Below are 72,089 nucleotides of genomic sequence, written 5' to 3'. Positions count from 1 at the left end.
CTGTTTACAGCTCAGTTTTGTAGCTCCTGTTCCTCTGCAGCTGTCTGTGCCCCTGCCGGACTGGCTGCTCCCTTTATAGGACCCCTAGTCAGTGAAGCCCCGCCCCCTACTCAGGGCTCAGCTTCGCTCCCAGCACAAAGCCCCTCCGAGCCTCTACACATACAGGTACTACCAATACAATACCAAACACACACACAAATACCTTCTCCTCCAACAGAAGTCCCACTCAAACTCCCCTGTTTACAGCTCTGTTTGCTAGCTCCTGTGCCGCTGCCTGACTGGCTGCTACCTTTATAGGACCCCTAGTCAGTGAACCCCCGCCCCCTAATCAGGGCTCAGCTTCGCTCCCAGCACAAAGCCCCTCCAAGCCTATACACATACAGATACCACCAATACAAAACCAAACACACACAGAAATACCTTCTCCTCAGACAGAACTCCCACTCAAACTCCCCTGTTTACAGCTCTGTTTGCTAGCTCCTGTGCCGCTGCCTGACTGGCTGCTACCTTTATAGGACGCCTAGTCAGTGAAGCCCCGCCCCCTTATCAGGGCTCAGCTTCTCTCCCAGCACAAAGCCTCTACACATACAGATACTACCAATACAAAGCCAAACACACACAAACACCTTCTCCTCCAACAGAACTCCCACTCATACTCCCCTGTTTAGAGCTCTGTTTGCTAGCTCCTGTGCCGCTGCCTGACTGGCTGCTATCTTTCTAGGACCCCTAGTCAGTGAAGCCCCGCCCCTTAATCAGGGCTCAGCTTTTCTACCAGCACAAAGACCCTACACATACAGATACTACCAATACAAAACGAAACACACACATATACCTTCTCTTCCAACAGAACTCCCACTCAAACTCCCCTGTTTACAGCTCTGTTTGCTAGCTCCTGTACCGCTGCAGCTGTCTGTGTCGCTGCCTGACTGTCTGCTCCCTTTATAGGACCCCTCGTCAGTGAAGCCCCGCCCCCTAATCAGGGCTCAGCTTCTCTCCCAGCACAAAGCCCCTCCAAGCCTCTACACATACAGATACCAACAATACAAAACCAAACACACACACAAATGCCTTCTCCTCCAACAGAACTCCCACTCAAACTCCCCTGTTTACATCTCTCTTTGCTAGCTCCTGTGCCCCTGGAGCTGTCTGTGACGCTGCCTGACTGGCTGCTACAATCATAGGACCCCTAGTCAGCGAAGCCCCGCCCCCTAATCAGGGCTCAGCTTCTCTCCCAGCACAAAGCCCCTCCAAGCCTCTACAAATACAGATACCACCAATACAAAACCAAACACACAAATACCTTCTCCTCCAACAGAACTCCCTCTCAAACTCACCTGTTTACAGCTCTGTTTGCTAGCTCCTGTGCCGCTGCAGCTGTCTGTTCCCCTGCCTGACTGGCTGCTCCTTTTATAGGACCCCTAGTCAGTGAAGCCCCGCCCCCTAATCAGGGCTCAGCTTTTCTCCCAGCACAAAGCCCCTACACATACAGATACTACCAATACAAAACCAAACACACACAAATACCTTCTCCTCCAACAGAACTCCCACTCAAACTCCCCTGTTTACAGCTCTGTTTGCTAGCTCCTGTGCTGCTGCCTGACTGGCTGCTACCTTTATAGGACCCCTAGTCAGTGAAGCCCCGCCCCCTAATCAGGGCTCAGCTTCGCTCCCAGCACAAAGCCCCTACACATACAGATACTACCAATACAAAACCAAACACACACACAAATGCCTTCTCCTCCAACAGAACTCCCTCTCAAACTCCCCTGTTTACAGCTCTGTTTGCTAGCTCCAGTGCCGCTGCAGCTGTCTGTGCCGCTGCCTGACTGGCTGCTACCTTTATAGGACCCCTCGTCAGTGAAGCCCCGCCCCCTAATCAGGGCTCAGCTTCTCTCCCAGCACAAAGCCCCTACACATACAGATACCACCAACACAAAACCAAACACACACAAATACCTTCTCCTCCAACAGAACTCCCACTCAAACTTCCCTGTTTACAGCTCTGTTTGCTAGCTCCTGTGCCCCTGCAGCTGTCTGTGACGCTGCCTGACTGGCTGCTACCTTTATATGACCCCTAGTCAGTGAAGCCCCGCCCCCTAATCAGGGCTCAGCTTCTCTCCCAGCACAAAGCCCCTCCAAGCCTCTACACATACAGATACTACCAATACAAAACCAAACACACACACAAATGCCTTCTCCTCCAACAGAACTCCCACTCAAACTCCCCTGTTTACAGCTCTGTTTGCTAGCTCCTGTGCCAATGCAGCTGTCTGTGCTGCTGCCTGACTGGCTGCTCCCTTTATAGGACCCCTAGTCAGTGAAGCCCCGCCCCCTAATCAGGTCTCAGATTCTCTCCCAGCACAAAGCCTCTACTCATACAGATACTACCAATACAAAACCAAACACACACAAATACCTTCTCCTCCAACAGAACTCCCTCTCAAACTCCCCTGTTTACAGCTCGGTTTTGTAGCTCCTGTTCCGCTGCAGCTGTCTGTGCCCCTGCCTGACTGGCTGCTCCCTTTATAGGACCCCTAGTCAATGAAGCCCCGCCCCCTAATCAGGGCTCAGCTTCGCTCCCAGCACAAAGCCCCTCCATGCCTCTACACATACAGATACTACCAATACAATACCAAACACACACACAAATACCATCTCCTCCAACAGAAGTCCCACTCAAACTCCCCTGTTTACAGCTCTGTTTGCTAGCTCCTGTGCCGCTGCCTGACTGGCTGCTACCTTTATAGGACCCCTAGTCAGTGAAGCCCCGCCCCCTAATCAGGGCTCAGCTTCGCTCCCAGCACAAAGCCCCTCCAAGCCTCTACTCATACAGATACTACCAATACAATACCAAACACGCACACAAATACCTTCTCCTCCAACAGAAGTCCCACTCAAACTCCCCTGTTTACAGCTCTGTTTGCTAGCTCCTGTGCCGCTGCCTGACTGGCTGCTACCTTTATAGGACGCCTCGTCAGTGAAGCCCCGCCCCCTTATCAGGGCTCAGCTTCTCTCCCAGCACAAAGCCTCTACACATACAGATACTACCAATACAAAACCAAACACACACAAACACCTTCTCCTCCAACAGAACTCCCAGTCATACTCCCCTGTTTAGAGCTCTGTTTGCTAGCTCCTGTGCCGCTGCCTGACTGGCTGCTATCTTTCTAGGACCCCTAGTCAGTGAAGCCCCGCCCCTTAATCAGGGCTCAGCTTTTCTACCAGCACAAAGACCCTACACATACAGATACTACCAATACAAAACGAAACACACACAAATACCTTCTCTTCCAACAGAACTCCCACTCAAACTCCCCTGTTTACAGCTCTGTTTGCTAGCTCCTGTACCGCTGCAGCTGTCTGTGTCGCTGCCTGACTGTCTGCTCCCTTTATAGGACCCCTCGTCAGTTAAGCCCCGCCCCCTAATCAGGGCTCAGCTTCTCTCCCAGCACAAAGCCCCTCCAAGCCTCTACACATACAGATACCAACAATACAAAACCAAACACACACACAAATGCCTTCTCCTCCAACAGAACTCCCACTCAAACTCCCCTGTTTACATCTCTCTTTGCTAGCTCCTGTGCCACTGCAGCTGTCTGTGCCGCTGCCTGACTGGCTGCTGCCTTTATAGGACCCCTAGTCAGTGAAGCCCGCCCCCTAATCAGGGCTCAGCTTCTCTCTCAGCACAAAGCCCCTACACATACAGATACCACCAACACAAAACCAAACACACACAAATACCTTCTCCTCCAACAGAACTCCCACTCAAACTCCCCTGTTTACAGCTCTGTTTGCTAGCTCCTGTGCCCCTGGAGCTGTCTGTGACGCTGCCTGACTGGCTGCTACAATCATAGGACCCCTAGTCAGCGAAGCCCCGCCCCCTAATCAGGGCTCAGCTTCTCTCCCAGCACAAAGCCCCTCCAAGCCTCTACAAATACAGATACCACCAATACAAAACCAAACACACAAATACCTTCTCCTCCAACAGAACTCCCTCTCAAACTCACCTGTTTACAGCTCTGTTTGCTAGCTCCTGTGCCGCTGCCTGACTGGCTGCTCCTTTTATAGGACCCCTAGTCAGTGAAGCCCCGCCCCCTAATCAGGGCTCAGCTTTTCTCCCAGCACAAAGTCCCTACACATACAGATACTACCAATACAAAACCAAACACACACAAATACCTTCCTCTCCAACAGAACTCCCACTCAAACTCCCCTGTTTACAGCTCTGTTTGCTAGCTCCTGTGCCGCTGCCTGACTGGCTGCTCCTTTTATAGGACCCCTAGTCAGTGAAGCCCCGCCCCCTAATCAGGGCTCAGCTTCGCTCCCAGCACAAAGCCCCTCCAAGCCTCTACACATACAGATACCACCAATACAAAACCAAACACACACACAAATGCCTTCTCCTCCAACAGAACTCCCTCTCAAACTCCCCTGTTTACAGCTCTGTTTGCTAGCTCCAGTGCCGCTGCAGCTGTCTGTGCCGCTGCCTGACTGGCTGCTACCTTTATAGGACCCCTGGTCAGTGAAGCCCTGCACGCTAATCAGGGCTCAGCTTCTCTCCCAGCAAAAAGCCCCTACACATACAGATACCACCAATACAAAACCAAACACACACAAATACCTTCTCCTCCAACACAACTCCCACTCAAACTCCCGTGTTTACAGCACTGTTTGCTAGCTCCTGTGCTGCTGCCTGACTGGCTGCTAGCTTTAAGGGACCCCTAGTCAGGGAAGTCCCGCCCCCTAATAAGGGCTCAGCTTCTCTCCCAGCACAAAGCCCCTCCAAGCCTCTACACATACAAATGCTACCAATACAAAACCAAACACACACAAATACCTTCTCCTCCAACACAACTCCCACTCAAACTCCCGTGTTTACAGCACTGTTTGCTTGCTGCTGTGCCGCTGCCTGACTGGCTGCTACCTTTATAGGACGCCTAGTCAGTGAAGCCCCGCCCCCTTATCAGGACTCAGCTTCTCTCCCAGCACAAAGCCTCTACACATACAGATACTACCAATACAAAACCAAACACACACAAATACCTTCTCCTCGAACAGAACTCCCACTCAAACTCCCCTGTTTACAGCTCTGTTTGCTAGCTCCTGTGCCCCTGGAGCTGTCTGTGACGCTGCCTGACTGGCTGCTACAATCATAGGACCCCTAGTCAGCGAAGCCCCGCCCCCTAATCAGGGCTCAGCTTCTCTCCCAGCACAAAGCCCCTACACATACAGATACCACCAATACAAAACCAAACACACACACAAATACCTTCTCCTCAAACAGAACTCCCACTCAAACTCCCCTGTTTACAGCTCTATTTGCTAGCTCCAGTGCCGCTGCAGCTGTATGTGCCGCTGCCTGACTGGTTGGTACCTTTATAGGACCCCTAGTCAGGGAAGCCCCGCCCCCTAATCAGGGCTCAGATTCTCTCCCAGCACAAAGCCTCTACTCATACAGATACTACCAATACAAAACCAAACACACAAATACCTTCTCCTCCAACAGAACTCCCTCTCAAACTCCCCTGTTTACAGCTCTGTTTGCTAGCTCCTGTGCTGCTGCCTGACTGGTTGGTACCTTTATAGGACCCCTAGTCAGTGAAGCCCCGCCCCCTAATCAGGGCTCAGCTTCTCTCCCAGCACAAAGCCCCTCCAAGCCTCTGCACATACAGATACTACCAATACAAAACCAAACAAACACAAATACCTTCTCCTCCAACAGAACTCCCACTCAAACTCCCCTGTTTACAGCTCTGTTTGCTAGCTCCAGTGCCGCTGCAGCTGTCTGTGCCGCTGCCTGACGGGCTGCTCCCTTTATAGGACCCCTAGTCAGTGAAGCCCCGCCCCCTAATCAGGGCTCAGCTTCTCTCCCAGCGCAAAGCCCCTACACATACAGATGCTACCAATACAAAACCAAACACACAAAAATACCTTCTCCTCCAACAGAACTCCCACTCAAACTCCCCTGTTTACAGCTCTGTTTGCTAGCTCCTGTGCCCCTGGAGCTGTCTGTGACGCTGCCTGACTGGCTGCTACAATCATAGGACCCCTAGTCAGCGAAGCCCCGCCCCCTAATCAGGGCTCAGCTTCTCTCCCAGCACAAAGCCCCTACACATACAGATACCACCAACACAAAAAAAAACACACACAAATACCTTCTCCTCGAACAGAACTCCCACTCAAACTCCCCTGTTTACAGCTCTGTTTGCTAGCTCCTGTACCGCTCCAGCTGTCTGTGCAGCTGCCTGACTGGCTGCTCCCTTTATAGGACCCCTAGTCAGTGAAGCCCCGCCCCCTAATCAGGGCTCAGCTTCTCTCCCAGCACAAAGCCCCTACACATACAGATGCTACCAATACAGAACCAAACACACACAAATACCTTCTCCTCCAACAGAACTCCCACTCAAACTCCCCTGTTTACAGCTCTGTTTGCTAGCTCCTGTGCCCCTGGAGCTGTCTGTGACGCTGCCTGACTGGCTGCTACAATCATAGGACCCCTAGTCAGCGAAGCCCTGCACGCTAATCAGGGCTCAGCTTCTCTCCCAGCAAAAAGCCCCTACACATACAGATACCACCAATACAAAACCAAACACACACAAATACTTTCTCCTCCAACAGAACTCCCACTCAAACTCCCGTGTTTACAGCACTGTTTGCTAGCTCCTGTGCTGCTGCCTGACTGGCTGCTAGCTTTATAGGACCCCTAGTCAGGGAAGTCCCGCCCCCTAATCAGGGCTCAGCTTTTCTCCCAGCACAAAGCCCCTCCAAGCCTCTACACATACAGATACTACCAATACGAAACCAAACACACACATATACCTTCTCCTCCAACAGAACTCCCACTCAAACTCCCGTGTTTACAGCACTGTTTGCTAGCTGCTGTGCCGCTGCCTGACTGGCTGCTACCTTTATAGGACCCCTCGTCAGTGAAGCCCCGCCCCCTAATCAGGGCTCAGCTTCTCTCCCAGCACAAAGCCCCTCCAAGCCTCTACACATACAGATACCAACAATACAAAACCAAACACACACACAAATACCTTCTCCTCCAACAGAACTCCCACTCAAACTCCCCTGTTTACAGCTCTCTTTGCTAGCTCCTGTGCCACTGCAGCTGTCTGTGCCGCTGCCTGACTGACTGCTGCCTTTATAGGACCCCTAGTCAGTGAAGCCCCGCCCCCTAATCAGGGCTCAGCTTCTCTCCCAGCACAAAGCCCCTACACATACAGATGCTACCAATACAAAACCAAACACACACACAAATGCCTTCTCCTCCAACAGAACTCCCACTCAGACTCCCCTGTTTACAGCTCTGTTTGCTAGCTCCTGTGCCGCTGCCTGACTGGCTGCTCCCTTTATAGGACCCCTAGTCGGTGAAGCCCCGCCCCCTAATCAGGGCTCAGCTTCGCTCCCAGCACAAAGCCCCTCCAAGCCTCTACACATACAGATACTACCAATACAAAACCAAACACACGCAAATACCTTCTCCTCCAACAGAACTCCCTCTCAAACACCCCTGTTTACAGTTCAGTTTGCTAGCTCCTGTACCGCTGCAGCTGTCTGTGTCGCTGCCTGAATGGCTGCTCCCTTTATAGCACCCCTCGTCAGTGAAGCCCCGCCCCCTAATCAGGGCTCAGCTTCTCTCCCAGCACAAAGCCCCTCCAAGCCTCTACACATACAGATACCAACAATACAAAACCAAACACACACACAAATACCTTCTCCTCCAACAAAACTCCCTCTCAAACTCCCCTGTTTACAGCTCAGTTTGCTAGCTCCTGTACCGCTGCAGCTGTCTGTGCAGCTGCCTGACTGGCTGCTCCCTTTATAGGACCCCTAGTCAGTGAAGCCCCGCCCCCTAATCAGGGCTCAGCTTCTCTCCCAGCACAAAGCCCCTACACATACAGATGCTACCAATACAGAACCAAACACACACAAATACCTTCTCCTCCAACAGAACTCCCACTCAAACTCCCCTGTTTACAGCTCTGTTTGCTAGCTCCTGTGCCCCTGGAGCTGTCTGTGACGCTGCCTGACTGGCTGCTACAATCATAGGACCCCTAGTCAGCGAAGCTCCGCCCCCTAATCAGGGCTCAGCTTTTCTCCCAGCACAAAGCCCCTACACATACAGATACTGCCAATACAATACCAAACACACACACAAATACCTTCTCCTCCAACAGAAGTCCCACTCAAACTCCCGTGTTTACAGCACTGTTTGCTAGCTCCTGTGCTGCTGCCTGACTGGCTGCTAGCTTTATAGGACCCCTAGTCAGGGAAGTCCCGCCCCCTAATCAGGGCTCAGCTTTTCTCCCAGCACAAAGCCCCTCCAAGCCTCTACACATACAGATACTACCAATACAAAACCAAACACACACACAAATACATTCTCCTCCAACAGAACTCCCACTCAAACTCCCCCGTTTGCTAGCTCCTGTGCCAATGCAGCTGTCTGTGCCGCTGCCTGACTGGCTGCTACCTTTATAGGACCCCTAGTCAGTGAAGCCCCGCCCCCTAATCAGGGCTCAGATTCTCTCCCAGCACAAAGCCCCTACACATACAGATACCACCAACACAAAACCAAACACACACAAATACCTTCTCCTCGAACAGAACTCCCACTCAAACTCCCCTGTTTACAGCTCTGTTTGCTAGCTCCTGTGCCCCTGGAGCTGTCTGTGACGCTGCCTGACTGGCTGCTACAATCATAGGACCCCTAGTCAGCGAAGCCCCGCCCCCTAATCAGGGCTCAGATTCTCTCCCAGCACAAAGCCCCTACACATACAGATACCACCAATACAAAACCAAACACACAAATACCTTCTCCTCAAACAGAACTCCCTCTCAAACTCCCCTGTTTACAGCTCAGTTTGCTAGCTCCTGTGCTGCTGCCTGACTGGTTGGTACCTTTATAGGACCCCTAGTCAGTGAAGCCCCGCCCCCTAATCAGGGCTCAGCTTCTCTCCCAGCACAAAGCCCCTCCAAGCCTCTGCACATACAGATACTACCAATACAAAACCAAACAAACACAAATACCTTCTCCTGCAACAGAACTCCCACTCAAACTCCCCTGTTTACAGCTCAGTTTGCAAGCTCCTGTGCCACTGCAGCTGTCTGTGCCGCTGCCTGACTGGCTGCTACCTTTATAGGACCCCTGGTCAGTGAAGCCCTGCACGCTAATCAGGGCTCAGCTTCTCTCCCAGCACAAAGCCCCTCCAAGCCTCTACACATACAGATACCACCAATACAAAACCAAACACACACACAAATGCCTTCTCCTCCAACAGAACTCCCACTCAAACTCCCCTGTTTACAGCTCTGTTTGCTAGCTCCTGTGCCGCTGCAGCTGTCCGTGCCGACGCCTGACTGGCTGCTGCCTTTATAGAACCCCTAGTCAGTGAAGCCCCGCCCCCTAATCAGGGCTCAGCTTCTCTCCCAGCGCAAAGCCCCTACACATACAGATGCTACCAATACAAAACCAAACACACACAAATACCTTCTCCTCCAACAGAACTCCCACTCAAACTCCCCTGTTTACAGCTCTGTTTGCTAGCTCCTGTGCCCCTGGAGCTGTCTGTGGCGCTGCCTGACTGGCTGCTACAATCATAGGACCCCTAGTCAGCGAAGCCCCGCCCCCTAATCAGGGCTCAGCTTCTCTCCCAGCACAAAGCCCCTACACATACAGATACCACCAACACAAAAAAAAACACACACAAATACCTTCTCCTCGAACAGAACTCCCACTCAAACTCCCCTGTTTACAGCTCTGTTTGCTAGCTCCTGTACCGCTCCAGCTGTCTGTGCAGCTGCCTGACTGGCTGCTACAATCATAGGACCCCTAGTCAGCGAAGCCCCGCCCCCTAATCAGGGCTCAGCTTCTCTCCCAGCACAAAGCCCCTACACATACAGATACCACCAACACAAAAAAAAACACACACAAATACCTTCTCCTCCAACAGAACTCCCACTCAAACTCCCGTGTTTACAGCACTGTTTGCTAGCTCCTGTGCTGCTGCCTGACTGGCTGCTAGCTTTATAGGACCCCTAGTCAGGGAAGTCCCGCCCCCTAATCAGGGCTCAGCTTTTCTCCCAGCACAAAGCCCCTCCAAGCCTCTACACATACAGATACTACCAATACAAAACCAAACACACACACAAATGCCTTCTCCTCCAACAGAACTCCCTCTCAAACTCCCCCGTTTGCTAGCTCCTGTGCCAATGCAGCTGTCTGTGCCGCTGCCTGACTGGCTGCTACCTTTATAGGACCCCTAGTCAGTGAAGCCCCGCCCCCTAATCAGGGCTCAGATTCTCTCCCAGCACAAAGCCCCTACACATACAGATACCACCAACACAAAACCAAACACACACAAATACCTTCTCCTCGAACAGAACTCCCACTCAAACTCCCCTGTTTACAGCTGTGTTTGCTAGCTCCTGTGCCCCTGGAGCTGTCTGTGACGCTGCCTGACTGGCTGCTACAATCATAGGACCCCTAGTCAGCGAAGCCCCGCCCCCTAATCAGGGCTCAGCTTCTCTCCCAGCACAAAGCCCCTACACATACAGATACCACCAATACAAAACCAAACACACACACAAATACCTTCTCCTCAAACAGAACTCCCACTCAAACTCCCCTGTTTACAGCTCTATTTGCTAGCTCCAGTGCCGCTGCAGCTGTATGTGCCGCTGCCTGACTGGTTGGTACCTTTATAGGACCCCTAGTCAGGGAAGCCCCGCCCCCTAATCAGGGCTCAGATTCTCTCCCAGCACAAAGCCTCTACTCATACAGATACTACCAATACAAAACCAAACACACAAATACCTTCTCCTCCAACAGAACTCCCTCTCAAACTCCCCTGTTTACAGCTCTGTTTGCTAGCTCCTGTGCTGCTGCCTGACTGGTTGGTACCTTTATAGGACCCCTAGTCAGTGAAGCCCCGCCCCCTAATCAGGGCTCAGCTTCTCTCCCAGCACAAAGCCCCTCCAAGCCTCTGCACATACAGATACTACCAATACAAAACCAAACAAACACAAATACCTTCTCCTCCAACAGAACTCCCACTCAAACTCCCCTGTTTACAGCTCAGTTTGCAAGCTCCTGTGCCACTGCAGCTGTCTGTGCCGCTGCCTGACTGGCTGCTACCTTTATAGGACCCCTGGTCAGTGAAGCCCTGCACGCTAATCAGGGCTCAGCTTCTCTCCCAGCACAAAGCCCCTCCAAGCCTCTACACATACAGATACCACCAATACAAAACCAAACACACACACAAATGCCTTCTCCTCCAACAGAACTCCCTCTCAAACTCCCCTGTTTACAGCTCTGTTTGCTAGCTCCAGTGCCGCTGCAGCTGTCTGTGCCGCTGCCTGACTGGCTGCTACCTTTATAGGACCCCTAGTCAGTGAAGCCCCGCCCCCTAATCAGGGCTCAGCTTCGCTCCCAGCACAAAGCCCCTCCAAGCCTCTACACACACAGATACTACCAATACAATACCAAACAAACACAAATACCTTCTCCTCCAACAGAACTCCCACTCAAACTCCCGTGTTTACAGCACTGTTTGCTAGCTCCTGTGCTGCTGCCTGACTGGCTGCTAGCTTTATAGGACCCCTAGTCAGGGAAGTCCCGCCCCCTAATAAGGGCTCAGCTTCTCTCCCAGCACAAAGCCTCTACACATACAGATACTACCAATACAAAACCAAACACACACAAACACCTTCTCATCCAACAGAACTCCCACTCATACTCCCCTGTTTACAGCTCTGTTTGCTAGCTCCTGTGCCGCTGCCTGACTGGCTGCTACCTTTATAGGACCCCTAGTCAGTGAAGCCCCGCCCCTTAATCAGGGCTCAGCTTCGCTCCCAGCACAAAGCCCCTCCAAGCCTCTACACATACAGATACTACCAATACAAAACCAAAAACACACACAAATACCTTCTCCTCCAACAGAACTCCCACTCAAACTCCCCTGTTTACAGCTCTGTTTGCTAGCTCCTGTGCCGCTGCAGCTGTCTGTGTCGCTGCCTGACTGGCTGCTGCCTTTATAGAACCCCTAGTCAGTGAAGCCCCGCCCCCTAATCAGGGCTCAGCTTCTCTCCCAGCACAAAGCCCCTACACATACAGATGCTACCAATACAAAACCAAACACACACACAAATGCCTTCTCCTCCAACAGAACTCCCACTCAAACTCCCCTGTTTACAGCTCTGTTTGCTAGCTCCTGTGCCCCTGGAGCTGTCTGTGACGCTGCCTGACTGGCTGCTACAATCATAGGACCCCTAGTCAGCGAACTCCGCCCCCTAATCAGGGCTCAGCTTCTCTCCCAGCACAAAGCCCCTACACATACAGATACCACCAACACAAAAAAAAACACACACAAATACCTTCTCCTCGAACAGAACTCCCACTCAAACTCCCCTGTTTACAGCTCTGTTTGCTAGCTCCTGTACCGCTCCAGCTGTCTGTGCAGCTGCCTGACTGGCTGCTCCCTTTATAGGACCCCTAGTCAGTGAAGCCCCGCCCCCTAATCAGGGCTCAGCTTCTCTCCCAGCACAAAGCCCCTACACATACAGATGCTACCCATACAGAACCAAACACACACAAATACCTTCTCCTCCAACAGAACTCCCACTCAAACTCCCCTGTTTACAGCTCTGTTTGCTAGCTCCTGTGCCCCTGGAGCTGTCTGTGACGCTGCCTGACTGGCTGCTACAATCATAGGACCCCTAGTCAGCGAAGCCCCGCCCCCTAATCAGGGCTCAGCTTTTCTCCCAGCACAAAGCCCCTACACATACAGATACTGCCAATACAATACCAAACACACACACAAATACCTTCTCCTCCAACAGAAGTCCCACTCAAACTCCCCTGTTTACAGCTCTGTTTGCTAGCTCCTGTGTTGCTGCCTGACTGGCTGCTCCCTTTATAGGAACCCTCGTCAGTGAAGCCCCGCCCCCTAATCAGGGCTCAGCTTCGCTCCCAGCACAAAGCCCCTCCAAGCCTCTACACATACAGATACCACCAATACAAAACCAAACACACACACAAATGCCTTCTCCTCCAACAGAACTCCCACTCAAACTCCCCTCTTTACAGCTCAGTTTGCAAGCTCCTGTGCCACTGCAGCTGTCTGTGCCGCTGCCTGACTGGCTGCTACCTTTATAGGACCCCTGGTCAGTGAAGCCCTGCACGCTAATCAGGGCTCAGCTTCTCTCCCAGCAAAAAGCCCCTACACATACAGATACCACCAATACAAAACCAAACACACACAAATACCTTCTCCTCCAACAGAACTCCCACTCAAACTCCCGTGTTTACAGCACTGTTTGCTAGCTCCTGTGCTGCTGCCTGACTGGCTGCTAGCTTTATAGGACCCCTAGTCAGGGAAGTCCCGCCCCCTAATCAGGGCTCAGCGTTTCTCCCAGCACAAAGCCCCTCCAAGCCTCTACACATACAGATACTACCAATACGAAACCAAACACACACATATACCTTCTCCTCCAACAGAACTCCCACTCAAACTCCCGTGTTTACAGCACTGTTTGCTAGCTGCTGTGCCTCTGCCTGACTGGCTGCTACCTTTATAGGACCCCTCGTCAGTGAAGCCCCGCCCCCTAATCAGGGCTCAGCTTCTCTCCCAGCAAAAAGCCCCTCCAAGCCTCTACACATACAGATACCAACAATAAAAAACCAAACACACACACAAATACCTTCTCCTCCAACAGAACTCCCACTCAAACTCCCCTGTTTACAGCTCTCTTTGCTAGCTCCTGTGCCACTGCAGCTGTCTGTGCCGCTGCCTGACTGACTGCTGCCTTTATAGGACCCCTAGTCAGTGAAGCCCCGCCCCCTAATCAGGGCTCAGCTTCTCTCCCAGCACAAAGGCCCTACACATACAGATGCTACCAATACAAAACCAAACACACACACAAATGCCTTCTCCTCCAACAGAACTCCCACTCAGACTCCCCTGTTTACAGCTCTGTTTGCTAGCTCCTGTGCCGCTGCCTGACTGGCTGCTCCCTTTATAGGACCCCTAGTCGGTGAAGCCCCGCCCCCTAATCAGGGCTCAGCTTCGCTCCCAGCACAAAGCCCCTCCAAGCCTCTACACATACAGATACTACCAATACAAAACCAAACACACGCAAATACCTTCTCCTCCAACAGAACTCCCTCTCAAACACCCCTGTTTACAGCTCAGTTTGCTAGCTCCTGTACCGCTGCAGCTGTCTGTGTCGCTCCCTGAATGGCTGCTCCCTTTATAGCACCCCTCGTCAGTGAAGCCCCGCCCCCTAATCAGGGCTCAGCTTCTCTCCCAGCACAAAGCCCCTCCAAGCCTCTACACATACAGATACCAACAATACAAAACCAAACACACACACAAATACCTTCTCCTCCAACAGAACTCCCTCTCAAACTCCCCTGTTTACAGCTCAGTTTGCTAGCTCCTGTACTGCTGCAGCTGTCTGTGCCGCTGCCTGACTGACTGCTGCCTTTATAGGACCCCTAGTCAGTGAAGCCCCGCCCCCTAATCAGGGCTCAGCTTCTCTCCCAGCACAAAGCCCCTACACATACAGATGCTACCAATACAAAACCAAACACACACACAAATGCCTTCTCCTCCAACAGAACTCCCACTCAAACTCCCCCGTTTGCTAGCTCCTGTGCCAATGCAGCTGTCTGTGCCGCTGCCTGACTGGCTGCTACCTTTATAGGAACCCTAGTCAGTGAAGCCCCGCCCCCTAATCAGGGCTCAGCTTCTCTCCCAGAACAAAGCCCCTCCAAGCCTCTACACATACAGATACTACCAATACAAAACCAAACAAACACAAATACCTTCTCCTCCAACAGAACTCCCACTCAAACTCCCCTGTTTACAGCTCAGTTTGCAAGCTCCTGTGCCACTGCAGCTGTCTGTGCCGCTGCCTGACTGGCTGCTACCTTTATAGGACCCCTGGTCAGTGAAGCCCTTCACGCTAATCAGGGCTCAGCTTCTCTCCCAGCAAAAAGCCCCTACACATACAGATACCACCAATACAAAACCAAACACACACAAATACCTTCTCCTCCAACAGATCTCCCACTCAAACTCCCGTGTTTACAGCACTGTTTGCAAGCTCCTGTGCTGCTGCCTGACTGGCTGCTTGCTTTATAGGACCCCTAGTCAGGGAAGTCCCGCCCCCTAATAAGGGCTCAGCTTCTCTCCCAGCACAAAGCCCCTCCAAGCCTCTACACATACAAATACTACCAATACAAAACCAAACACACACAAATACCTTCTCCTCCAACAGAACTCCCACTCAAACTCCCGTGTTTACAGCACTGTTTGCTAGCTGCTGTGCCGCTGCCTGACTGGCTGCTACCTTTATAGGACGCCTAGTCAGTGAAGCCCCGCCCCCTTATCGGGGCTCAGCTTCTCTCCCAGCACAAAGCCTCTACACATACAGATACTACCAATACAAAACCAAAAACACACACAAATACCTTCTCCTCCAACAGAACTCCCACTCAAACTCCCCTGTTTACAGCTCTGTTTGCTAGCTCCTGTACCGCTGCAGCTGTCTGTGTCGCTGCCTGACTGGCTGCTCCCTTTATAGGACCCCTCGTCAGTGAAGCCCCGCCCCCTAATCAGGGCTCAGCTTCTCTCCCAGCACAAAGCCCCTCCAAGCCTCTACACATACAGATACCAACAATACAAAACCAAACACACACACAAATACCTTCTCCTCCAACAGAACTCCCACTCAAACTCCCCTGTTTACAGCTCTGTTTGCTAGCTCCTGTGCCGCGGCAGCTGTCCATGCCGCCGCCTGACTGGCTGCTCCCTTTATAGGACGCCTAGTCAGTGAAGCCCCGCCCCCTTATCGGGGCTCAGCTTCTCTCCCAGCACAAAGCCTCTACACATACAGATACGACCAATACAAAACCAAACACACACAAACACCTTCTCCTCCAACAGAACTCCCACTCATACTCCCCTGTTTACAGCTCTGTTTGCTAGCTCCTGTGCCGCTGCCTGACTGGCTGCTCCCTTTATAGGACCCCTCGTCAGTGAAGCCACGCCCCCTAATCAGGGCTCAGATTCTCTCCCAGCACAAAGCCCCTCCAAGCCTCTACACATACAGATACCAACAATACAAAACCAAACACACACACAAATACCTTCTCCTCCAACAGAACTCCCACTCAAACTCCCCTGTTTGCTGGCTCCTGTGCCAATGCAGCTGTCTGTGCCGCTGCCTGACTGGCTGCTACCTTTATAGGACCCCTAGTCAGTGAAGCCCCGCCCCCTAATCAGGGCTCAGATTCTCTCCCAGCACAAAGCCTCTACTCATACAGATACTACCAATACAAAACCAAACACACACAAATACCTTCTCCTCCAACCGAACTCCCTCTCAAACTCCGCTGTTTACAGCTCAGTTTGCTAGCTCCTGTTCCGCTGCAGCTGTCTGTGCCCCTGGCTGACTGGCTGCTCCCTTTATAGGACCCGTAGTCAGTGAAGCCCCGCCCCCTAATCAGGGCTCAGCTTTTCTTCCAGCACAAAGCCCCTACACATACAGATACTACCAATACAAAACCAAACACCCACACAAATACCTTCTCTTCCAACAGAAGTCCCACTCAAACTCCCCTGTTTACAGCTCTGTTTGCTAGCTCCTGTGCCGCTGCCTGACTGGCTGCTCCGTTTATAGGACCCCTCGTCAGTGAAGCCCCGCCCCCTAATCAGGGCTCAGCTTCTCTCCCAGCACAAAGCCCCTACACATACAGATACCACCAACACAAAACCAAACACACACAAATACCTTCTCCTCCAACAGAACTCCCACTCAAACTTCCCAGTTTACAGCTCTGTTTGCTAGCTCCTGTGCCCCTGCAGCTGTCTGTGACGCTGCCTGACTGGCTGCTACCTTTATAGGACCCCTAGTCAGTGAAGCCCCGCCCCCTAATCAGGGCTCAGCTTCTCTCCCAGCACAAAGCCCCTTCAAGCCTCTACACATACAGATACCAACAATACAAAACCAAACACACACACAAATACCTTCTCCTCCAACAGAACTCCCACTCAAACTCCCCTGTTTACAGCTCTTTGCTAGCTCCTCTGCCACTGCAGCTGTCTGTGCCGCTGCCTGACTGGCTGCTCCCTTTACAGGACCCCTAGTCAGTGAAGCCCCGCCCCCTAATCAGGGCTCAGCTTCTCTCCCAGCACAAAGCCCCTACACATACAGATGCTACCAATACAAAACCAAACACACACACAAATGCCTTCTCCTCCAACAGAACTCCCACTCAGACTCCCCTGTTTACAGCTCTGTTTGCTAGCTCCTGTGCCGCTGCCTGACTGGCTGCTACCTTTATAGGACCCCTAGTCAGTGAAGCCCCGCCCCCTAATCAGGGCTCAGCTTCGCTCCCAGCACAAAGCCCCTCCAAGCCTCTACACATACAGATACTACCAATACAAAACCAAACACACACACAAATAGCTTCTCCTCCAACAGAACTCCCACTCACACTCCCCTGTTTACAGCTCTGTTTGCTAGCTCCAGTGCCGCTGCAGATGTCTGTGCCGCTGCCTGACTGGCTGGTACCTTTATAGGACCCCTAGACAGGGAAGCCCCGCCCCCTAATCAGGGCTCAGCTTCTCTCCCAGCACAAATCCCCTCCAAGCCTCTACACATACAGATACTACCAGTACAAAACCAATCACACACACAAATGCCTTCTCCCCCAACAGAACTCCCTCTCAAACTCCCCTGTTTACAGCTCTGTTTGCTAGCTCCTGTACCGCTGCAGCTGTCTGTGTTGCTGCCTGACTGGCTGCTCCCTTTATAGGACCCCTCGTCAGTGAAGCCCTGCCCCCTAATCAGGGCTCAGCTTCTCTCCCAGCACAAAGCCCCTACACATACAGATACCACCAACACAAAACCAAACACACACAAATACCTTCTCCTCCAACAGAACTCCCACTCAAACTTCCCTGTTTACAGCTCTGTTTGCTAGCTCCTGTGCCCCTGCAGCTGTCTGTGACGCTGCCTGACTGGCTGCTACCTTTATAGGACCCCTAGTCAGTGAAGCCCCGCCCCCTAATCAGGGCTCAGCTTCTCTCCCAGCACAAAGCCCCTCCAAGCCTCTACACATACAGATACTACCAATACAAAACCAAACACACACAAATACCTTCTCCTCCAACAGAACTCCCACTCAAACTCCCCTGTTTACAGCTCTGTTTGCTAGCTCCTGTGCCGCTGCCTGACTGGCTGCTACTTTTATAGGACCCCTAGTCAGTGAAGCCCCGCCCCCTAATCAGGGCTCAGCTTCTCTCCCAGCACAAAGCCCCTCCAAGCCTCTACACATACAGATACTACCAATACAAAACCAAACACACACAAATACCTTCTCCTCCAACAGAACTCCCTCTCAAACTCCCCTGTTTACAGCTCAGTTTTGTAGCTCCTGTTCCGCTGCTGCTGTCTGTGCCCCTGCCTGACTGGCTGCTCCCTTTATTGGACCCCTAGTCAGTGAAGCCCCGCCCCCTAATCAGGGCTCAGTTTCTCTCCCAGCACAAAGCCCCTCCAAGCCTATACACATACAGATACCACCAATACAAAACCAAACACACGCAGAAATACCTTCTCCTCAAACAGAACTCCCACTCAAACTCCCCTGTTTACTGTTCTATTTGCTAGCTCCAGTGCCGCTGCAGATGTCTGTGCCGCTGCCTGACTGGCTGGTACCTTTATAGGACCCCTAGACAGGGAAGTCCCGCCCCCTAATCAGGGCTCAGCTTCTCTCCCAGCACAAAGCCTCTACACATACAGATAATACCAATACAAAACCAAACACACACAAACACCTTCTCCTCCAACAGAACTCCCACTCAAACTCCCCTGTTTACAGCTCTGTTTGCTAGCTCCTGTGCCACTGCAGCTGTCTGTGCCGCTGCCTGACTGCCTGCTGCCTTTATAGGACCCCTAGTCAGTGAAGCCCCGCCCCCTAATCAGGGCTCAGCTTCTCTCCCAGCACAAAGCCCCTACACATACAGATACCACCAACACAAAACCAAACACACACAAATACCTTCTCCTCAAACAGAACTCCCACTCAAACTCCCCTGTTTACTGTTCTGTTTGCTAGCTCCAGTGCCGCTGCAGATGTCTGTGCCGCTGCCTGACTGGCTGGTACCTTTATAGGACCCCTAGACAGGGAAGTCCCGCCCCCTAATCAGGGCTCAGCTTCTCTCCCAGCACAAATCCCCTCCAAGCCTCTACACATACAGATACTACCAATACAAAACCAAACACACACAAATACCTTCTCCTCCAACAGAACTCCCTCTCAAACTCCCCTGTTTACAGCTCTGTTTGCTAGCTCCTGTTCCGCTGCAGCTGTCTGTGCCCCTGCCTGACTGGCTGCTCCCTCTATAGGACCCGTAGTCAGTGAAGCCCCGCCCCCTAATCAGGGCTCAGCTTTTCTCCCAGCACAAAGCCCCTACACATACAGATACTACCAATACAAAACCAAACACACACAAATACCTTCTCCTCCAACAGAGGTCCCACTAAAACTCCCCTGTTTACAGCTCTGTTTGCTAGCTCCTGTGCCACTGCAGCTGTCTGTGCCGCTGCCTGACTGGCTGGTACCTTTATAGGACCCCTAGTCAGTGAAGCCCCGCCCCCTAATCAGGGCTCAGCTTCTCTCCCAGCACAAAGCCCCTCCAAGCCTCTACACATACAGATATTACCAATACAAAACCAAACACACACAGAAATACCTTCTCCTCAAACAGAACTCCCACTCAAACTCCCCTGTTTACTGCTGCATTTGCTAGCTCCAGTGCCGCTGCCTGACTGGCTGCTACCTTTATAGGACCCCTAGTCAGTGAAGCCCCGCCCCCTAATCAGGGCTCAGCTTCGCTCCCAGCACAAAGCCCCTCCAAGCCTCTACACATACAGATACTACCAATACAAAACCAAACAAACACAAATACCTTCTCCTCCAACAGAACTCCCACTCAAACTCCCCTGTTTACAGCCCAGTTTGCAAGCTCCTGTACCGCTGCAGCTGTCTGTGTCGCTGCCTGACTGGCTGCTACCTTTATAGGACCCCTAGACAGTGAAGCCCCGCCCCCTAATCAGGGCTCAGCTTCTCTCCCAGCACAAAGCCCCTCCAAGCCTCTACACATACAGATACCACCAATACAAAACCAAACACACACACAAATACCTTCTCCTCCAACAGAACTCCCACTCAAACTCCCCTGTTTACAGCTCTGTTTGCTAGCTCCTGTACCGCTGCAGCTGTCTGTGCAGCTGCCTGACTGGCTGCTCCGCTTATAGGACCCCTAGTCAGTGAAGCCCCCCCCCTAATCAGGGCTCAGCTTCTCTCCCAGCACAAAGCCCCTACACATACAGATACCACGAATACAAAACCAAACACACACAGAAATACCTTCTCCTCAAAGAGAACTCCCACTCAAACTCCCCTGTTTACAGCTCTATTTGCTAGCTCCAGTGCCGCTGCAGATGTCTGTGCCGCTGCCTGACTGGCTGGTACCTTTATAGGACCCCTAGTCAGGGAAGCCCCGCCCCCTAATCAGGGCTCAGCTTCTCTCCCAGCACAAAGCCTCTACACATACAGATACTACCAATACAAAACCAGACACACACAAACACCTTCTCCTCCAACAGAACTCCCACTCAAACTCCCCTGTTTACAGCTCTGTTTGCAAGCTCCTGTGCCGCTGCCTGACTGGTTGCTACCTTTATAGGACCCCTCGTCAGTGAAGCCCCGCCCCCTAATCAGGGCTCAGCTTCTCTCCCAGCACAAAGCCCCTACACATACAGATACCACCAATACAAAACCAAACACACACAAATACCTTCTCCTCCAACAGAACTCCCACTCAAACTCCCCTGTTTACAGCTCTGTTTGCTAGCTCCTGTGCCCCTGCAGCTGTCTGTGACGCTGCCTGACTGGCTGCTACAATCATAGGACCCCGAGTCAGCGAAGCCCCGTCCCCTAATCAGGGCTCAGCTTCTCTCCCAGCACAAAACTCCTCCAAGCCTCTACAAACACAGATACCACCAATACAAAACCAGACACACACACAAATACCTTCTCCTCCAACAGAACTCCCACTCAAACTCCCCTGTTTACAGCTCTATTTGCTAGCTCCAGTGCCGCTGCAGATGTCTGTGCCACTGCCTTACTGGCTGCTACCTTTATAGGACGCCTAGTCAGTGAAGCCCCGCCCCCTTATCAGGGCTCAGCTTCTCTCCCAGCACAAAGCCTCTACACATACAGATACTACCAATACAAAACCAAACACACACAAATACCTTCTCTTCCAACAGAACTCCCACTCAAACTCCCCTGTTTACAGCTCTGTTTGCTAGCTCCTGTACCGCTGCCTGACTGGCTGCTCCCTTTATAGGACCCCTCGTCAGTGAAGCCCCGCCCCCTTATCAGGGCTCAGCTTCTCTCCCAGCACAAAGCCTCTACACATACAGATACTACCAATACAAAACCAAACACACACAAATACCTTCTCTTCCAACAGAACTCCCACTCAAACTCCCCTGTTTACAGCTCTGTTTGCTAGCTCCTGTACCGCTCCAGCTGTCTGTGCAGCTGCCTGACTGGCTGCTCCCTTTATAGGACCCCTAGTCAGTGAAGCCCCGCCCCCTAATCAGGGCTCAGCTTCTCTCCCAGGACAAAGCCCCTCCAAGCCTCTACAAATACAGATACCACCAATACAAAACCAAACACACACACAAATACCTTCTCCTCAAACAGAACTCCCACTCAAACTCCCCTGTTTACATCTCTATTTGTTAGCTCCAGTGCCGCTGCACCTGTCTGTGCCGCTGCCTGACTGGTTGATACCTTTATAGGACCCCTAGTCAGGGAAGCCCCGCCCCCTAATCAGGGCTCAGATTCTCTCCCAGCACAAAGCCTCTACTCATACAGATACTACCAATACAAAACCAAACACACAAATACCTTCTCCTCCAACAGAACTCCCTCTCAAACTCACCTGTTTACAGCTCTGTTTGCTAGCTCCTGTGCCGCTGCAGCTGTCTGTTCCCCTGCATGACTGGCTGCTCCCTTTATAGCACCCCTAGTCAGTGAAGCCCCGCCCCCTAATCAGGGCTCAGCTTTTCTCCCAGCACAAAGCCCCTACACATACAGATACTACCAATACAAAACCAAACACACACAAATACCTTCTCCTCCAACAGAACTCCCACTCAAACTCCCCTGTTTACAGCTTTGTTTGCTAGCTCCTGTGCCGCTGCAGCTGTCTGTGCCGCTGCCTGACTGGCTGCTACCTTTATAGGACCCCTAGTCAGTGAAGCCCCGCCCCCTAATCAGGGCTCAGCTTTTCTCCCAGCACAAAGCCCCTCCAAGCCTCTACACATACAGATACTACCAATACGAAACCAAACACACACATATACCTTCTCCTCCAACAGATCTCCCACTCAAACTCCCGTGTTTACAGCACTGTTTGCTAGCTGCTGTGCCGCTGCCTGACTGGCTGCTACCTTTATAGGACGCCTAGTCAGTGAAGCCCCGCCCCCTTATCAGGGCTCAGCTTCTCTCCCAGCACAAAGCCTCTACACATACAGATACTACCAATACAAAACCAAACACACACAAACACCTTCTCCTCCAACAGAACTCCCACTCAAACTCCCCTGTTTACAGCTCTGTTTGCTAGCTCCTGTACCGCTGCAGCTGTCTGTGTCGCTGCCTGACTGGCTGCTCCCTTTATAGGACCCCTCGTCAGTGAAGCCCCGCCCCCTAATCAGGGCTCAGCTTCTCTCCCAGCACAAAGCCCCTCCAAGCCTCTACACATACAGATACCACCAATACAAAACCAAACACACACACAAATACCTTTCCTCCAAGAGAACTCCCACTCAAACCCCCTGTTTACAGCTCTCTTTGCTAGCTCCTGTGCCACTGCAGCTGTCTGTGCCGCTGCCTGACTGGCTGCTGCCTTTATAGGACCCCTAGTCAGTGAAGCCCCGCCCCCTAATCAGGGCTCAGCTTCTCTCCCAGCACAAAGCCCCTACACATACAGATACCACGAATACAAAACCAAACACACACAAATACCTTCTCCTGCAACAGAACTCCCACTCAAACTCCCCTGTTTACAGCTCTGTTTGCTAGCTCCTGTGCCGCTGCAGCTGTCTGTGCCGCTGCCTGACTGGCTGCTACCTTTACAGGACCCCTAGTCAGTGAAGCCCCGCCCCCTAATCAGGGCTCAGCTTCGCTCCCAGCACAAAGCCACTGCAAGCCTCTACACATACAGATACTACCAATACAATACCAAACACACACACAAATACCTTCTCCTCCAACAGAAGTCCCACTCAAACTCCCCTGTTTACAGCTCTGTTTGCTAGCTCCTGTACCGCTGCAGCTGTCTGTGTTGCTGCCTGACTGGCTGCTCCCTTTATATGACCCCTCATCAGTGAAGCCCCGCCCCCTAATCAGGGCTCAGCTTCTCTCCCAGCACAAAGCCCCTACACATACAGATACGACCAATACAAAACCAAACACACACAGAAATACCTTCTCCTCAAAGAGAACTCCCACTCAAACTCCCCTGTTTACAGCTCTATTTGCTAGCTCCAGTGCCGCTGCAGATGTCTGTGCCGCTGCCTCACTGGCTGGTACCTTTATAGGACCCCTAGTCAGGGAAGCCCCGCCCCCTAATCAGGGCTCAGCTTCTCTCCCAGCACAAATCCCCTCCAAGCCTATACACATACAGATACTAGCAATACAAAACCAAACACACACAAATACCTTCTCCTCCAACAGAAGTCCCACTCAAACTCCCCTGTTTACAGCTCTGTTTGCTAGCTCCTGTGCCGCTGCCTGACTGGCTGCTACCTTTATAGGACGCCTAGTCAGTGAAGCCCCGCCCCCTTATCAGGGCTCAGCTTCTCTCCCAGCACAAAGCCTCTACACATACAGATACTACCAATACAAAACCAAACACACACAAATACCTTCTCTTCCAACAGAACTCCCACTCAAACTCCCCTGTTTACAGCTCTGTTTGCTAGCTCCTGTACCGCTGCAGCTGTCTGTGTCGCTGCCTGACTGGCTGCTCCCTTTATAGGACCCCTCGTCAGTGAAGCCCCGCCCCCTAATCAGGGCTCAGCTTCTCTCCCAGCACAAAGCCCCTACACATACAGATACCACCAACACAAAACCAAACGCACACAAATACCTTCTCCTCCAACAGAACTCCCACTCAAACACCCCTGTTTACAGCTCTGTTTGCTACCTCCTGTACCGCTGCAGCTGTCTGTGCAGCTGCCTGACTGGCTGCTCCCTTTATAGGACCCCTAGTCAGTGAAGCCCCGCCCCCTAATCAGGGCTCAGCTTCTCTAGCAGCACAAAGCCCCTACACATACAGATACCACCAATACAAAACCAAACACACACACAAATACCTTCTCCTCCAACAGAACTCCCACTCAGACTCCCCTGTTTACAGCTCTGTTTGCTAGCTCCTGTGCCGCTGCCTGACTGGCTGCTACCTTTATAGGACCCCTAGTCAGTGAAGCCCCGCCCCCTAATCAGGGCTCAGCTTGTCTCCCAGCACAAAGCCCCTCCAAGCCTCTACACATACATATACTACCAATACAAAACCAAACACACACACAAATAGCTTCTCCTCCAACAGAACTCCCACTCAAAGTCCCCTATTTACAGCTCTGTTTGCTAGCTCCTGTACCGCTGCAGCTGTCTGTGCAGCTGCCTGACTGGCTGCTCCCTTTATAGGACCCCTAGTCAGTGAAGCCCCGCCCCCTAATCAGGGCTCAGCTTCTCTCCCAGGACAAAGCCCCTCCAAGCCTCTACAAATACAGATACCACCAATACAAAACCAAACACACACACAAATACCTTCTCCTCAAACAGAACTCCCACTCAAACTCCCCTGTTTACATCTCTATTTGTTAGCTCCAGTGCCGCTGCACCTGTCTGTGCCGCTGCCTGACTGGTTGGTACCTTTATAGGACCCCTAGTCAGGGAAGCCCCGCCCCCTAATCAGGGCTCAGATTCTCTCCCAGCACAAAGCCTCTACTCATACAGATACTACCAATACAAAACCAAACACACAAATACCTTCTCCTCCAACAGAACTCCCTCTCAAACTCACCTGTTTACAGCTCTGTTTGCTAGCTCCTGTGCCGCTGCAGCTGTCTGTTCCCCTGCATGACTGGCTGCTCCCTTTATAGCACCCCTAGTCAGTGAAGCCCCGCCCCCTAATCAGGGCTCAGCTTCGCTCCCAGCACAAAGCCCCTCCAAGCCTCTACACATACAGATACTAGCAATACAAACCCAAACACACACAAATGCCTTCTCCTCCAACAGAATTCCCACTCAAACTCACCTGTTTACAGCTCTGTTTGCTAGCTCCAGTGCCGCTGCAGCTGTCTGTGCCGCTGTTTGACTGGCTGGTACCTTTATAGGACCTCTCGTCAGTGAAGCCCCGCCCCCTAATCAGGGCTCAGCTTTTCTCCCAGCACAAAGACCCTACACATACAGATACCACCAGCACAAAACCAAACACACACAAATACCTTCTCCTCCAACAGAACTCCCACTCAAACTCCCCTGTTTACAGCTCTGTTTGCTAGCTCCTGTGCCCCTGCAGCTGTCTGTGACGCTGCCTGACTGGCTGCTACAATCATAGGACCCCTAGTCAGCGAAGCCCCGTCCCCTAATCAGGGCTCAGCTTCTCTCCCAGCACAAAGCTCCTCCAAGCCTCTACAAATACAGATACCACCAATACAAAACCAAACACACACACAAATACCTTCTCCTCAAACAGAACTCCCACTCAAACTCCCCTGTTTACAGCTCTATTTGCTAGCTCCAGTGCCGCTGCAGCTGTCTGTGCCGCTGCCTGACTGGCTGGTACCTTTATCGGACCCCTAGTCAGGGAAGCCCCGCCCGCTAATCAGGGCTCAGTTTTCTCCCAGCACAAAGCCCCTACACATACAGATACTACCAATACAAAACCAAACACACACAAATACCTTCTCCTCCAACAGAAGTCCCACTCAAACTCCTCTGTTTACAGCTCTGTTTGCTAGCTCCTGGGCCGCTGCCTGACTGGCTGGTACCTTTATCGGACCCCTCATCAGTGAAGCCCCGCCCCCTAATCAGGGATCAGCTTCTCTCCCAGCACAAAGCCCCTACACATACAGATACGACCAATACAAAACCAAACACACACAGAAATACCTTCTCCTCAAAGAGAACTCCCACTCAAACTCCCCTGTTTACAGCTCTATTTGCTAGCTCCAGTGCCGCTGCAGATGTCTGTGCCGCTGCCTGACTGGCTGGTACCTTTATAGGACCCCTAGTCAGGGAAGCCCCGCCCCCTAATCAGGGCTCAGCTTCGCTCCCAGCACAAAGCCACTGCAAGCCTCTACACCTACAGATACTACCAATACAATACCAAACACACACACAAATACCTTCTCCTCCAACAGAAGTCCCACTCAAACTCCCCTGTTTACAGCTCTGTTTGCTAGCTCCTGTACCGCTGCAGCTGTCTGTGTTGCTGCCTGACTGGCTGCTCCCTTTATATGACCCCTCATCAGTGAAGCCCCGCCCCCTAATCAGGGATCAGCTTCTCTCCCAGCACAAAGCCCCTACACATACAGATACGACCAATACAAAACCAAACACACACAGAAATACCTTCTCCTCAAAGAGAACTCCCACTCAAACTCCCCTGTTTACAGCTCTATTTGCTAGCTCCAGTGCCGCTGCAGATGTCTGTGCCGCTGCCTGACTGGCTGGTACCTTTATAGGACCCCTAGTCAGGGAAGCCCCGCCCCCTAATCAGGGCTCAGCTTCTCTCCCAGCACAAATCCCCTCCTAGCCTCTACACATACAGATACTAGCAATACAAAACCAAACACACACAAATGCCTTCTCCTCCAACAGAATTCCCACTCAAACTCCCCTGTTTACAGCTCTGTTTGCTAGCTCCAGTGCCGCTGCAGCTGTCTGTGCCGCTGTCTGACTGGCTGGTACCTTTATAGGACCCCTAGTCAGTGAAGCCCCGCCCCCTAATCAGGGCTCAGCTTCTCTCCCAGCACAAAGCCCCTACACATACAGATACGACCAATGCAAAACCAAGCACACACAAATACCTTCTCCTCCAACAGAACTCCCACTCAAACTCCCCTGTTTACAGCTCTGTTTGCAAACTCCTGTGCCGCTGCCTGACTGGTTGCTACCTTTATAGGACCCCTAGTCAGGGAAGCCCCGCCCCCTAATCAGGGCTCAGCTTCTCTCCCAGCACGAAGCCCCTACACATACAGATACGACCAATACAAAACCAAGCACACACAAATGCCTTCTCCTCCAACAGAATTCCCACTCAAACTCCCCTGTTTACAGCTCTGTTTGCTAGCTCCTGTGCCGCTGCAGCTGTCTGTGCCGCTGCCTGACTGGCTGCTACCTTTATAGGACCCCTAGTCAGTGAAGCCCGCCCCCTAATCAGGGCTCAGCTTTTCTCCCAGCACAAAGCCCCTCCAAGCCTCTACACATACAGATACTACCAATACGAAACCAAACACACACATATACCTTCTCCTCCAACAGATCTCATACTCAAACTCCCGTGTTTACAGCACTGTTTGCTAGCTGCTGTGCCGCTGCCTGACTGGCTGCTACCTTTATAGGACGCCTAGTCAGTGAAGCCCCGCCCCCTTATCAGGGCTCAGCTTCTCTCCCAGCACAAAGCCTCTACACATACAGATACTACCAATACAAAACCAAACACACACAAACACCTTCTCCTCCAACAGAACTCCCACTCAAACTCCCCTGTTTACAGCTCTGTTTGCTAGCTCCTGTACCGCTGCAGCTGTCTGTGTCGCTGCCTGACTGGCTGCTCCCTTTATAGGACCCCTCGTCAGTGAAGCCCCGCCCCCTAATCAGGGCTCAGCTTCTCTCCCAGCACAAAGCCCCTCCAAGCCTCTACACATACAGATACCACCAATACAAAACCAAACACACACACAAATACCTTTCCTCCAACAGAACTCCCACTCAAACCCCCCTGTTTACAGCTCTCTTTGCTAGCTCCTGTGCCACTGCAGCTGTCTGTGCCGCTGCCTGACTGGCTGCTGCCTTTATAGGACCCCTAGTCAGTGAAGCCCCGCCCCCTAATCAGGGCTCAGCTTCTCTCCCAGCACAAAGCCCCTACACATACAGATACCACCAACACAAAACCGAACACACACAAATACCTTCTCCTCCAACAGAACTCCCACTCAAACTCCCCTGTTTACAGCTCTGTTTGCTAGCTCCTGTACCGCTGCAGCTGTCTGTGCAGCTGCCTGACTGGCTGCTCCGCTTATAGGACCCCTAGTCAGTGAAGCCCCCCCCCCTAATCAGGGCTCAGCTTCTCTCCCAGCACAAAGCCCCTACACATACAGATACCACGAATACAAAACCAAACAAACACAAATACCTTCTCCTCCAACAGAACTCCCACTCAAACTCCCCTGTTTCCAGCTCAGTTTGCAAGCTCCTGTGCCACTGCAGCTGTCTGTGCCGCTGCCTGACTGGCTGCTACCTTTACAGGACCCCTAGTCAGTGAAGCCCCGCCCCCTAATCAGGGCTCAGCTTCGCTCCCAGCACAAAGCCCCTCCAAGCCTCTACACATACAGATACTAGCAATACAAACCCAAACACACACAAATGCCTTCTCCTCCAACAGAATTCCCACTCAAACTCCCCTGTTTACAGCTCTGTTTGCTAGCTCCAGTGCCGCTGCAGCTGTCTGTGCCGCTGTCTGACTGGCTGGTACCTTTATAGGACCCCTAGTCAGGGAAGCCCCGCCCCCTTATCAGGGCTCAGCTTCTCTCCCAGCACAAAGCCTCTACACATACAGATACTACCAATACAAAACCAAACACACACAAACACCTTCTCCTCCGACAGAACTCCCACTCATACTCCCCTGTTTAGAGCTCTGTTTGCTAGCTCCTGTGCCGCTGCCTGACTGGCTGCTATCTTTCTAGGACCCCTAGTCAATGAAGCCCCGCCCCCTAATCAGGGCTCAGCTTTTCTCCCAGCACAAAGACCCTACACATACAGATACTACCAATACAAAACCAAACACACACAAATACCTTCCCTTCCAACAGAACTCCCACTCAAACTCCCCTGTTTACAGCTCTGTTTGCTAGCTCCTGTACCGCTGCAGCTGTCTGTGTCGCTGCCTGACTGGCTGCTCCCTTTATAGGACCCCTAGTCAGTGAAGCCCCGCCCCCTAATCAGGGCTCAGCTTCGCTCCCAGCACAAAGCCCCTACACATACAGATACCACCAGCACAAAACCAAACACACACACAAATACCTTCTCCTCCAACAGAACTCCCACTCAAACTCCCCTGTTTACAGCTCTATTTGCTAGCTCCAGTGCCGCTGCAGCTGTCTGTGCCGCTGCCTGACTGGCTGGTACCTTTATCGGACCCCTAGTCAGGGAAGCCCCGCCCGCTAATCAGGGCTCAGTTTTCTCCCAGCACAAAGCCCCTACACATACAGATACTACCAATACAAAAGCAAACACACACAAATACCTTCTCCTCCAACAGAAGTCCCACTCATACTCCCCTGTTTACAGCTCTGTTTGCTAGCTCCTGGGCCGCTGCCTGACTGGCTGCTACCTTTATAGGACGCCTAGTCAGTGAAGCCCCGCCCCCTTATCAGGGCTCAGCTTCTCTCCCAGCACAAAGCCTCTACACATACAGATACTACCAATACAAAACCAAACACACACAAACACCTTCTCCTCCAACAGAACTCCCACTCATACTCCCCTGTTTAGAGCTCTGTTTGCTAGCTCCTGTGCCGCTGCCTGACTGGCTGCTATCTTTCTAGGACCCCTAGTCAGTGAAGCCCCGCCCCCTAATCAGGGCTCTGCTTTTCTCCCAGCACAAAGACCCTACACATACAGATACTACCAATACAAAACCAAACACACAAATACCTTCTCTTCCAACAGAACTCCCACTCAAACTCCCCTGTTTACAGCTCTGTTTCCTAGCTCCTGTACCGCTGCAGCTGTCTGTGTCGCTGCCTGACTGGCTGCTCCCTTTATAGGACCCCTAGTCAGTGAAGCCCCGCCCCCTAATCAGGGCTCAGCTTCTCTCCCAGCACAAAGCCCCTCCAAGCCTCTACACATACAGATACTACCAATACAAAACCAAACACAAACACAAATACCTTCTCCTCCAACAGAACCCCCTCTCAAACTCACCTGTTTACAGCTCTGTTTGCTAGCTCCTGTGCCGCTGCAGCTGTCTGTTCCCCTGCCTGACTGGCTGCTCCCTTTATAGGACCCCTAGTCAGTGAAGCCCCGCCCCCTAATCAGGGCTCAGCTTTTCTCCCAGCACAAAGCCCCTACACATACAGATACTACCAATACAAAACCAAACACACACAAATACCTTCTCCTCCAACAGAACTCCCACTCAAACTCCCCTGTTTACAGCTCTGTTTGCTAGCTCCTGTGCTGCTGCCTGACTGGCTGCTCCCTTTATAGCAACCCTCGTCAGTGAAGCCCCGCCCCCTAATCAGGGCTCAGCTTATCTCCCAGCACAAAGCCCCTCCAAGCCTCTACACATACAGATACCACCAATACAAAACCAAACACACACACAAATGCCTTCTCCTCCAACAGAACTCCCTCTCAAACTCCCCTGTTTACAGCTCTGTTTGCTAGCTCCAGTGCCGCTGCAGCTGTCTGTGCCGCTGCGTGACTGGCTGCTACCTTTATAGGACCCCTCGTCAGTGAAGCCCCGCCCCCTAATCAGGGCTCAGCTTCTCTCCCAGCACAAAGCCCCTCCAAGCCTCTACACATACAGATACCACCAATACAAAACCAAACACACACACAAATACCTTCTCCTCCAACAGAACTCCCACTCAAACTCCCCTGTTTACAGCTCTGTTTGCTAGCTCCTGTACCGCTGCAGCTGTCTGTGCAGCTGCCTGACTGGCTGCTCCGCTTATAGGACCCCTAGTCAGTGAAGCCCCCCCCCAATCAGGGCTCAGCTTCTCTCCCAGCACAAAGCCCCTACACATACAGATACCACGAATACAAAACCAAACACACACAAATACCTTCTCCTGCAACAGAACTCCCACTCAAACTCCCCTGTTTACAGCTCTGTTTGCTAGCTCCTGTGCCGCTGCAGCTGTCTGTGTTGCTGCCTGACTGGCTGCTCCCTTTATATGACCCCTCATCAGTGAAGCCCCGCCCCCTAATCAGGGCTCAGCTTCTCTCCCAGCACAAAGCCCCTACACATACAGATACGACCAATGCAAAACCAAACACACACAGAAATACCTTCTCCTCAAAGAGAACTCCCACTCAAACTCCCCTGTTTACAGCTCTATTTGCTAGCTCCAGTGCCGCTGCAGATGTCTGTGCCGCTGCCTGACTGGCTGGTACCTTTGTAGGACCCCTAGTCAGGGAAGCCCCGCCCCCTAATCAGGGCTCAGCTTCTCTCCCAGCACAAATCCCCTCCTAGCCTCTACACATACAGATACTAGCAATACAAAACCAAACACACACAAATGCCTTCTCCTCCAACAGAATTCCCACTCAAACTCCCGTGTTTACAGCACTGTTTGCTATCTGCTGTGCCGCTGCCTGACTGGCTGCTACCTTTATAGGACGCCTAGTCAGTGAAGCCCCGCCCCCTAATCAGGGCTCAGCTTCTCTCCCAGCACAAAGCCCCTACACATACAGATACCACCAACACAAAACCAAACGCACACAAATACCTTCTCCTCCAACAGAACTCCCACTCAAACACCCCTGTTTACAGCTCTGTTTGCTAGCTCCTGTACCGCTGCAGCTGTCTGTGCAGCTGCCTGACTGGCTGCTCCCTTTATAGGACCCCTAGTCAGTGAAGCCCCGCCCCCTAATCAGGGCTCAGCTTCTCTAGCAGCACAAAGCCCCTACACATACAGATACCACCAATACAAAACCAAGCACACACACAAATACCTTCTCCTTCAACAGAACTCCCACTCAAACTCCCCTGTTTACAGCACTGTTTGCTAGCTCCTGTGCCGCTGCCTGACTGGTTGCTACCTTTATAGGACCCCTAGTCAGGGAAGCCCCGCCCCCTAATCAGGGCTCAGCTTTTCTCCCAGCACAAAGCCCCTCCAAGCCTCTACACATACAGATACTATCAATACGAAACCAAACACACACATATACCTTCTCCTCCAACAGATCTCCCACTCAAACTCCCGTGTTTACAGCACTGTTTGCTAGCTGCTGTGCCGCTGCCTGACTGGCTGCTACCTTTATAGGACGCCTAGTCAGTGAAGCCCCGCCCCCTTATCAGGGCTCAGCTTCTCTCCCAGCACAAAGCCCCTACACATACAGATACCACCAACACAAAACCAAACACACACAAATACCTTCTCCTCCAACAGAACTCCCACTCAAACTCCCCTGTTTACAGCACTGTTTGCTAGCTCCTGTGCCGCTGCCTGACTGGTTGCTACCTTTATAGGACCCCTAGTCAGGGAAGCCCCGCCCCCTAATCAGGGCTCAGCTTTTCTCCCAGCACAAAGCCCCTCCAAGCCTCTACACATACAGATACTATCAATACGAAACCAAACACACACATATACCTTCTCCTCCAACAGATCTCCCACTCAAACTCCCGTGTTTACAGCACTGTTTGCTAGCTGCTGTGCCGCTGCCTGACTGGCTGCTCCCTTTATAGGACCCCTAGTCAGTGAAGCCCCGCCCCCTAATCAGGGCTCAGCTTCGCTTCCAGCACAAAGCCCCTCCAAGCCTCTACACATACAGATACTACCAATACAAAACCAAACACACACACAAATACCTTCTCCTCCAACCGAACTCCCACTCAAACTCCCCTGTTTACAGCTCTGTTTGCTAGCTCCTGTACCGCTGCAGCTGTCTGTGTCGCTGCCTGACTGGCTGCTCCCTTTATAGGACCCCTAGTCAGTGAAGCCCCGCCCCCTAATCAGGGCTCAGCTTCGCTTCCAGCACAAAGCCCCTCCAAGCCTCTACACATACAGATACTACCAATACAAAACCAAACACACACACAAATACCTTCTCCTCCAACCGAACTCCCACTCAAACTCCCCTGTTTACAGCTCTGTTTGCTAGCTCCTGTACCGCTGCAGCTGTCTGTGCAGCTGCCTGACTGGCTGCTCCGCTTATAGGACCCCTAGTCAGTGAAGCCCCCCCCCAATCAGGGCTCAGCTTCTCTCCCAGCACAAAGCCCCTACACATACAGATACCACGAATACAAAACCAAACACACACAAATACCTTCTCCTGCAACAGAACTCCCACTCAAACTCCCCTGTTTACAGCTCTGTTTGCTAGCTCCTGTGCCGCTGCAGCTGTCTGTGCCGCTGCCTGACTGGCTGCTACCTTTACAGGACCCCTAGTCAGTGAAGCCCCGCCCCCTAATCAGGGCTCAGCTTCGCTCAAAGCACAAAGCCACTGCAAGCCTCTACACATACAGATACTACCAATGCAATACCAAACACACACACAAATACCTTCTCCTCCAACAGAAGTCCCACTCAAACTCCCCTGTTTACAGCTCTGTTTGCTAGCTCCTGTACCGCTGCAGCTGTCTGTGTTGCTGCCTGACTGGCTGCTCCCTTTGTATGACCCCTCATCAGTGAAGCCCGGCCCCCTAATCAGGGCTCAACTTCTCTCCCAGCACAAAGCCCCTACACATACAGATACCACCAATACAAAACCAAACACACACAGAAATACCTTCTCCTCAAAGAGAACTCCCACTCAAACTCCCCTGTTTACAGCTCTATTTGCTAGCTCCAGTGCCGCTGCAGATGTCTGTGCCGCTGCCTGACTGGCTGGTACCTTTATAGGACCCCTAGTCAGGGAAGCCCCGCCCCCTAATCAGGGCTCAGCTTCTCTCCCAGCACAAATCCCCTCCAAGCCTCTACACATACAGATACTAGCAATACAAAACCAAACACACACAAATGCCTTCTCCTCCAACAGAATTCCCACTCAAACTCCCCTGTTTACAGCTCTGTTTGCTAGCTCCAGTGCCGCTGCAGCTGTCTGTGCCGCTGTCTGACTGGCTGGTACCTTTATAGGACCCCTAGTCAGTGAAGCCCCGCCCCCTAATCAGGGCTCAGCTTTTCTCCCAGCACAAAGCCCCTCCAAGCCTCTACACATACAGATACTACCAATGCGAAACCAAACACACACATATACCTTCTCCTCCAACAGATCTCCCACTCAAACTCCCGTGTTTACAGCACTGTTTGCTAGCTGCTGTGCCGCTGCCTGACTGGCTGCTACCTTTATAGGACGCCTAGTCAGTGAAGCCCCGCCCCCTTATCAGGGCTCAGCTTCTCTCCCAGCACAAAGCCTCTACACATACAGATACTACCAATACAAAACCAAACACACACAAACACCTTCTCCTCCAACAGAACTCCCACTCAAACTCCCCTGTTTACAGCTCTGTTTGCTAGCTCCTGTACCGCTGCAGCTGTCTGTGTCGCTGCCTGACTGGCTGCTCCCTTTATAGGACCCCTCGTCAGTGAAGCCCCGCCCCTAATCAGGGCTCAACTTCTCTCCCAGCACAAAGCCCCTCCAAGCCTCTACACATACAGATACCACCAATACAAAACCAAACACACACACAAATACCTTTCCTCCAACAGAACTCCCACTCAAACCCCCCTGTTTACAGCTCTCTTTGCTAGCTCCTGTATCGCTGCAGCTGTCTGTCCAGCTGCCTGACTGGCTGCTCCCTTTATAGGACCCCTAGTCAGTGAAGCCCCGCCCCCTAATCAGGGCTCAGCTTCTCTCCCAGCACAGAGCCCCTACACATACAGATACCACCAATACAAAACCAAACACACACAAATACCTTCTCCTCCAACAGAAGTCCCACTCAAACTCCCCTGTTTACAGCTCTGTTTGCTAGCTCCTGTGCCCCTGCAGCTGTCTGTGACGCTGCCTGACTGGCTGCTACAATCATAGGACCCCGAGTCAGCGAAGCCCCGTCCCCTAATCAGGGATCAGCTTCTCTCCCAGCACAAAGCTCCTCCAAGCCTCTACAAACACAGATAGCACAAATACAAAACCAGACACACACACAAATACCTTCTCCTCAAACAGAACTCCCACTCAAACTCCCCTGTTTACAGCTCAGTTTGCAAGCTCCTGTGCCACTGCAGCTGTCTGTGCCGCTGCCTGACTGGCTGCTAGCTTTATAGGACCCCTAAACAGGGAAGCCCCGCCCCCTAATCAGGGCTCAGCTTCTCTCCCAGCACAAAGCCCCTCCAAGCCTCTACACATACAGATACTACGAATACAAAACCAAACAAACACAAATACCTTCTCCTCCAACAGAACTCCCACTCAAACTCCCGTCTTTACAGCTATATTTGCTAGCTCCAGTGCCGCTGCAGATGTCTGTGCCGCTGCCTGATTGGCTGGTACCTTTATAGGACCCCTAGTCAGGGAAGCCCCGCCCCCTAATCAGGGCTCAGCTTCTCTCCCAGCACAAAGCCCCTACACATACAGATACTACCAATACACCACCAAGCACACACAAATACCTTCTCCTCCAACAGAACTCCCACTCAAACTCCCCTGTTTACAGCTCTGTTTGCTAGCTCCTGTGCCCCTGCAGCTGTCTGTGCCGCTGCCTTACTGGCTGCAACCTTTATAGGACCCCTAGTCAGTGAAGCCCCGCCCCCTAATCAGGGCTCAGCTTTTCTCCCAGCACAAAGCCCCTCCAAGCCTCTACACATACAGATACTACCAATACGAAACCAAACACACACATATACCTTCTCCTCCAACAGAACTCCCACTCAAACTCCCGTGTTTACAGCACTGTTTGCTAGCTGCTGTGCCGCTGCCTGACTGGCTGCTACCATTATAGGACGCCTAGTCAGTGAAGCCCCGCCCCCTTATCAGGGCTCAGCTTCTCTCCCAGCACAAAGCCTCTACACATACAGATACTACCAATACAAAACCAAACACACACAAATACCTCCTCCTCCAACAGAAGTCCCACTCAAACTCCCCTGTGTACAGCTCTGTTTGCTAGCTCCTGTGCTGCTGCCTGACTGGCTGCTACCTTTATAGGACGCCTAGTCAGTGAAGCCCCGCCCCCTTATCAGGGCTCAGCTTCTCTCCCAGCACAAAGCCTCTACACATACAGATACTACCAATACAAAACCAAACACACACAAACACCTTCTCCTCCGACAGAACTCCCACTCATACTCCCCTGTTTAGAGCTCTGTTTGCTAGCTCCTGTGCCGCTGCCTGACTGGCTGCTCCCTTTATAGGACCCCTAGTCAGTGAAGCCCCGCCCCCTAATCAGGGCTCAGCTTCTCTCGCAGCACAAAGCCCCTACACATACAGATACCACCAATACAAAACCAAACACACACACAAATGCCTTCTCCTCCAACAGAACTCCCTCTCAAACTCCCCTGTTTACAGCTCTATTTGCTAGCTCCAGTGCCGCTGCAGCTGTCTGTGCCGCTGCCTGACTGGCTGGTACCTTTACAGGACCCCTAGTCAGGGAAGCCCCGCCCGCTAATCAGGGCTCAGCTTTTCTCCCAGCACAAAGCCCCTACACATACAGATACTACCAATACAAAACCAAACACACACAAATACCTTCTCCTCCAACAGAAGTCCCACTCAAACTCCCCTGTTTACAGCTCTGTTTGCTAGCTCCTGTGCCGCTGCCTGACTGGCTGCTACCTTTATAGGACGCCTAGTCAGTGAAGCCCCGCCCCCTTATCAGGGCTCAGCTTCTCTCCCAGCACAAAGCCTCTACACATACAGATACTACCAATACAAAACCAAACACACACAAACACCTTCTCCTCCAACAGAACTCCCACTCATACTCCCCTGTTTACAGCTCTGTTTGCTAGCTCCTGTACCGCTGCAGCTGTCTGTGCAGCTGCCTGACTGGCCGCTCCCTTTATAGGACCCCTAGTCAGTGAAGCCCCGCCCCCTAATCAGGGCTCAGCTTCTCTCCCAGCACAAAGCCCCTACACATACAGATACTACCAATACAAAACCAAACACACACAAATACCTTCTCCTCCAACAGAACTCCCACTCAAACTCCCCTGTTTACAGCTCTGTTTGCTAGCTCCTGTGCCGCTGCAGCTGTCTGTGCCGCTGCCTGCCTGGCTGCTCCCTTTCTAGGACCCCTAGTCAGTGAAGCCCCGCCCCCTAATCAGGGCTCAGCTTCTCTCCCAGCACAAAGCCCCTCCAAGCCTCTACACATACAGATACTACCAATACAAAAACACACACAAACACCTTCTCCTCCAACAGAACTCCCACTCAAACTCCCCTGTTTAGAGCTCTGTTTGCTAGCTCCTGTGCCGCTGCAGCTGTCTGTGCCGCTACCTTTATAGGACCCCTAGTCAGTGAAGCCAAGCCCCCTAATCAGGGCTCAGCTTCTCTCCCAGCACAAAGCCCCTACACATCCAGATACTACCAATACAAAACCAAACACACACAAATAGCTTCTCCTCCAACGGAACTCCCACTCAAACTCCCCTGTTTACAGCTCTGTTTGCTAGCTCCTGTGCCACTGCAGCTGTCTGTGCCGCTGCCTGATTGGCTGGTACCTTTATAGGACCCCTAGTCAGGGAAGCCCCGCCCCCTAATCAGGGCTCAGCTTCTCTCCCAGCACAAAGCCCCTACACATACAGATACTACCAATACACCACCAAGCACACACAAATACCTTCTCCTCCAACAGAACTCCCACTCAAACTCCCCTGTTTACAGCTCTGTTTGCTAGCTCCTGTGCCCCTGCAGCTGTCTGTGCCGCTGCCTTACTGGCTGCAACCTTTATAGGACCCCTAGTCAGTGAAGCCCCGCCCCCTAATCAGGGCTCAGCTTTTCTCCCAGCACAAAGCCCCTCCAAGCCTCTACACATACAGATACTACCAATACGAAACCAAACACACACATATACCTTCTCCTCCAACAGAACTCCCACTCAAACTCCCGTGTTTACAGCACTGTTTGCTAGCTGCTGTGCCGCTGCCTGACTGGCTGCTACCTTTATAGGACGCCTAGTCAGTGAAGCCCCGCCCCCTTATCAGGGCTCAGCTTCTCTCCCAGCACAAAGCCTCTACACATACAGATACTACCAATACAAAACCAAACACACACAAATACCTCCTCCTCCAACAGAAGTCCCACTCAAACTCCCCTGTGTACAGCTCTGTTTGCTAGCTCCTGTGCTGCTGCCTGACTGGCTGCTACCTTTATAGGACGCCTAGTCAGTGAAGCCCCGCCCCCTTATCAGGGCTCAGCTTCTCTCCCAGCACAAAGCCTCTACACATACAGATACTACCAATACAAAACCAAACACACACAAACACCTTCTCCTCCGACAGAACTCCCACTCATACTCCCCTGTTTAGAGCTCTGTTTGCTAGCTCCTGTGCCGCTGCCTGACTGGCTGCTCCCTTTATAGGACCCCTAGTCAGTGAAGCCCCGCCCCCTAATCAGGGCTCAGCTTCTCTCCCAGCACAAAGCCCCTACACATACAGATACCACCAATACAAAACCAAACACACACACAAATACCTTCTCCTCCAACAGAACTCCCACTCAAACTCCCCTGTTTACAGCTCTATTTGTTAGCTCCAGTGCCGCTGCAGCTGTCTGTGCCGCTGCCTGACTGGTTGGTACCTTTATAGGACCCCTAGTCAGGGAAGCCCCGCCCCCGAATCAGGGCTCAGATTCTCTCCCAGCACAAAGCCTCTACTCATACAGATACTACCAATACAAAACCAAACACACAAATACCTTCTCCTCCAACAGAACTCCCTCTCAAACTCACCTGTTTACAGCTCTGTTTGATAGCTCCTGTGCTGCTGCCTGACTGGCTGCTCCCTTTATAGGAACCCTCGTCAGTGAAGCCCCGCCCCCTAATCAGGGCTCAGCTTCTCTCCCAGCACAAAGCCCCTCCAAGCCTCTACACATACAGATACCACCAATACAAAACCAAACACACACACAAATGCCTTCTCCTCCAACAGAACTCCCTCTCAAACTCCCCTGTTTACAGCTCTATTTGCTAGCTCCAGTGCCGCTGCAGCTGTCTGTGCCGCTGCCTGACTGGCTGGTACCTTTACAGGACCCCTAGTCAGGGAAGCCCCGCCCGCTAATCAGGGCTCAGCTTTTCTCCCAGCACAAAGCCCCTACACATACAGATACTACCAATACAAAACCAAACACACACAAATACCTTCTCCTCCAACAGAAGTCCCACTCAAACTCCCCTGTTTACAGCTCTGTTTGCTAGCTCCTGTGCCGCTGCCTGACTGGCTGCTACCTTTATAGGACGCCTAGTCAGTGAAGCCCCGCCCCCTTATCAGGGCTCAGCTTCTCTCCCAGCACAAAGCCTCTACACATACAGATACTACCAATACAAAACCAAACACACACAAACACCTTCTCCTCCAACAGAACTCCCACTCATACTCCCCTGTTTACAGCTCTGTTTGCTAGCTCCTGTAGCGCTGCAGCTGTCTGTGCAGCTGCCTGACTGGCTGCTCCCTTTATAGGACCCCTAGTCAGTGAAGCCCCGCCCCCTAATCAGGGCTCAGCTTCTCTCCCAGCACAAAGCCCCTACACATACAGATACTACCAATACAAAACCAAACACACACAAATAGCTTCTCCTCCAACGGAACTCCCACTCAAACTCCCCTGTTTAGAGCTCTGTTTGCTAGCTCCTGTGCCGCTGCAGCTGTGTGTGCCGCTACCTTTATAGGACCCCTAGTCAGTGAAGCCCCGCCCCCGAATCAGGGCTCAGCTTCTCTCCCAGCACAAAGCCCCTACACATACATATACTACCAATACAAAACCAAACACACACAAATAGCTTCTCCTCCAACGGAACTCCCACTCAAACTCCCCTGTTTACAGCTCTGTTTGCTAGCTCCTGTGCCACTGCAGCTGTCTGTGCCGCTGCCTGACTGGCTGCTCCCTTTATAGGACCCCTAGTCAGTGAAGCCCCGCCCCCTAATCACGGCTCAGCTTCTCTCCCAGCACAAAGCCCCTCCAAGCCTCTACACATACAGATACTACCAATACAAAAACACACACAAACACAAATACCTTCTCCTCCAACAGAACTCCAACTCAAACTCGCCTGTTTATAGCTCTGTTTGCTAGCTCCTGTGCCACTGCAGCTGTCTGTGCCGCTGCCTGACTGGCTGCTACCTTCATAGGACCCCTAGTCAGTGAAGCCCCGCCCCCGAATCAGGGCTCAGCTTCTCTCCCAGCACAAAGCCCCTACACATACAGGTACTACCAATCCAAACCAAACACACACACATACGTTCTCCTCCAACAGAACTCCCACTCAAACTCCCCTGTTTACAGCTCTTTTTGCTAGCTCCTGTGCCCCTGCAGCTGTCTGTGCTGTTGCCTGACTGGCTGCTCCCTTTATAGGACCCCTAGTCAGTGAAGCCCCGCCCCCTAATCAGGGCTCAGCTTCTCTCCCAGCACAAAGCCCCTAAACATACAGGTACTACCAATACAAAACCAAACACACACAAATACCTTCTCCTCGAACAGAACTCCCACTCAAACTCCTCTGCTTACAGCTCTGTTTGCTAGCTTCTGTGCCACTGCAGCTGTCTGTGCTGCTTCCTGACTGGCTGCTACCTTCATAGGACCCCTAGTCAGTGAAGCCCCGCCCCCTAATCAGGGCTCAGCTTCTCTCCCAGCACAAAGCCCCTAAACATACAGGTACTACCAATACAAAACCAAACACACACAAATACCTTCTCCTCCAACAGAACTCCCACTCAAACTCCCCTGTTTACAGCTCTGTTTGCTAGCTCCTGTGCCGCTGCCTGACTGGCTGCTCCCTTTATAGGACCCCTAGTCAGTGAAGCCCCGCCCCCTAATCAGGGCTCAGCTTCTCTCCCAGCACAAAGCCCCTACACATACAGATACTACCAATACAAAACCAAACACACACAAATAACTTCTCCTCCAACAGGGGAGTTTGAGTGGGAGTTCTGTTTACAGCTCTGTTTGCTAGCTCCTGTGACGCTGCAGCTGTCTGTGCCGCTGCCTGACTGGCTGCTACCTTTATAGGACCCCTAGTCAGTGAAGCCCCGCCCCCTAATCACGGCTCAGATTCTCTCCCAGCACAAAGCCCCTACAAATACAGATACTAAAAATACAAAACCAAACACACACAAATACGTTCTCCTCCAACAGAACTCCCACTCAAACTCCCCTGTTTACAGCTCTGTTTGTTAGCTCCTGTGCCGCTGCCTGACTGGCTGCTATCTTTACAGGACCCCTAGTCAGGGAAGCCCTGCCCCCTAACCAGGGCTCAGCTTCTCTCCCAGCACAAAGCCCCTACACATACAGATACCACCAATACAAAACCAGACACGCAAAAATAACTTCTCCTCCAACAGGGGAGTTTGAGTGGGAGTTCTGTTTACAGCTCTGTTTGCTAGCTCCTGTGACGCTGCAGCTGTCTGTGCCGCTGCCTGACTGGCTGCTATCTTTACAGGACCCCTAGTCAGGGAAGCCCTGCCCCCTAACCAGGGCTCAGCTTCTCTCCCAGCACAAAGCCCCTACACATACAGGTACTACCAATCCAAACCAAACACACACACATACGTTCTCCTCCAACAGAACTCCCACTCAAACTCCCCTGTTTACAGCTCTGTTTGTTAACTCCTGTGCCGCTGCCTGACTGGCTGCTACCTTTATAGGACCCCTAGTCAGGCAAGCCTCGCCCCCTAATCAGGGCTCAGCTTCTCTCCCAGCACAAAGCCCCTACACATACAGATACTACCAATACAAAACCAAACACACACAAACACCTTCTCCTCCAACAGAACTCCCACTCAAACGCCCCTGTTTACAGCTCTGTTTGCTAGGTCCTGTTCCGCTGCAGCTGTCTGTGCCGCTTCCTGACTGGCTGCTCCCTTTTTAGGACCCCTAGTCAGTGAAGACCCGCCCCCTAATCAGGGCTCAGCTTCTCTCCCAGCACAAAGCCCCTCCAAGCCTCTACACATACAGATACTACCAGTACAAAACCAAACACACACACAAATACCTTCTCCTCAAACAGAACTCTCACTCAAACTCCCCTCTTTACAGCTCTGTTTGCTAGCTCCTGTACCGCTGCCTGACTGGCTGCTCCCTTTATAGGACCACTAGTCAGTGAAGCCCCGCCCCTAATCAGGGCTCAGCTTCTCTCCCAGCACAAAGCCCCTCCAAGCCTCTGCACATACAGATACTACGAATGCAAAAACACACACAAACACCTTCTCCTCCAACAGAACTCCAACTCAAACTCCCCTGTTTACAGCTCTCTTTGCTAGCTCCTGTGCCGCTGCCTGACTGGCTGCTACCTTTATAGGACCCCTAGTCAGTGAAGCCCCGCCCCATAATCAGGGCTCAGCTTCTCTCCCAGCACAAAGCCCCTACACATCCAGATACTACCAATACAAAACCAAACAAACACAAATACCTTCTCCTCCAACGGAACTCCCACTCAAACTCCCCTGTTTACAGCTGTGTTTGCTAGCTCCTGTGCTGCTGAAGCTGTCTGTGCCGCTGCCTGACTGGCTGCTACCTTTATAGGACCCCTAGTCAGTGAAGCCCCGCCTCCTATCAGGGCTCAACTTCTCTCCCAGCACAAAGCCCCTACACATACAGATACTACCAATACAAAACCAAACACACAGAAATACCTACTCCTCCAGCAGAACTCCCACTCAAACTCCCCTGTTTACAGATCTGTTTGCTAGCTCCTGTGCCGCTGCAGCTGTCTGTGCCGCTACCTTTATAGGACCCCTAGTCAGTGAAGCCCCGCCCCCTATCAGGGCTCAGCTTCTCTCCCAGCACAAAGCCCCTACACATACAGATACTACCAATACAAAACCAAACACACACAAACCTCTTCTCCTCCAACAGAACTCCCACTCCAACTCCCCTGTTTACAGCTCTGTTTGCTAGCTCCCGTGCCGCTGCAGTTGTCTGTGCCGCTGCCTGACTGGCTGCTACCTTTATAGGACACCTAGTCAGGGAAGCCCCGCCCCCTAATCAGGGCTCACCTTCTCTCCCAGCACAAAGCCCCTACACATACAGATACTACCAATACAAAACCAAGCACACACACACACACAAATACCTTCTCCTCCAAAAGAACTCCCACTCAAACTCCCGTGTTTCCAGCTCTGTTTGCTAGCTCCTGTGCCGCAGCAGCTCTCTTTGCCGCTGCCTGACTGGCTGCTACCTTTATAGGACCCCTAGTCAGGGAAGCCCCACCCCCTAATCAGGGCTCAGCTTCTCTCCCAGCACGAAGCCTCTACACATACAGATACTGACAATACAAAACCAAACACACAAACACAAATACCTTCTCCTCCTACAGAACTCCCACTCAAACTCCCCTGTTTACAGCTCTGTTTGCTAGCTCCTGTGCCGCTGCCTGACTGGCTGCTACCTTTATAGGACCCCTAGTCAGGGAAGCCCCGCCCCCTAATCAGGGATCAGCTTCTCTCCCAGCACAAAGCCCCTCCAAGCCTCTACACATACAGATACTACCAATACAAAACCAAACAAACAAACACCTTCTCCTCCAACAGAACTCCCACTCAAACTCCCCTGTTTACAGCTCTGTTTCCTAGCTCCTGTGTCGCTGCAGCTGTCTGTGCCGCTGCCTGACTGGCTGCTACCTTTATAGGACCCCTAGTCAGGGAAGTCCCGCCCCCTAATCAGGGCTCACCTTCTCTCCCAGCACAAAGCCCCTACACATACAGATACTACCAATACAAAACCAAACACAGACACACACAAATACCTTCTCCTCCAGCAGAACTCCCACTCAAACTCCCCTGTTTACAGCTCTGTTTGCTAGCTCCTGGGCCGCTGCCTGACTGGCTGCTACCTTTATAGGACCCCTAGTCAGGGAAGCCCCACCCCCTAATCAGGGCTCAGCTTCTCTCCCAGCACGAAGCCCCTACACATACAGATACTGACAATACAAAACCAAACACACAAACACAAATACCTTCTCCTCCTACAGAACTCCCACTCAAACTCCCCTGTTCACAGCTCTGTTTGCTAGCTCCTGTGCCGCTGCAGCTGTCTGTGCCGCTACCTTTATAGGACCCCTAGTCAGTGAAGCCCCGCCCCCTAATCAGGGCTCTGCTTCTCTCCCAGCACAAAGGCCCTACACATACAGATACTACCAATACAAAACCAAACACACACACACAAATACCTTCTCCTCCAACAGAACTCCCACTCAAACTCCCCTGTTTACAGCTCTGTTTGCTACCTCCTGTGCCGCTGCCTGACTGGCTGCTACCTTTATAGGACCCCTAGTCAGGGAAGCCCCGCCCCCTAATCAGGACTCAGCTTCTCTCCCAGCACGAAGCCCCTACACATACAGATACTACCAATACAAAACCAAACACACACAAATACCTTCTCCTTCAACAGAACTCCCACTCAAACTCCCCTGTTTACAGCTCTGTTTGCTACCTCCTGTGCCGCTGCAGCTGTCTGTGCCGCTACCTTTATAAGACCCATAGTCAGTGAAGCCCCGCCCCCTAATCAGGGATCAGCTTCTCTCCCAGCACAAAGCCCCTCCAAGCCTCTACACATACAGATACTACCAATACAAAACCAAACACACACAAACACCTTCTCCTCCAACAGAACTCCCACTCAAACTCCCCCATTTACAGCTCTGCTTGCTAGCTCCTGTGCCGCTGCCTGACTGGCTGCTACCTTTATAGGACTCCTAGTCAGTGAAGCCCCGCCCCCTAATCAGGGCTCAGCTTCTCTCCCAGCACAAAGCCCCTACAAGCCTCTACAGCCTCTTGGGGAAATATCTCCTGTGCCACCGCCAAAAATACTCCTGGAGTGGGAACGGTCAGAGGCCTCACTGGCGGGCTGGCTTTGTTTTCCTACCACCTTGTGATGCTGGCCGCAGAGAGAATGCTGGTCTGTAGGTGGCCTTCAGTGAGGGTTCGGCATGCCAGAGAGCAGGGAGCAGGCTGTCTGTCTGTCTCTGTGGCTGTCTGCTGGCCACACATAGGCATGTTCCTCTTCTCCTCTTGCCCCACCCACGGTTGCTCTGTGCCTTTTAAGCCTTCCCTTGGAGCTGTCAGCACCAGCCGCCTCTGCTCTAGGTGCCCAGAGGAGGAGAGATGTGCTGGGCTCCAGCCTGGAACACTTTCTCCCTCCTGCCTAGCCCTGACTATGAAGCCTGTCCCTGGCACTCCTTTATTCAAGCGCCATGTGGGCAAGAGGAAGAGGTTGGCAACTGCAGGTAGAAGGACCAAACTTGTAAGCATCAGGTGAAGCATTGAGAAACACAATGTTCAGGTGTCTCTAGCCAGACTGTTAAGTTCCAGGGCCCCAACCTATTGTGGCCAGACCCTTGAACCAGCTGGACCAAAGACCTATCTCCAGTGGGCATCAGTTGCCCAGGAAGAGGGAAAAAATTCACTCTGATTCACCCAGAGACACGGAAACCAAGCACCCTAAACTCTAAAGCTTTGCAGCAAACCAACATAGACCCAGGAAGTCCCACTGGGATTCGAACTCAGATCGCAGGATTCAGAGTTTTGCATGCTGACCATTACACCATAGGACCTGCTAGCATTTCCATTTCTGGACCCCTGTGACTCTCAGCTGGCTGGCTAGCACTCTGCACTTATTGCTTCCCTCCGGCTGCTTCCTCTTGCAGGACTCTCTCTCCTCCATCAACTGTAGCCCTGCAGTACCAGATCTGCGGGTCCTGCCCTGAGTCCCTGCATCCCCCTGCTTTGTCTCCATTCCCTGCAGGCCACAAAAATGTCATGGGAGGCCGCCCCTCCCCTCACTCGGTGATCCTGCTCAAATCGTCCAGCTGCAGCCTCATCTCCTGGAACTCAGCCAGCTGTCACTTGATCCAATTGTACAGCAGCCCACAGCCTCCCCCTGGGTCTGCCCCACCTGGTTATTCCTTACAGGCTGACCTGACCCCCCTTCCAAGCCCAGATTCGCCCACTAAGCAGCCTACTGGCACTCAGAGCCACAGACATGGAGGTGCTGGAGGAGGGAGGTGTGACTCTAGGGTGGGGTTCTTCTCTAAAGATGGCTGGCAGAAAGGTGGTGCTCAGCTCTGTCAGTGACCTGCCCCTTTGCCTCGCAGCCAGGGGATGCAGACAGTTATGTAAAGTTCATAAAGGGAGTATTTGGTTCCAAGTGAATGTGAGGAATGTGCAATTATGAGAGGGAATTTCCATCCCTCCTTCACTTATGCAGCAGGGCCCCAGTGGCCTAATGGATAAGGCATTGGCTTCCTAAGCCAGAGATTGTGGGTCCAAGTCCCATCTGGGGTGAAAAGCTGCTTTCTTCTTCTATATTGCAAGGAAACCTTGGTCTTATTTTCACCAAGGAAGCTGGGAGATGTTGGAACACAAAGTACTGGATCTTGGGAACAATCCTCCACAAATGTCATCTTCCACTCGACAAACGCTTTCTAAACCCACCAGTAGCAAACAGTTAATACTAGTGTTTGTCTGAGAACAGAGTGAAGGGGAGTGTTTACTCCAACATGTCAATGAACAAAACAGATGGAAAGAGGAAGGCCGTTCTGAAAGAGAATGGATCTGTCTGGAGACAAAGCAGAGCCTGAGGATGAGCAATGGTGTGAAAAGAAGAGGTTCAAATGTCTGTTAGATGTTAGTTAGGTTGGTCTGGCAAATTTAAAGAAAATACCAATGCCCTTAGCATGATGCGGACACTGGCTGTTTCTGACCTTTTACGAAGAGTTCATTGAGAAATATTTTCCTTAATTATGTTATGGAATAAAGGGTGTGTCATAAATATAAAGGGAAGGGTAAACCCCTTTGAAATCCCTCCTGGCCAGGGGAAAGCTCCTCTCACCTGTAAAGGGTTAAGAAGCTAAAGGTAACCTTGCTGGCACCTGACCAAAATGACCAATGAGGAGACAAGATACTTTCAAAAGCTGGGAGGAGGGAGAGAAACAAAGGGTCTGTGTGTCTGTCTATATGCTGGTTTCTGCCGGGGATAGACCAGGAATGGAATCTTAGAACTTTTAGTAAGTAATCTAGCTAGGTATGTGTTAGATTATGATTTCTTTAAATGGCTGAGAAAAGAATTGTGCTGAATAGAATAACTATTTCTGTCTGTGTATCTTTTTTGTAACTTAAGGTTTTGCCTAGAGGGGTTCTCTATGTTTTTGAATCTAATTACCCTGTAAGAGATCTACCATTCTGATTTTACAGGGGGGATTTCTTTATTTCTATTTACTTCTATTTTTATTAAAAGTCTTCTTGTAAGAAAACTGAATGCTTTTTCATTGTTCTCAGATCCAAGGGTTTGGGTCTGTGGTCACCTATGCAAATTGGTGAGGCTTTTTATCCAACATTTCCCAGGAAAGGGGGGGTGCAAGTGTTGGGAGGATTGTTCATTGTTCTTAAGATCCAAGGGTCTGGGTCTGTAGTCACCTAGGCAAATTGGTGAGGCTTTTTACCAAACCTGGTCCAGGAAGTGGGGTGCAAGGTTTTGGGAAGTATTTGGGGGGGAAAGACGCGTCCAAACAGCTCTTCCCTAGTAACCAGTATTAGTTTGGTGGTGGTAGCGGCCAATCCAAGGACAATGGGTGGAATATTTTGTACCTTGGGGAAGTTTTGACCTAAGCTGGTAAAGATAAGCTTAGGAGGTTTTTCATGCAGGTCCCCACATCTGTACCATAGAGTTCAGAGTGGGGGAGGAACCTTGACATGGTGGCATAGTGGTGGGATTAACCTGAAATTATTTTGAGATCCAGTTGAGATTTTTTGAACTAGAAATACAGATTTTAAAAAGGAATTTTTTTTTTCCTTTGGAAAGGAAGTCCAGAAAGCAGCTGAAACTGAAAGCAGCTTGTTTTTTCTCTGCTTTGTGGCCAAGCAGAGACAAAAGGGGATTATCTTTGTGAATTGCAGGTTTTCTTTGCCTGGAGGCAGGGTACTTAACTCCTGCAGGGAAATTCACAGTCTTCCAACCCAGAGGTTTTTTTTTTCTTTTCTTTACTTCCTAAAAGTAAATAGGGGGGGTGTGTTCTACCCATTTGCTTTTTCTTTGGGCTGGGTAAGCAGGTTTCCAAGTAGTTGGAGGTTTTTTGCTTTAATTTGGGCCCAGAGCAGAGACAAGGGAATTGTCTTTTTCTGTAGGCTGACAATCACTTTCAGAGAATAGGTATTCTATTCCAGCACAGCAAAATTTTACAGCCAAGTTTTGTTTGTTTCTTTCTAAACCTCGGATGTAAAGTTAGTTAAAAACAGAGAGGTTAGAATGACCAAATCCGCAGCTCGACTACAGCTGGAATTAGCCAAATTTCAGGCTGAGGAAAAACAAAGGGAACATGAAAGACAGATAGAACTCATGCTGCTGGAGAAGGAGGTACAGGAGGCTGCCCACAAGAGGGAAATGGAAGCAAGGAAGCATTTGGAGGAGGAGAAGGAAAAAGAGAGGAAGCATGTGGAGGAGGAGAAGGAAAAGAGAGGAAGCATGTGGAGGAGGTGGAGAGGATAAAGGCCCAACAGAATATACCAACAAACCCTAGCAATCCTTCTCCAGGTACCACTTCCCATCCCAGAAAGTTCCCCACCTACAAGGCAGGTGATGATAGGCCTTCTTAGAAAACTTCGAAAGGGCCTGCCTTGGGTACATCTCTACTGACCAATACATGGTAGAGCTGAGGCCACAGCTCAGTGGACCCTTAGCTGAGGTGGCAGCTGAAATGCCTAAAGTAACACATGAACAAGTATGAACTGTTTAAATCCAAGGTCACAGTCAGAATGGGGATAACACCTGAGCAGTCTCGTCGGAGGTTCAGAGCCCTAAGGTGGAAACCAGACATGTCATTTACCTGACATGCCTACCACATTGTGAAACATTGGGATGCCTGGATATCAGGAGCAAGTGTTGAATCTCCACTAAATTTGCCCTTCCTAATGCAAATGGAACAACTCTTAGAGGGTGTTCCTGAGGAAATAGAAAGATACTTCCTAGATGGGAAACCCAAAACTGTAATCGAGGCAGGAGAGATTGGAGCCAGATGGGTGGAGGTGGCAGAGAAGAAGAAAACTGGTCGCAGGTGGAGCGGAGACCAGAAGGGACCACCCCAGACCACACCCTATTACCAGGGGCCGCCCAAGGCCCCACCTACCTCCCAAAGAACCCTCCAGACCCCTTATCGTCCCACCACCCCGTTCTCCAGCAACCCTCCTCGCCCCAGTGACCCGTCAGCTGGACGATGTTTTAAATGTAACGAGCTGGGGCATGTAAAGGCCAACTGCCCCAAGAACCCCAACAGATTACAGTTCATTGCACCGGAATCACACCAGAGGTCCACAGGCCCAGATATCTCCCAGATACTCTTGGAGCGGAGGGAAACTGTGAGTGTGGGCGGGAAGAAGGTCACCGCGTGGAGGGACACCGGAGCACAAGTGTCAGCTATCCATGCTTCCTTAGTGGACCCCAATTTAATCAACCCAGAGATCCAAGTGACGATTCAACCCTTCAAGTCCAACTCTTTCAATTTGACTACAGGCAAGTTGCCTGTCCAGTACAAGGGCTGGTCAGGAATGTGGACTTTTGCAGTCTATGGTTATCCCATCCCCATGCTGTTGGGGGAAGACTTGGCCAATCATGTGAAGCAGGCCAAGAGGGTGGGAACGGTCACCCGCAGCCAGGCTAAACAAGCCGTGAGGCCTAGCTCTGTTCCGGAAACTTCTATCAGGACCCAGTCAGAGGTGATGGACCCGGACCCCAGGCCAATGTCTGCAACAGCAGTAGTGGATCCAGTCCCAGAGACCCAGACGGAACCAGTCCCAGAACCGGAACCAGCCGAACAACCAACACCAGACCCCGTGTCAGCACTGAATCCAGTACTTGCAACCTCAACACCAGAGGGCCCCACCGACCCTGAACTGGCAGCAGCTGATAACCTGACACAAGAGGCTCAGCCGGAGCCTGAATCCCAACATAGTGCACCAGCGGAGAGCGGTTCACAGTCAACAGAAACAGCTCCATCCCCTATATCGCTTCCAGAGGGACCAAGCCTAGGTCCACAATCCCATGAGGGACTGATGTCTCCAGCATCAAGGGAACAGTTCCACACTGAACAGAAAGTAGATGAAAGCCTCCAGAGAGCTTGGAGGGTGGCACGGAGCAACCCACCGCCTCTCAGCTCTTCTAATCGATCCAGGTTTGTTGTAGAAAGAGGACTTTTATACAAGGAAACTCTTTCTGGTGGACACCAGGAAGACTGGCATCCTCAGAGACAGTTGGTAGTTCCAACTAAATACCGGGCCAAGCTCTTGAGCTTAGCCCACGATCACCCTAGTGGCCATGCTGGGGTGAACAGGACCAAAGACCGTTTGGTGGGGTCATTCCACTGGGAGGGAATGGGCAAGGATGTTTCTACGTATGTCCAGTCTTGTGAGGTGTGCCAAAGAGTGGGAAAACCCCAAGACCAGGTCAAAGCTCCTCTCCAGCCACTCCCCATCATTGAAGTTCCATTTCAGCGAGTAGCTGTGGATATTCTGGGTCCTTTTCCGAAAAAGACAGCCAGAGGAAAGCAGTACATACTGACTTTCATGGATTTTGCCACCCGATGGCCGGAAGCAGTACCTCTGAGCAACACCAGGGGTAAAAGTGTGTGCCAGGCACTAGCAGACATTTTTGCCAGGGTAGGTTGGCCCTCCGACATCCTCACAGATGCAGGGACTAATTTCCTGGCAGGAACTATGGAAAACCTTTGGGAAGCTCATGGGGTAAATCACTTGGTTGCCACTCCTTACCACCATCAAACAAATGGCATGGTGGAGAAGTTTAATGGAACTTTGGGGGCCATGATACGTAAATTCGTAAATGAGCACTCCAATGATTGGGACCTAGTGTTGCAGCAGTTGCTCTTTGCCTACAGAGCTGTACCACATCCCAGTTTAGGGTTTTCCCCATTTGAACTTGTATATGGCCGTGAGGTTAGGGGGCCATTGCAGTTGGTGAAGCAGCAATGGGAGGGATTTACACCTTCTCCAGGAAATAACATTCTGGACTTTGTAACCAACCTACAAAACACCCTCCGAACCTCTTTAGCCCTTGCTAGAGAAAACTTACAGGATGCTCAAAAAGAGCAAAAAGCCTGGTATGATAAACATGCCAGAGAGCATTCCTTCAAAGTAGGAGACCAGGTCATGGTCTTAAAGGCGCTCCAGGCCCATAAAATGGAAGCATCGTGGGAAGGGCCATTCACGGTCCAGGAGCGCCTGGGAGCTGTTAATTATCTCATAGCATTCCCCACCTCTAACCGAAAGCCTAAGGTGCACCATATTAATTCTCTAAAGCCCTTTTATTCCAGAGAATTAAAGGTTTGTCAGTTTACAGCCCAGGGAGGAGATGACGCTGAGTGGCCTGAAGGTGTCTACTACGAAGGGAAAAGTGCTGGTGGTGTGGAAGAGGTGAACCTCTCCATGACCCTTGGGCGTATGCAGTGACAGCAGATCAAGGAGCTGCGCACTAGCTACGCACCAACGTTCTCAGCCACCCCAGGACTGACTGAACGGGCATACCACTCCATTGACACAGGTAATGCTCACCCAATTAGGGTCCACCCTTACCGGGTGTCTCCTCAAGCTAAAACTGCTATAGAACGGGAGATCCAGGATATGTTACAGATGGGTGTAATCCGCCCCTCTGAAAGTGCATGGGCATCTCCAGTGGTTCTAGTTCCCAAACCAGATGGGGAAATACGTTTTTGCGTGGACTACCGTAAGCTAAATGCTGTAACTCGCCCAGACAACTATCCACTGCCACGCACAGATGAACTATGAGAGAAACTGGGACGGGCCCAGTTCATCTCTACCTTGGACTTAACCAAGGGGTACTGGCAGGTACCGCTAGATGAATCTGCCAAGGAAAGGTCAGCCTTCATCACACATCTCGGGCTGTATGAATTTAATGTACTCCCTTTCGGGCTGCGAAATGCACCCGCCACTTTCCAAAGACTTGTAGATGGTCTCCTAGCGGGATTAGGAGAATATGCAGTCGCCTACCTTGACGATGTGGCCATATTTTCGGATTCCTGGGCAGACCACCTGGAACATCTACACAAAGTCCTTGAGCGCATAAGGGAGGCAGGACTAACTGTTAAGGCTAAGAACTGTCAAATAGGCCTAAACAGAGTGACTTACCTTGGACACCAGGTGGGTCAAGGAACTATCAGCCCCCTACAGGCCAAAGTGGATGCTATCCAAAAGTGGCCTGTCCCAAAGTCAAAGAAACAGGTTCAATCCTTCTTAGGCTTGGCCGGTTATTACAGACGATTTGTACCGCACTACAGCCAAATCGCTGCCCCACTGACAGACCTAACCAAAAAGAAACAGCCAAATGCTGTTCAGTGGACCGAAAAGTGTCAGAAGGCCTTCAACAAGCTTAAAGCGACACTCATGGCTGACCCTGTACTAAGGGCCCCAGACTTTGACAAACCGTTCCTAGTAACCACAGATGCGTCCGAGCGTGGTGTGGGAGCAGTTTTAATGCAGAAAGGACCTGATCAAGAATTCCACCCTGTAGTGTTTCTCAGCAAAAAACTGTCTGAGAGGGAAAGCAACCGGTCAGTCACTGAAAAAGAATGTTATGCCATTGTTACGCTCTGGAATGTTACGCTCTGGAAAAGCTACGCCCATATGTTTGGGGACGGTGTTTCCACCTGCAAACCGACCATGCTGCACTGAAGTGGCTTCACACCGTCAAGGAAACTAACAAAAAACTTCTTCGGTGGAGTTTAGCTCTCCAAGATTTTGATTTCGACATCCAACACATCTCAGGAGCTCTAACAAAGTGGCTGATGCACTCTCCCGTGAAAGTTTCCTAGAATCAACTGGTTAAAATCGTCCTTGAGATGTGGAAAACATTGTTAGTCTTTATGTACTTGGTAGTGTATTTAGAGATGCATGTGTCTTATTATCTCTGTTTTTCCTAGAGCTCCAGGAAGAAATCCCAGCCAGTGTTTCACCCTAGCTGAGATTTGGGGGGGGGGGTGTCATAAATATAAAGGGAAGGGTAAACCCCTTTGAAATCCCTCCTGGCCAGGGGAAAGCTCCTCTCACCTGTAAAGGGTTAAGAAGCTAAAGGTAACCTTGCTGGCACCTGACCAAAATGACCAATGAGGAGACAAGATACTTTCAAAAGCTGGGAGGAGGGAGAGAAACAAAGGGTCTGTGTGTCTGTCTATATGCTGGTTTCTGCCGGGGATAGACCAGGAATGGAATCTTAGAACTTTTAGTAAGTAATCTAGCTAGGTATGTGTTAGATTATGATTTCTTTAAATGGCTGAGAAAAGAATTGTGCTGAATAGAATAACTATTTCTGTCTGTGTATCTTTTTTGTAACTTAAGGTTTTGCCTAGAGGGGTTCTCTATGTTTTTGAATCTAATTACCCTGTAAGAGATCTACCATTCTGATTTTACAGGGGGGATTTCTTTATTTCTATTTACTTCTATTTTTATTAAAAGTCTTCTTGTAAGAAAACTGAATGCTTTTTCATTGTTCTCAGATCCAAGGGTTTGGGTCTGTGGTCACCTATGCAAATTGGTGAGGCTTTTTATCCAACATTTCCCAGGAAAGGGGGGGTGCAAGTGTTGGGAGGATTGTTCATTGTTCTTAAGATCCAAGGATCTGGGTCTGTAGTCACCTAGGCAAATTGGTGAGGCTTTTTACCAAACCTGGTCCAGGAAGTGGGGTGCAAGGATTTGGGAAGTATTTTGGGGGGAAAGATGCATCCAAACAGCTCTTCCCCAGTAACCAGTATTAGTTTGGTGGTGGTAGCGGCCAATCCAAGGACAACGGGTGGAATATTTTGTACCTTGGGGAAGTTTTGACCTAAGCTAGTAAAGATAAGCTTAGGAGGTGTTTCATGCAGGTCCCCACATCTGTACCCTAGAGTTCAGAGTGGGGGAGGAACCTTCGCAGCGACAGATAAATTTGAGAGGGAATCTTCCTGAAAGCCCCGAGGATTCACTACTCCAAGGGGCTGCCCGGTGTCACTGTTGCTCTTGGAGGGAAATGATTTGAGCACTACCTGAATTGGCCACGCAGTTTCACCATTGCTCCGTGAGGGAAATGCTTTCTGCATTACTCCAAGTGGCCACCCAGTGTCACTGTTGCTCCATGAGGGAAATGCTTTCTGAATGACCTGAATTGGCCACAGACATCACTGTTGCTCCGGGGTGGGGGGTGGGGGGTGGGGGGAAGGCTTGGGATTGTTTGTGTATTACTCCTGAGTGGCCACGTCGTGTCACTCTTCCTCCAGGAGGGGAATGCTTTGTGCATTTCCCTGTGTTGTGGCCACCCAAGACAACACACACAGCACGATACCGACGCACACACACACAGAACACGTCACACATACAGATGGGTAGTGTAAAGTGCTAAAAATGAGACTTTCATTACTAATCAGATGTAGCCGTTGATGTCTCATGCACTCTTCCTCGAAAAGCCATACGTAATCTCGCCTGATCATTTGGTAGAGATCTGTTCAAGAAAATTACTCATAATGAGACATACATTATTGACAAGTACTAGTGATCCATTTCTCCTCGAATGATTCACCAAAATGCTTTTCGATTCCCTGCTGGTGATTTGGAAGAAATCCTTTCTCGAAATATACTAAAATAGAGAAATTCAACTTTGACCTGTGCGACAGAGAAATGTGAGAGGGAATCTTCCTGAAAGCCCCGAGAATTCACTTCTCGTCAGACGGTACAGAGCAGGTTGCGAAAATTACTGAAAATGAGAACGTCATTCGAAATCAGGTATCCTGATGTCCTCCTCATGGAACCATGCACCAAAAAGCAAGTCTATTCTCTCTTTGGCATTTAGCAAGGATTTATCGAGAAAATTGCTAAAAAAGAGAAAGTTATAACTGATCAATGCTTATAATCAATGACAAATGGAATCCTCCTCCAAAAGCCTTTCAGATTGGCTCCTTGTGATTAGGTAGATATCAGTTGACGATTTGGTAGAAATGACTAAAAAGGAGGCAGTTCTTTCTGATCAATGTTAGCAATTAATTACACATGGAATCATCCTCCGTACTATATTCATAATTAGCTCCTGGAGATTTGGACTAAAATCGGTCCGTGAAACTGACTAGGAATGAGACAATTCATTCCTCAGCCGTCCTCTGATAAATTTCCCACGGAATCCTCCAGCAGAAAAGCAAAGGCATTCTCCTTTGGTGCGTTGGAACAGATCGGTTCGTGCAAAGGACTCAAGGTAGAAAATCATTCTTTACAAGTATCTAGTGGTAAAGACTCCAGCAATCCAGCGTCTCTCCTGAAGAGTTCGTAGCGATTGGGTCAAGAAAATTACTCCTAAGGAGACTTAAATTATCGACAAGTACTAGTGCTAAAGCTCTCCTCGAATTATTCACCAAAATGCTTTTCGATACGATGACACAGAAGGGCACAGAACACGACACACAAAAATAACACACGACAAAGACACACACACACCGCGACACGGAAAGCAACACACACAAAACATCACACACACGACCCACAACATCTCACAAACACACACTCACTCAACACAAAATAACCCACAACATGTCACACGCAACACAAGACGACCCACAACATGATGAGCGCTGTGGAGCGAGGGCTCCGGCTCGGCTTTCGCAGCGGCTCTGGCGAGGAATGGTGCCGGAGCTCTCGCCGGAGGGAAACACGGCAGGAGGGGGCCTGAGCCGCTTGGGCCTCTTTCCAAGGGGGCGGAACAAGGCCTCCGCTCTCTGCCCTCTGCAGACCTGGCTGCCAGGTCAGTGCTTCCAGTTCCTCGTCCGCAGTCGCTGTCGTCCTCCTCAGCGGCCGTGGGCGTCCTCGCTGGGGACAGGGCTCGGGGGGATGTAGGTGGAGAGGGGCCAGAGTCTCTTGAGCAGAGTGACTCTGTGGGGTGCCGTAAGAAAAGGAGATTTTGGTTGGGATGCTCAAGGTGTAATGGGAGGAGAGTGGAGGGCGGATCCCCGCCGTGTGGAAGAGGCAAACAGAGGAGCCTCTGAGACGTTGCCGCCTGAGATGGTAACTTACTTGTTTTTTTCCCCTTGGGCTGGCTTTAGTAGCAAGGAAAAAGAAGTCAAGCCTCAGAGTCTACTGCCCTCATGCGACGGAATGTGAGTGAGAGCAGCGAGCCTGTGACCGTTGGTGATGCCAGGCAAGAGCCCTCCATCTGGGAGCCGAGCTCTCGCCAGTCTCGGAGAGAGAAGTGTCTGGTTTGGTGAGGACTCTGCTCACGCCCTGTCACGGAGTCCCCGGCATGCTCTGAAACTGCTCCCTATGAAGCCAGTCAGAACTCTGGGGCAGTCGCTTTTCTGTGAGCAGCCTGTCTTCAGGACTCACAGCTCACACAGCTTCCACCTTCCTGGGTCTGACCTCGGAGCATTCAGCCTCCTCTGCCCCTCCGTGCGCTTCCCCCCAGCGAGTCCGCTCAGGCGGGGCTCCTGGGGAAGCCAGGGGGTCCTGCACCCCAACTCCGCAGTCAGATGTGACTCTCAGCCAGCCAGTAAAACAGAAGGTTTATTAGAGGACAGGAACATGGTCTAAAACAGAGCTTGCAGGTGCAGAGAACGGGACCCCTCAGCTGGGTCCATTTTGGGGGGCAGTGAGCCAGACAACCACGTCTGCACTTCACTCCATGTCCCAGCCAGCCCCAAACTGAAACCCCCCTCCAGCCCCTCCTCCTCTGGGCTTTGTCCCTTTCCCGGGCCAGGAGGTCACCTGATTCCTTTGTTCTCCAACCCTTCAGCTCTCACCTTGCAGGGGGGGAAGGGCCCAGGCCATCAGTTGCCAGGAAACAGGGTGTTGGCCATTCTCTGTGTCCAGACTCCTGCACACACATGCCCTCTAGGGCTCTGCAATGATCATACACCCTTACTCCACCCCCTAGATACTTAAGAACTGCCTAGGGGAAACTGAGGCACCCCCACACTATTCAGAGGAAACATTAAGAACAGTCCCACTTCTCACACGCCCCACCTGAGTCCGGGTCGGGAAGCCCCGTCCATTAGGGTTCGGTTTGTAAGCAAAGGATCCTGACCAGCTGTGGCTAGGAGGGAGAAAAGGCCCCATTTTCAGAGGCTGCTCGTTTCTCTGGTCAGGAACGGTGTCTTCTCCACAACTGAAGCTTGGATCCAAGAGGATGACTCCAGGTGGTGAGTTGCTCGCCTTGCTCTCCTGTTTCTCTGTTTTCTCTCCTGTGTTCGCCAACTCTCTCTTTCTCGTCTCTCCTCTTCTCTCCTCGTGCCGTGTCCCTTCACAGGACGCGGGTAGGTGTGCATTCCCACAAGTGAGGTCTCGGGAGCCATGGAAAAGTCGGAGAGGACGAAGATCATGCAGGGCAGTAGAAAGGCTGCTGAAAGTACCTGAAGAGACAAAGGAAACGAGAAGGGGGAAGTCCAGCCTAACACAGGAGTGTAATCTGTAAAGAGAAACAACGGCAAATCTAATCTACAAAAACTCTTCAAGTTGCCGAAAGACATGTAGGATGGGAAAATACTTGTTGAATCCAGTCTCTTGAAGATCTTAGGCTCAGTATGCGTGCGAATTTGTAGTTGCTTAGAAATCTGCCTTCTTCTGTTTGCTCTACCTTCCAATTATTGAAAATCTACCTACCTATTTTTTGTTTAGTTTTATTATTAATGATTATTATTATTATTCAACTCATTTTGTGCAACTGGTGCTCCGTGAGGAAATGATTTGTGTCTTACTCCAAGGGGCTGCCCGGTGTCACTGTTGTTCCGGGAGGGAAATGATATGAGCACTACCTGAATTGGCCACGCAGTTTCACCATTGCTCCGTGAGGGAAATGCTTTCTGCATTACTCCAAGTGGCCACCCAGTGTCACTGTTGCTCCATGAGGGAAATGCTTTCTGAATGACCTGAATTGGCCACAGACATCACTGTTGCTCCGGGGTGGGGGGTGGGGGGGAGGCTTGGGATTGTTTGTGTATTACTCCTGAGTGGCCACGTCGTGTCACTCTTCCTCCAGGAGGGGAATGCTTTGTGCATTTCCCTGTGTTGTGGCCACCCAAGACAACACACACAGCACGATACCGACGCACACACACACCGAACACGTCACACATACAGATGGGTAGTGTAAAGTGCTAAAAATGAGACTTTCATTACTAATCAGATGTAGCCGTTGATGTCTCATGCACTCTTCCTCGAAAAGCCATACGTAATCTCGCCTGATCATTTGGTAGAGATCTGTTCAAGAAAATTACTCATAATGAGACATACATTATTGACAAGTACTAGTGATCCATTTCTCCTCGAATGATTCACCAAAATGATTTCGATTCCCTGCTGGTGATTTGGAAGAAATCCTTTCTCGAAATATACTAAAATAGAGAAATTCAACTTTGACCTGTGCGACAGAGAAATGTGAGAGGGAATCTTCCTGAAAGCCCCGAGAATTCACTTCTCGTCAGACGGTACAGAGCAGGTTGCGAAAATTACTGAAAATGAGAACGTCATTCGAAATCAGGTATCCTGATGTCCTCCTCATGGAACCATGCACCAAAAAGCAAGTCTATTCTCTCTTTGGCATTTAGCAAGGATTTATCGAGAAAATTGCTAAAAAAGAGAAAGTTATAACTGATCAATGCTTATAATCAATGACAAATGGAATCCTCCTCCAAAAGCCTTTCAGATTGGCTCCTTGTGATTAGGTAGATATCAGTTGACGATTTGGTAGAAATGACTAAAAAGGAGGCAGTTCTTTCTGATCAATGTTAGCAATTAATTACACATGGAATCATCCTCCGTACTATATTCATAATTAGCTCCTGGAGATTTGGACTAAAATCGGTCCGTGAAACTGACTAGGAATGAGACAATTCATTCCTCAGCCGTCCTCTGATAAATTTCCCACGGAATCCTCCAGCAGAAAAGCAAAGGCATTCTCCTTTGGTGCGTTGGAACAGATCGGTTCGTGCAAAGGACTCAAGGTAGAAAATCATTCTTTACAAGTATCTAGTGGTAAAGACTCCAGCAATCCAGCGTCTCTCCTGAAGAGTTCGTAGCGATTGGGTCAAGAAAATTACTCCTAAGGAGACTTAAATTATCGACAAGTACTAGTGCTAAAGCTCTCCTCGAATTATTCACCAAAATGCTTTTCGATACGATGACACAGAAGGGCACAGAACACGACACACAAAAATAACACACGACAAAGACACACACACACCGCGACACGGAAAGCAACACACACAAAACATCACACACACGACCCACAACATCTCACAAACACACACTCACTCAACACAAAATAACCCACAACATGTCACACGCAACACAAGACGACCCACAACATGATGAGCGCTGTGGAGCGAGGGCTCCGGCTCGGCTTTCGCAGCGGCTCTGGCGAGGAATGGTGCCGGAGCTCTCGCCGGAGGGAAACACGGCAGGAGGGGGCCTGAGCCGCTTGGGCCTCTTTCCAAGGGGGCGGAACAAGGCCTCCGCTCTCTGCCCTCTGCAGACCTGGCTGCCAGGTCAGTGCTTCCAGTTCCTCGTCCGCAGTCGCTGTCGTCCTCCTCAGCGGCCGTGGGCGTCCTCGCTGGGGACAGGGCTCGGGGGGATGTAGGTGGAGAGGGGCCAGAGTCTCTTGAGCAGAGTGACTCTGTGGGGTGCCGTAAGAAAAGGAGATTTTGGTTGGGATGCTCAAGGTGTAATGGGAGGAGAGTGGAGGGCGGATCCCCGCCGTGTGGAAGAGGCAAACAGAGGAGCCTCTGAGACGTTGCCGCCTGAGATGGTAACTTACTTGTTTTTTTCCCCTTGGGCTGGCTTTAGTAGCAAGGAAAAAGAAGTCAAGCCTCAGAGTCTACTGCCCTCATGCGACGGAATGTGAGTGAGAGCAGCGAGCCTGTGACCGTTGGTGATGCCAGGCAAGAGCCCTCCATCTGGGAGCCGAGCTCTCGCCAGTCTCGGAGAGAGAAGTGTCTGGTTTGGTGAGGACTCTGCTCACGCCCTGTCACGGAGTCCCCGGCATGCTCTGAAACTGCTCCCTATGAAGCCAGTCAGAACTCTGGGGCAGTCGCTTTTCTGTGAGCAGCCTGTCTTCAGGACTCACAGCTCACACAGCTTCCACCTTCCTGGGTCTGACCTCGGAGCATTCAGCCTCCTCTGCCCCTCCGTGCGCTTCCCCCCAGCGAGTCCGCTCAGGCGGGGCTCCTGGGGAAGCCAGGGGGTCCTGCACCCCAACTCCGCAGTCAGATGTGACTCTCAGCCAGCCAGTAAAACAGAAGGTTTATTAGAGGACAGGAACATGGTCTAAAACAGAGCTTGCAGGTGCAGAGAACGGGACCCCTCAGCTGGGTCCATTTTGGGGGGCAGTGAGCCAGACAACCACGTCTGCACTTCACTCCATGTCCCAGCCAGCCCCAAACTGAAACCCCCCTCCAACCCCTCCTCCTCTGGGCTTTGTCCCTTTCCCGGGCCAGGAGGTCACCTGATTCCTTTGTTCGCCAACCCTTCAGCTCTCACCTTGCAGGGGGGGAAGGGCCCAGGCCATCAGTTGCCAGGAAACAGGGTGTTGGCCATTCTCTGTGTCCAGACTCCTGCACGCACATGCCCTCTAGGGCTCTGCAATGATCATACACCCTTACTCCACCCCCTAGATACTTAAGAACTGCCTAGGGGAAACTGAGGCACCCCCACACTATTCAGAGGAAACATTAAGAACAGTCCCACTTCTCACACGCCCCACCTGAGTCCGGGTCGGGAAGCCCCGTCCATTAGGGTTCGGTTTGTAAGCAAAGGATCCTGACCAGCTGTGGCTAGGAGGGAGAAAAGGCCCCATTTTCAGAGGCTGCTCGTTTCTCTGGTCAGGAACGGTGTCTTCTCCACAACTGAAGCTTGGATCCAAGAGGATGACTCCAGGTGGTGAGTTGCTCGCCTTGCTCTCCTGTTTCTCTGTTTTCTCTCCTGTGTTCGCCAACTCTCTCTTTCTCGTCTCTCCTCTTCTCTCCTCGTGCCGTGTCCCTTCACAGGACGCGGGTAGGTGTGCATTCCCACAAGTGAGGTCTCGGGAGCCATGGAAAAGTCGGAGAGGACGAAGATCATGCAGGGCAGTAGAAAGGCTGCTGAAAGTACCTGAAGAGACAAAGGAAACGAGAAGGGGGAAGTCCAGCCTAACACAGGAGTGTAATCTGTAAAGAGAAACAACGGCAAATCTAATCTACAAAAACTCTTCAAGTTGCCGAAAGACATGTAGGATGGGAAAATACTTGTTGAATCCAGTCTCTTGAAGATCTTAGGCTCAGTATGCGTGCGAATTTGTAGTTGCTTAGAAATCTGCCTTCTTCTGTTTGCTCTACCTTCCAATTATTGAAAATCTACCTACCTATTTTTTGTTTAGTTTTATTATTAATGATTATTATTATTATTCAACTCATTTTGTGCAACTGGTGCTCCGTGAGGAAATGATTTGTGTCTTACTCCAAGGGGCTGCCCGGTGTCACTGTTGTTCCGGGAGGGAAATGATATGAGCACTACCTGAATTGGCCACGCAGTTTCACCATTGCTCCGTGAGGGAAATGCTTTCTGCATTACTCCAAGTGGCCACCCAGTGTCACTGTTGCTCCATGAGGGAAATGCTTTCTGAATGACCTGAATTGGCCACAGACATCACTGTTGCTCCGGGGTGGGGGGTGGGGGGGAGGCTTGGGATTGTTTGTGTATTACTCCTGAGTGGCCACGTCGTGTCACTCTTCCTCCAGGAGGGGAATGCTTTGTGCATTTCCCTGTGTTGTGGCCACCCAAGACAACACACACAGCACGATACCGACGCACACACACACCGAACACGTCACACATACAGATGGGTAGTGTAAAGTGCTAAAAATGAGACTTTCATTACTAATCAGATGTAGCCGTTGATGTCTCATGCACTCTTCCTCGAAAAGCCATACGTAATCTCGCCTGATCATTTGGTAGAGATCTGTTCAAGAAAATTACTCATAATGAGACATACATTATTGACAAGTACTAGTGATCCATTTCTCCTCGAATGATTCACCAAAATGATTTCGATTCCCTGCTGGTGATTTGGAAGAAATCCTTTCTCGAAATATACTAAAATAGAGAAATTCAACTTTGACCTGTGCGACAGAGAAATGTGAGAGGGAATCTTCCTGAAAGCCCCGAGAATTCACTTCTCGTCAGACGGTACAGAGCAGGTTGCGAAAATTACTGAAAATGAGAACGTCATTCGAAATCAGGTATCCTGATGTCCTCCTCATGGAACCATGCACCAAAAAGCAAGTCTATTCTCTCTTTGGCATTTAGCAAGGATTTATCGAGAAAATTGCTAAAAAAGAGAAAGTTATAACTGATCAATGCTTATAATCAATGACAAATGGAATCCTCCTCCAAAAGCCTTTCAGATTGGCTCCTTGTGATTAGGTAGATATCAGTTGACGATTTGGTAGAAATGACTAAAAAGGAGGCAGTTCTTTCTGATCAATGTTAGCAATTAATTACACATGGAATCATCCTCCGTACTATATTCATAATTAGCTCCTGGAGATTTGGACTAAAATCGGTCCGTGAAACTGACTAGGAATGAGACAATTCATTCCTCAGCCGTCCTCTGATAAATTTCCCACGGAATCCTCCAGCAGAAAAGCAAAGGCATTCTCCTTTGGTGCGTTGGAACAGATCGGTTCGTGCAAAGGACTCAAGGTAGAAAATCATTCTTTACAAGTATCTAGTGGTAAAGACTCCAGCAATCCAGCGTCTCTCCTGAAGAGTTCGTAGCGATTGGGTCAAGAAAATTACTCCTAAGGAGACTTAAATTATCGACAAGTACTAGTGCTAAAGCTCTCCTCGAATTATTCACCAAAATGCTTTTCGATACGATGACACAGAAGGGCACAGAACACGACACACAAAAATAACACACGACAAAGACACACACACACCGCGACACGGAAAGCAACACACACAAAACATCACACACACGACCCACAACATCTCACAAACACACACTCACTCAACACAAAATAACCCACAACATGTCACACGCAACACAAGACGACCCACAACATGATGAGCGCTGTGGAGCGAGGGCTCCGGCTCGGCTTTCGCAGCGGCTCTGGCGAGGAATGGTGCCGGAGCTCTCGCCGGAGGGAAACACGGCAGGAGGGGGCCTGAGCCGCTTGGGCCTCTTTCCAAGGGGGCGGAACAAGGCCTCCGCTCTCTGCCCTCTGCAGACCTGGCTGCCAGGTCAGTGCTTCCAGTTCCTCGTCCGCAGTCGCTGTCGTCCTCCTCAGCGGCCGTGGGCGTCCTCGCTGGGGACAGGGCTCGGGGGGATGTAGGTGGAGAGGGGCCAGAGTCTCTTGAGCAGAGTGACTCTGTGGGGTGCCGTAAGAAAAGGAGATTTTGGTTGGGATGCTCAAGGTGTAATGGGAGGAGAGTGGAGGGCGGATCCCCGCCGTGTGGAAGAGGCAAACAGAGGAGCCTCTGAGACGTTGCCGCCTGAGATGGTAACTTACTTGTTTTTTTCCCCTTGGGCTGGCTTTAGTAGCAAGGAAAAAGAAGTCAAGCCTCAGAGTCTACTGCCCTCATGCGACGGAATGTGAGTGAGAGCAGCGAGCCTGTGACCGTTGGTGATGCCAGGCAAGAGCCCTCCATCTGGGAGCCGAGCTCTCGCCAGTCTCGGAGAGAGAAGTGTCTGGTTTGGTGAGGACTCTGCTCACGCCCTGTCACGGAGTCCCCGGCATGCTCTGAAACTGCTCCCTATGAAGCCAGTCAGAACTCTGGGGCAGTCGCTTTTCTGTGAGCAGCCTGTCTTCAGGACTCACAGCTCACACAGCTTCCACCTTCCTGGGTCTGACCTCGGAGCATTCAGCCTCCTCTGCCCCTCCGTGCGCTTCCCCCCAGCGAGTCCGCTCAGGCGGGGCTCCTGGGGAAGCCAGGGGGTCCTGCACCCCAACTCCGCAGTCAGATGTGACTCTCAGCCAGCCAGTAAAACAGAAGGTTTATTAGAGGACAGGAACATGGTCTAAAACAGAGCTTGCAGGTGCAGAGAACGGGACCCCTCAGCTGGGTCCATTTTGGGGGGCAGTGAGCCAGACAACCACGTCTGCACTTCACTCCATGTCCCAGCCAGCCCCAAACTGAAACCCCCCTCCAGCCCCTCCTCCTCTGGGCTTTGTCCCTTTCCCGGGCCAGGAGGTCACCTGATTCCTTTGTTCTCCAACCCTTCAGCTCTCACCTTGCAGGGGGGGAAGGGCCCAGGCCATCAGTTGCCAGGAAACAGGGTGTTGGCCATTCTCTGTGTCCAGACTCCTGCACACACATGCCCTCTAGGGCTCTGCAATGATCATACACCCTTACTCCACCCCCTAGATACTTAAGAACTGCCTAGGGGAAACTGAGGCACCCCCACACTATTCAGAGGAAACATTAAGAACAGTCCCACTTCTCACACGCCCCACCTGAGTCCGGGTCGGGAAGCCCCGTCCATTAGGGTTCGGTTTGTAAGCAAAGGATCCTGACCAGCTGTGGCTAGGAGGGAGAAAAGGCCCCATTTTCAGAGGCTGCTCGTTTCTCTGGTCAGGAACGGTGTCTTCTCCACAACTGAAGCTTGGATCCAAGAGGATGACTCCAGGTGGTGAGTTGCTCGCCTTGCTCTCCTGTTTCTCTGTTTTCTCTCCTGTGTTCGCCAACTCTCTCTTTCTCGTCTCTCCTCTTCTCTCCTCGTGCCGTGTCCCTTCACAGGACGCGGGTAGGTGTGCATTCCCACAAGTGAGGTCTCGGGAGCCATGGAAAAGTCGGAGAGGACGAAGATCATGCAGGGCAGTAGAAAGGCTGCTGAAAGTACCTGAAGAGACAAAGGAAACGAGAAGGGGGAAGTCCAGCCTAACACAGGAGTGTAATCTGTAAAGAGAAACAACGGCAAATCTAATCTACAAAAACTCTTCAAGTTGCCGAAAGACATGTAGGATGGGAAAATACTTGTTGAATCCAGTCTCTTGAAGATCTTAGGCTCAGTATGCGTGCGAATTTGTAGTTGCTTAGAAATCTGCCTTCTTCTGTTTGCTCTACCTTCCAATTATTGAAAATCTACCTACCTATTTTTTGTTTAGTTTTATTATTAATGATTATTATTATTATTCAACTCATTTTGTGCAACTGGTGCTCCGTGAGGAAATGATTTGTGTCTTACTCCAAGGGGCTGCCCGGTGTCACTGTTGTTCCGGGAGGGAAATGATATGAGCACTACCTGAATTGGCCACGCAGTTTCACCATTGCTCCGTGAGGGAAATGCTTTCTGCATTACTCCAAGTGGCCACCCAGTGTCACTGTTGCTCCATGAGGGAAATGCTTTCTGAATGACCTGAATTGGCCACAGACATCACTGTTGCTCCGGGGTGGGGGGTGGGGGGGAGGCTTGGGATTGTTTGTGTATTACTCCTGAGTGGCCACGTCGTGTCACTCTTCCTCCAGGAGGGGAATGCTTTGTGCATTTCCCTGTGTTGTGGCCACCCAAGACAACACACACAGCACGATACCGACGCACACACACACCGAACACGTCACACATACAGATGGGTAGTGTAAAGTGCTAAAAATGAGACTTTCATTACTAATCAGATGTAGCCGTTGATGTCTCATGCACTCTTCCTCGAAAAGCCATACGTAATCTCGCCTGATCATTTGGTAGAGATCTGTTCAAGAAAATTACTCATAATGAGACATACATTATTGACAAGTACTAGTGATCCATTTCTCCTCGAATGATTCACCAAAATGATTTCGATTCCCTGCTGGTGATTTGGAAGAAATCCTTTCTCGAAATATACTAAAATAGAGAAATTCAACTTTGACCTGTGCGACAGAGAAATGTGAGAGGGAATCTTCCTGAAAGCCCCGAGAATTCACTTCTCGTCAGACGGTACAGAGCAGGTTGCGAAAATTACTGAAAATGAGAACGTCATTCGAAATCAGGTATCCTGATGTCCTCCTCATGGAACCATGCACCAAAAAGCAAGTCTATTCTCTCTTTGGCATTTAGCAAGGATTTATCGAGAAAATTGCTAAAAAAGAGAAAGTTATAACTGATCAATGCTTATAATCAATGACAAATGGAATCCTCCTCCAAAAGCCTTTCAGATTGGCTCCTTGTGATTAGGTAGATATCAGTTGACGATTTGGTAGAAATGACTAAAAAGGAGGCAGTTCTTTCTGATCAATGTTAGCAATTAATTACACATGGAATCATCCTCCGTACTATATTCATAATTAGCTCCTGGAGATTTGGACTAAAATCGGTCCGTGAAACTGACTAGGAATGAGACAATTCATTCCTCAGCCGTCCTCTGATAAATTTCCCACGGAATCCTCCAGCAGAAAAGCAAAGGCATTCTCCTTTGGTGCGTTGGAACAGATCGGTTCGTGCAAAGGACTCAAGGTAGAAAATCATTCTTTACAAGTATCTAGTGGTAAAGACTCCAGCAATCCAGCGTCTCTCCTGAAGAGTTCGTAGCGATTGGGTCAAGAAAATTACTCCTAAGGAGACTTAAATTATCGACAAGTACTAGTGCTAAAGCTCTCCTCGAATTATTCACCAAAATGCTTTTCGATACGATGACACAGAAGGGCACAGAACACGACACACAAAAATAACACACGACAAAGACACACACACACCGCGACACGGAAAGCAACACACACAAAACATCACACACACGACCCACAACATCTCACAAACACACACTCACTCAACACAAAATAACCCACAACATGTCACACGCAACACAAGACGACCCACAACATGATGAGCGCTGTGGAGCGAGGGCTCCGGCTCGGCTTTCGCAGCGGCTCTGGCGAGGAATGGTGCCGGAGCTCTCGCCGGAGGGAAACACGGCAGGAGGGGGCCTGAGCCGCTTGGGCCTCTTTCCAAGGGGGCGGAACAAGGCCTCCGCTCTCTGCCCTCTGCAGACCTGGCTGCCAGGTCAGTGCTTCCAGTTCCTCGTCCGCAGTCGCTGTCGTCCTCCTCAGCGGCCGTGGGCGTCCTCGCTGGGGACAGGGCTCGGGGGGATGTAGGTGGAGAGGGGCCAGAGTCTCTTGAGCAGAGTGACTCTGTGGGGTGCCGTAAGAAAAGGAGATTTTGGTTGGGATGCTCAAGGTGTAATGGGAGGAGAGTGGAGGGCGGATCCCCGCCGTGTGGAAGAGGCAAACAGAGGAGCCTCTGAGACGTTGCCGCCTGAGATGGTAACTTACTTGTTTTTTTCCCCTTGGGCTGGCTTTAGTAGCAAGGAAAAAGAAGTCAAGCCTCAGAGTCTACTGCCCTCATGCGACGGAATGTGAGTGAGAGCAGCGAGCCTGTGACCGTTGGTGATGCCAGGCAAGAGCCCTCCATCTGGGAGCCGAGCTCTCGCCAGTCTCGGAGAGAGAAGTGTCTGGTTTGGTGAGGACTCTGCTCACGCCCTGTCACGGAGTCCCCGGCATGCTCTGAAACTGCTCCCTATGAAGCCAGTCAGAACTCTGGGGCAGTCGCTTTTCTGTGAGCAGCCTGTCTTCAGGACTCACAGCTCACACAGCTTCCACCTTCCTGGGTCTGACCTCGGAGCATTCAGCCTCCTCTGCCCCTCCGTGCGCTTCCCCCCAGCGAGTCCGCTCAGGCGGGGCTCCTGGGGAAGCCAGGGGGTCCTGCACCCCAACTCCGCAGTCAGATGTGACTCTCAGCCAGCCAGTAAAACAGAAGGTTTATTAGAGGACAGGAACATGGTCTAAAACAGAGCTTGCAGGTGCAGAGAACGGGACCCCTCAGCTGGGTCCATTTTGGGGGGCAGTGAGCCAGACAACCACGTCTGCACTTCACTCCATGTCCCAGCCAGCCCCAAACTGAAACCCCCCTCCAACCCCTCCTCCTCTGGGCTTTGTCCCTTTCCCGGGCCAGGAGGTCACCTGATTCCTTTGTTCGCCAACCCTTCAGCTCTCACCTTGCAGGGGGGGAAGGGCCCAGGCCATCAGTTGCCAGGAAACAGGGTGTTGGCCATTCTCTGTGTCCAGACTCCTGCACGCACATGCCCTCTAGGGCTCTGCAATGATCATACACCCTTACTCCACCCCCTAGATACTTAAGAACTGCCTAGGGGAAACTGAGGCACCCCCACACTATTCAGAGGAAACATTAAGAACAGTCCCACTTCTCACACGCCCCACCTGAGTCCGGGTCGGGAAGCCCCGTCCATTAGGGTTCGGTTTGTAAGCAAAGGATCCTGACCAGCTGTGGCTAGGAGGGAGAAAAGGCCCCATTTTCAGAGGCTGCTCGTTTCTCTGGTCAGGAACGGTGTCTTCTCCACAACTGAAGCTTGGATCCAAGAGGATGACTCCAGGTGGTGAGTTGCTCGCCTTGCTCTCCTGTTTCTCTGTTTTCTCTCCTGTGTTCGCCAACTCTCTCTTTCTCGTCTCTCCTCTTCTCTCCTCGTGCCGTGTCCCTTCACAGGACGCGGGTAGGTGTGCATTCCCACAAGTGAGGTCTCGGGAGCCATGGAAAAGTCGGAGAGGACGAAGATCATGCAGGGCAGTAGAAAGGCTGCTGAAAGTACCTGAAGAGACAAAGGAAACGAGAAGGGGGAAGTCCAGCCTAACACAGGAGTGTAATCTGTAAAGAGAAACAACGGCAAATCTAATCTACAGAAACTCTTCAAGTTGCCGAAAGACATGTAGGATGGGAAAATACTTGTTGAATCCAGTCTCTTGAAGATCTTAGGCTCAGTATGCGTGCGAATTTGTAGTTGCTTAGAAATCTGCCTTCTTCTGTTTGCTCTACCTTCCAATTATTGAAAATCTACCTACCTATTTTTTGTTTAGTTTTATTATTAATGATTATTATTATTATTCAACTCATTTTGTGCAACTGGTGCTCCGTGAGGAAATGATTTGTGTCTTACTCCAAGGGGCTGCCCGGTGTCACTGTTGCTCCGGGAGGGAAATGATATGAGCACTACCTGAATTGGCCACGCAGTTTCACCATTGCTCCGTGAGGGAAATGCTTTCTGCATTACTCCAAGTGGCCACCCAGTGTCACTGTTGCTCCATGAGGGAAATGCTTTCTGAATGACCTGAATTGGCCACAGACATCACTGTTGCTCCGGGGTGGGGGGTGGGGGGTGGGGGGGAGGCTTGGGATTGTTTGTGTATTACTCCTGAGTGGCCACGTCGTGTCACTCTTCCTCCAGGAGGGGAATGCTTTGTGCATTTCCCTGTGTTGTGGCCACCCAAGACAACACACACAGCACGATACCGACGCACACACACACCGAACACGTCACACATACAGATGGGTAGTGTAAAGTGCTAAAAATGAGACTTTCATTACTAATCAGATGTAGCCGTTGATGTCTCATGCACTCTTCCTCGAAAAGCCATACGTAATCTCGCCTGATCATTTGGTAGAGATCTGTTCAAGAAAATTACTCATAATGAGACATACATTATTGACAAGTACTAGTGATCCATTTCTCCTCGAATGATTCACCAAAACGCTTTTCGATTCCCTGCTGGTGATTTGGAAGAAATCCTTTCTCGAAATATACTAAAATAGAGAAATTCATCTTTGACCTGTGCGACAGAGAAATGTGAGAGGGAATCTTCCTGAAAGCCCCGAGAATTCACTTCTCGTCAGACGGTACAGAGCAGGTTGCGAAAATTACTGAAAATGAGAACGTCATTCGAAATCAGGTATCCTGATGTCCTCCTCATGGAACCATGCACCAAAAAGCAAGTCTATTCTCTCTTTGGCATTTAGCAAGGATTTATCGAGAAAATTGCTAAAAAAGAGAAAGTTATAACTGATCAATGCTTATAATCAATGACAAATGGAATCCTCCTCCAAAAGCCTTTCAGATTGGCTCCTTGTGATTAGGTAGATATCAGTTGACGATTTGGTAGAAATGACTAAAAAGGAGGCAGTTCTTTCTGATCAATGTTAGCAATTAATTACACATGGAATCATCCTCCGTACTATATTCATAATTAGCTCCTGGAGATTTGGACTAAAATCGGTCCGTGAAACTGACTAGGAATGAGACAATTCATTCCTCAGCCGTCCTCTGATAAATTTCCCACGGAATCCTCCAGCAGAAAAGCAAAGGCATTCTCCTTTGGTGCGTTGGAACAGATCGGTTCGTGCAAAGGACTCAAGGTAGAAAATCATTCTTTACAAGTATCTAGTGGTAAAGACTCCAGCAATCCAGCGTCTCTCCTGAAGAGTTCGTAGCGATTGGGTCAAGAAAATTACTCCTAAGGAGACTTAAATTATCGACAAGTACTAGTGCTAAAGCTCTCCTCGAATTATTCACCAAAATGCTTTTCGATACGATGACACAGAAGGGCACAGAACACGACACACAAAAATAACACACGACAAAGACACACACACACCGCGACACGGAAAGCAACACACACAAAACATCACACACACGACCCACAACATCTCACAAACACACACTCACTCAACACAAAATAACCCACAACATGTCACACGCAACACAAGACGACCCACAACATGATGAGCGCTGTGGAGCGAGGGCTCCGGCTCGGCTTTCGCAGCGGCTCTGGCGAGGAATGGTGCCGGAGCTCTCGCCGGAGGGAAACACGGCAGGAGGGGGCCTGAGCCGCTTGGGCCTCTTTCCAAGGGGGCGGAACAAGGCCTCCGCTCTCTGCCCTCTGCAGACCTGGCTGCCAGGTCAGTGCTTCCAGTTCCTCGTCCGCAGTCGCTGTCGTCCTCCTCAGCGGCCGTGGGCGTCCTCGCTGGGGACAGGGCTCGGGGGGATGTAGGTGGAGAGGAGCCAGAGTCTCTTGAGCAGAGTGACTCTGTGGGGTGCCGTAAGAAAAGGAGATTTTGGTTGGGATGCTCAAGGTGTAATGGGAGGAGAGTGGAGGGCGGATCCCCGCCGTGTGGAAGAGGCAAACAGAGGAGCCTCTGAGACGTTGCCGCCTGAGATGGTAACTTACTTGTTGTTTTCCCCTTGGGCTGGCTTTAGTAGCAAGGAAAAAGAAGTCAAGCCTCAGAGTCTACTGCCCTCATGCGACGGAATGTGAGTGAGAGCAGCGAGCCTGTGACCGTTGGTGATGCCAGGCAAGAGCCCTCCATCTGGGAGCCGAGCTCTCGCCAGTCTCGGAGAGAGAAGTGTCTGGTTTGGTGAGGACTCTGCTCACGCCCTGTCACGGAGTCCCCGGCATGCTCTGAAACTGCTCCCTATGAAGCCAGTCAGAACTCTGGGGCAGTCGCTTTTCTGTGAGCAGCCTGTCTTCAGGACTCACAGCTCACACAGCTTCCACCTTCCTGGGTCTGACCTCGGAGCATTCAGCCTCCTCTGCCCCTCCGTGCGCTTCCCCCCAGCGAGTCCGCTCAGGCGGGGCTCCTGGGGAAGCCAGGGGGTCCTGCACCCCAACTCCGCAGTCAGATGTGACTCTCAGCCAGCCAGTAAAACAGAAGGTTTATTAGAGGACAGGAACATGGTCTAAAACAGAGCTTGCAGGTGCAGAGAACGGGACCCCTCAGCTGGGTCCATTTTGGGGGGCAGTGAGCCAGACAACCACGTCTGCACTTCACTCCATGTCCCAGCCAGCCCCAAACTGAAACCCCCCTCCAACCCCTCCTCCTCTGGGCTTTGTCCCTTTCCCGGGCCAGGAGGTCACCTGATTCCTTTGTTCGCCAACCCTTCAGCTCTCACCTTGCAGGGGGGGAAGGGCCCAGGCCATCAGTTGCCAGGAAACAGGGTGTTGGCCATTCTCTGTGTCCAGACTCCTGCACGCACATGCCCTCTAGGGCTCTGCAATGATCATACACCCTTACTCCACCCCCTAGATACTTAAGAACTGCCTAGGGGAAACTGAGGCAC

General features: G+C 51.2%; 1 non-coding gene across 1 annotated transcript; it reads left to right on the top strand.

Annotated features, from left to right (window-relative positions):
- The first annotated feature begins 46,424 nt into the window (after positions 1-46,424).
- On the top strand, positions 46,425-46,497 carry TRNAR-CCU (transfer RNA arginine (anticodon CCU)). Its single transcript has one exon. It is a non-coding gene; the product is annotated as a tRNA-Arg (tRNA).
- The last annotated feature ends 25,592 nt before the right edge of the window (positions 46,498-72,089 follow it).

Source organism: Lepidochelys kempii, chromosome 16, assembly GCF_965140265.1.
Source record: "Lepidochelys kempii isolate rLepKem1 chromosome 16, rLepKem1.hap2, whole genome shotgun sequence".
NCBI lineage: Eukaryota > Metazoa > Chordata > Testudines > Cheloniidae > Lepidochelys > Lepidochelys kempii.
Note: the sequence above shows the minus strand (reverse complement) of the source record. Positions and strands in the feature narration are given on the sequence as shown.